This window comes from Cherax quadricarinatus, chromosome 21, assembly GCF_038502225.1.
Source record: "Cherax quadricarinatus isolate ZL_2023a chromosome 21, ASM3850222v1, whole genome shotgun sequence".
NCBI lineage: Eukaryota > Metazoa > Arthropoda > Malacostraca > Decapoda > Parastacidae > Cherax > Cherax quadricarinatus.
The window spans coordinates 40,828,431-40,898,430 of record NC_091312.1 but is presented as its reverse complement, the minus strand read 5'-3'; the positions used below and the strand labels follow the sequence as shown (position 1 = coordinate 40,898,430).

General features: G+C 39.6%; 1 protein-coding gene across 1 annotated transcript; it reads left to right on the top strand.

The window, feature by feature from the left end:
• The first annotated feature begins 27,391 nt into the window (after window positions 1-27,391).
• Window positions 27,392-51,637, top strand: LOC128689045 (pancreas transcription factor 1 subunit alpha-like). Its single transcript, XM_053777109.2, has 4 exons — window positions 27,392-28,598; window positions 33,910-34,098; window positions 39,068-39,218; window positions 50,927-51,637. Exons 1-4 carry the CDS (start codon window positions 28,428-28,430, stop codon window positions 51,052-51,054), a joined length of 639 nt encoding a protein of 212 aa, XP_053633084.1. The 5' UTR covers window positions 27,392-28,427; the 3' UTR covers window positions 51,055-51,637.
• Window positions 51,638-70,000: the final 18,363 nt, after the last annotated feature.

Below are 70,000 nucleotides of genomic sequence, written 5' to 3'. Positions count from 1 at the left end.
CTTTGTCCACCTTGTCTATTCCACGCAGAATTCTATATGTCGTTATTATGCCTCCCCTGACCCTCCTGTCCTCCAGTGTCGTCAGGCCGATTTCCCTTAATCTTTCTTCATAGGACATTCCCCTTAGCTCTGGAACTAACCTTGTCGCAAACCTTTGTACTTTCTCTAGTTTCTTGACGTGCTTTATCAAGTGCGGGTTCCTAACAGGTGCTGCATACTCAAGTATGGGCCTGACATACACGGTGTACAGTGTCTTGAACGATTCCTTTCTAAGGTATCGGAATGCTGTTCTCAGGTTTGCCAGGCGCCCATATGCTGCAGCAGTTATCTGATTGATGTGTGCTTCCGGAGACATGCTCGGTGTTATACTCACCCCAAGATCTTTCTCCTTGAGTGAGGTTTGCAGTCTTTGGCCACCTAGCCTATACTCTGTCTGTGGTCTTCTGTGTCCTTCCCCTATCTTCATGACTTTGCATTTGGCAGGATTAAATTCGAGAAGCCATTTGCTGGACCAGATGTCCAGTCTGTCCAGGTCTCTTTGAAGTCCTGCCTGGTCCTCATCTGATTTAATTCTCCTCATTAACTTCACATCATCTGCAAACAGGGACACTTCTGAGTCTAACCCTTCCATCATGTCATTCACATATACCAAAAATAGCACTGGTCTTAGGACCGACCCCTGTGGAACCCCGCTCGTCACAGGTGCCCACTGTGATACATCATTACGTACCATGACTCGTTGTTGCCTCCCTGTCAGGTATTCTCTGATCCATTGCAGTGCCCTTCCTGTTATATGCGCCTGATGCTCTAGCTTCTGCACTAATCTCTTGTGAGGAACTGTGTCAAAGGCCTTCTTGCAGTCCAAGAAGATGCAATCAACCCACCCCTCTCTCTCGTGTCTTACTTCTGTTATTTTACCATAAAACTCCAGAAGGTTTGTGACACAGGATTTGCCTTCCATGAATCCGTGCTGGTTGGCATTTATACTCTTGTTCCGTTCCAGGTGCTCCACCACTCTCCTCCTGATAATCTTCTCCATAACTTTGCATACTAGACACGTCAATGACACTGGTCTATAGTTTAGTGCCTCTTTTCTGTCTCCTTTTTTAAAAATGGGAACTACATTTCCCGTCTTCCATACCTCAGGTAGATGCCCAGTTTCCAGTGACGTGTTGAAGATTGTGGTAAGTGGCACGCACAACATATCTGCTCCCTCTCTAAGGATCCACGGGGAGATGTTGTCCGGTCCCATTGCCTTTGAGGTATCGATGTCCCTTAGCAGTTTCTTCACCTCCTCCTCATCTGTATGTATGTCGTCCAACACTTGTTGGTGTATTCCTTGCTGGTGTCCCCATCTGGTCTGCCCCCCCCCCAGAGTCCTTCCTGTCTCTACTGTAAATACTTCCTTAAATCTCGTGTTGAGCTCCTCACATACCTCTTGATCATTTCTTGTGAATTCTCCACCTTCTTTCCTCAGCCTTATCACCTGGTCCTTGACTGTTGTCTTCCTCCTAATGTGGCTATACAGCAGTTTCGGGTCAGATTTGACTTTCGATGCTATGTCGTTTTCATACTGTCTCTGGGCCTCCCTCCTTATCTGTGCATACTTGTTTCTGGCTCTTCTACTAATCTCCTTGTTTTCCTGGGTCCTATGCCTCCTGTACCTTTTCCATTCTCTGTTGCACTTAGTTTTTGCCTCCCTACACCTTCGGGTAAACCAAGGACTCGTTTTTGGTCTTCCTATTATTTCTGTTTCCCTTGGGAACAAACCTTTCCTCTGCCTCCTTGCACTTTGTTGCCACATATTCCATCATCTCGTTTACTGATTTTCCTACCATTTCTCTGTCCCACTGAACCTCCTGCAGGAAGTTTCTCATACCTGTGTAGTCCCCCCTTTTATAGTTTGGCCTGTCCCCTTCAGTTCCTGTTACCTTCTCCACTTGTAACTCTACTATATAATCAAAACTCAGAACCACGTGATCGCTAGCTCCAAGGGGCCTCTCGTAAGTGATGTCCTCAATGTCTGAACTGCTCAGAGTGAACACAAGATCCAGTCTTGCTGGCTCATCCTCCCCTCTCTCTCTGGTTGTCTCCCTGACATGTTGATGCATGAGGTTTTCAAGTACCACATCCATCATCTTGGCTCTCCATGTTTCGGGACCCCCATGTGGCTCCAGGTTTTCCCAGTCGATCTCCCTGTGGTTGAAATCGCCCATTACCAGTAACTTTGCTCTGCTCGAGTGAGCTCTTCTTGCCACCTCAGCCAGTGTGTCCACCATCACCCTGTTGTTTTCTTCGTACTCCTCTCTTGGCCTCCTGCAGTTCTGTGGTGGGTTATACATCACTCCAATGACTACTTTATGTTCTCCGGACTGAATTGTACCTACAATGTAGTCTCTTTCTCCAATCATGTCCATGCCTTCCATTTCCTCAAATCCCCATCGGTGTTTTATGAGCAGTGCAACCCCACCTCCCCTCTCAGCAAGTTTTGTTTCTGTGACTGCTATGATGTCTGGGGATTTTTCACTGATTCTTTCGTTCCACTCCTCATGTTTATTCGTTATTCCATCCGCGTTTGTGTACCAAACTTTCGGTTTCTTTTCTATCATTGTGGTCATGCAAGAATATTGGGGTTGGGGGAGCGAGAGCCTTGGTGGGGGCCTATATGGGGCTGTGGTGTAGGTGGGGTTTGTGATGATGGGGGTGGGGTCAGAATGCCCATAAGGGACAGCTGTTGGCGTGAGGTTTGTGATATGGGGGTTGGTGGCAGAGGGAAGAGTGAGTGGGTTGTAGTATAGGTTGCTCAGTTGCGTTGGGAATGTCGCGGTTGGAGTCTTTTGGTGGGAGATTCTGTGGGGTGTGTTTGCCCTTCCTCCTGTGTCTGGGTCCTGCTCATCTTCGTCATTGCCTCTCGTTCCTCCTTGCGTCTCTGTACCCTCTCTTTCAGTGTAATCCTTTCTTCTTGTGTTCTGTCGCGGTCGAGGTATACTCTCTGGTACCCCTGTTTGTCCCTCAGTCTTGCTTTCTCTTGCAGAATCCTGGTTCGAACTGATTCTTCCTTGAAAATTACTTTGACAGGCCGTATCCTTCCACTCACAAACCACCCAATTCTTTGAAAATTTGTCACCTGGGTCATATCGCCCTCACCTATTGTTTCCATGATGCCTTCAATCATTTTTTTCTCCTCCTGTTTTATTTCTTCGAAGTTGTCCCCCTTGGCTTCTTGGAGCTCGTACACAAAAACTGACCTCGCCCTTTCCTCCTCCCACTGAGTCTCCATCTGCTTCCTCTGAGGCACTTTATTTCCTTCCACTGACATGTTCTTGCTTTCAGTCCCTGTCATATCTGAAACTTCTATTCTCAGTGAGCTGTCTTTCATGACCAGCTGTCCCTTGCTACTGCAGTTGGCTGTTAGAATCTCTGCATATAGCATGTGTGTGTGTGTGTGTGTGTGTGTGTGTGTGTGTGTGTGTGTGTGTGTGTGTGTGTGTGTGTGTGTGTGTGTATGTGTGTGTGTGTGTGTGTGTGTGTGTGTGTGTGTGTATGTGTATGTGTGTATGTGTGTGTGTGTGTGTGTGTGTGTGTGTGTATGTGTATGTGAGTGTGTGTGTGTGTGTGTGTGTCCTGAAATTTTCTCTTATACATTTAAAGATTTTTTTTTCATTTATGTTAATGTAAAAATTAAGAATTTTGTGTCAAAAGAACCTTAGAAAACTTACCTAACTTTACTATAACAAACGCAATTTAATTTAGCCTAATCCAGCTAAATATATTTTAGATAAGTTTACAGTTATTTAATAACAAACACAATGAAATATATTTTTTCGTTAGGTTCAGAATGATTTTTGCGAAATTATTGCATACACAAATTTTCGTTTGTCTTATACGGCAAGAAGAGCGTTGTTATTTAAGCCAAAATAAATTATTATTATTATTATTATTATTATTATTATTATTATTATTATTATTATTATTATTATTATTATTATTATTATATAAATTATTTAATAATGCCCGGGCTAACATACCTCAGCTTGGAATGTTTCAGACGACTAGAGAATATTTAAATATTGAAAACTGTTTACTAATGTTCGGCGAGTTTGTGATTTACTAATGTTCGGCGAGTTTGTGATTTACTAATGTTCGGCGAGTTTGTGATTTATTTAATCTTCACATAATGTTTAATTGTCACACTGGTTTATCCTGAGTAATCGTGGGTTATTTTGAGTTATTACATTAGGTTATCATGGGTTATTTTGAATTAATATATGTTGTCCTGGTTTAACCTAGATTATCATGGGTTATCCTGGATTTTTCCTATGTTATCCTTGGTTATTCTGGGTTTATTCTGAATTATTCTTGGTTATCCTGGGTTTTTCTCGTTTATCTTCATCCCTTCTTCAGTTTGTAGGCATTGTACTTCCCACTTCCAGGACTCAAGTCCGGCTAACCTGTTTCCCTGTATCCCTTCATAAATGTTACCTTGCTCACACTCCAACAGCACGTCAAGTCCTAAAAACTACTTACCTCTACTCACTCCTATCTGTTGGATGTCTAAGCCACTCGCACACAAGACCTCCTTTACCCCCTACCTCCAACCTATAACTTTCACAGAGACCCACACCCACAGTGACAATGAAATTTAGATATCAGGGTACAACTTATTTAACATGACTCACGAAATCGTAATGACACGATTGCAAACAAACCATACCACGGGTGGGGTTTGATCCCGCGGTCAGAGAGTCTCAAAACTCCAGACCGTCGCGTTAGCCACTGGACCAGCTAGCCACAATAAGATTCGTCCAACTAGGTATATTTCTACACCATAGGAAGGTTAGCACATGCACCACTGTGACCACAAATGCAAGTTTTTACATATGAATCTCCAGCTAGCGTGGCCGTGACGAACTCTAGCTCAAGGCCCCTTAAAGCCGTTAACATGGTGTAGAAATATACCTAGTTGGACGAATTTATTGTGGCTAGCTGGTCCAGTGGCTAACGCGACGATCTGGAGTTTTGAGACTCTCTGACCGCGGGATCAAACCCCACCCGTGGTGTGGTTTACAACTTATTTAGATGCCACCGAAGAAAAAAGCAACAAGGTGGGGATGTTGGCCTGTATTATAAAGAAGTGCTTTTGTGTACATAGTTATTAAACACCACAAATGACATAGTTGAAGTTTTGGCAGGAAAAACAGAAGCAAAATCTAACATTTAGCTTGTATATAAGATGCCAGACGCAACTTCCCAACAGTTCAATGAACAGTTACTGAAAATTAATTACTGTCTAGGAAATCCTTCAACTCCAGCCCTAAATATCTTGTCACTTGGTGATCTCCGCTTAAGATATTGAAATTGGAAGAACGTAGCAAATAGTGTAACAGCAGAGACAATGCCAGGAGGCAGCTCACACCGACATTCTTAAATGAGCTGTTGATTCTGGAATAAATTCTCCTTTTAAGACAGCAAACAGTGGGGCAAACAAGACATTTTCACAAACATGGTGACTTTGGTAAGAAATATAACAGTATCGAAGACATTAAATTCAGATTATAGCCTGATAGAAGTTCAGACTTGTATGCACAGGGACCTTGATCAACAAAATGCAAAAAGTTAAGGGGATTCCTTCACCAAATTTAACTTTAACAACGAGAACATCATCTGGGATCAAATAAGTCATGTCCTTAACGAAATACGCTGGAAAGATATATTAAATAACATAGTTTCAAACCAGCGTCTGGATCAACTCTGCAGTACTTGCAGCATCCTCAAGACACAGTCCACTAAGGAAAAAAAAAAGAGAAGATGTAAACTAGAAAGAGAGAGACGTTCTCTCTATAAACAAAGATAAAGAATCACAGAGTTCTTTAAGGGGGCTAGACTATCTGAAATGCAGAAGGAAGAACAGGTTAGGGAAACAGAAAGTAATGAGCTCAAGTTCAGTAAAACAGACAATATACAGGAGAGAGAGAGAGAGAGAGAGAGAGAGAGAGAGAGAGAGAGAGAGAGAGAGAGACAGAAGTGAGGGAGGGAGGGGGGAAGCTAAAAGCAATTAATGAAACTGAAAGAAATCCAAAATATCTTTTCCTCACATGTCAAAGACAAAACAAAAACCACATCCAGTAGTCATGTATACAGTAGTCATGTATACAGTAGTCATGTATACAGTAGTCATGCATACAGTAGTCATGTATACAGTAGTCATGTATACACTAGTCATGCATACAGTAGTCATGTATACAGTAGTCATGTATACACTAGTCATGCATACAGTAGTCATGTATACAGTAGTCATGTATACAGTAGTCATGTATACAGTAGTCATGTATACAGTAGTCATGTATACACTAGTCATGCATACAGTAGTCATGTATACAGTAGTCATGTATACAGTAGTCATGTATACAGTAGTCATGCATACAGTAGTCATGTATACAGTAGTCATGTATACAGTAGTCATGTATACAGTAGTCATGTATACAGTAGTCATGTATACAGTAGTCATGTATACAGTAGTCATGTATACAGTAGTCATGTATACAGTAATCATGTATACAGTAGTCATGTATACAGTAGTCATGTATACAGTAGTCATGTATACAGTAGTCATGTATACAGTAGTCATGTATACAGTAGTCATGTATACAGTAGTCATGTATACAGTAGTCATGTATACAGTAGTCATGTATACAGTAGTCATGTATACAGTAGTCATGTATACAGTAGTCATGTATACAGCAGTCATGTATACAGTAGTCATGTATACAGTAGTCATGTATACAGTAGTCATGTATACAGTAGTCATGTATACAGTAGTCATGTATACAGTAGTCATGTATACAGTAGTCATGTATACAGTAGCCATGTATACAGTAGTCATGTATACAGTAGTCATGTATACAGTAGTCATGTATACAGTAGCCATGTATACAGTAGTCATGTATACAGTAGTCATGTATACAGTAGTCATGTATACAGTAGTCATGTATACAGTAGTCATGTATACAGTAGTCATGTATACAGTAGTCATGTATACAGTAGTCATGTATACAGTAGTCATGTATACAGTAGTCATGTATACAGTAGTCATGTATACAGTAGTCATGTATACAGTAGTAAAGTAGTACGGTATAACTGAGAAAAACGTATGTAGTAAAACTCAAGGCTGATGGTATCTTAGTGAAGAGGGAGATGGGAGGGAGGAAGGCATAAAAGAGAGAGAGGAGGGGGAGGGAGAAAGGGAGAAATGACAGGGAGAGAGAGGGAGAAACAGAGGAAAGGATGGAGGAAGTGGTATGAGGTTAGAAGGGATGAGAGGGAGAGAAGTAAGAAAGAATGAAAGGGAAGGAGAGGATTGAGGAAGACAAGAAGGGAGAGTAAGGAAGGCAGAGAGGGAAAGGAAGAGGGAGATACGGAGAGAGAGAGAGAGAGAGAGAGAGAGAGAGAGAGAGAGAGAGAGAGAGAGAGAGAGAGAGAGAGAGAGAGAGAGAGAGAGAGAGAGAGAGAGAGAGAGAGAGAGAGAGAGATTTAACCATGATTGAAGACCTGAATCCTAGGAACAATTTTCTCCATGAGTGAAAGTGTGCGAAAACTCTCTCACTCAGGTCTGATACTCAGAGATCTGCTCACATCCTGACTTGTCAGAGTCTCAAGACCAGAGATGTGCCTCACATCCTTAGTAATTAATATTAATGTATCAGGAATGCTTCTTAGACTCCAGGAACATGTGTTAAACCCCGGGAATGGATCTTAAAACCCGTTGAATGAATCTTAAACCCTGGGAATGAATCTTAAACCCCGGGAATGAATCTTAAACCCCGGGAATGAATCTTAAACCCCGGGAATGAATCTTAAACCCCGGGAATGGATCTTAAACCCCGGGAATGAATCTTAAACCCTGGGAATGAATCTTAAACCCCGGGAGTTAATATTAAACCCCGGGAATGAATCTTAAACCCCGGGAATGAATATTGAATCCCGGGAATGAATCTTAAACCCGGAAATGAAACTTAAACCCCGGGAATGAATCTTGAACCCCGGGAACGGATCTTAAACCCTGGGAATGAATCTTAAACCCCGGGAATGAATCTTAAACCCCGGTAATGAATCTTAAACCCCGAGAATGAATCTTAAACCAAGAGAATGAATCTTAAATCCAGGAATGGATCTTAAACCCCGGGTATGTGTCTTGAACCTCCTTGAATGTGTCTTGAACCTCATGGAATGTGTCTTAAACCTCCTAGAATGTGTCTTGAACCTCCTGGAATGTGTTTTGAACCTCCTGGAATGTGTCTTGAACCTCCTGGAATGTGTTTTGAACCTTCTGGAATGTGTCTTGAACCTCCTGGAATGTGTCTTGAACCTCCTGGAATGTGTCTTGAACCTCCTGGAATGTCTTGAACCTCCTGGAATGTGTCTTGAACCTCCTGGAATGTGTCTTGAACCTCCTGGAATGTGTCTTGAACCTCCTGGAATGTGTCTTGAACCTCCTGGAATGTGTCTTGAACCTCCTGGAATGTGTCTTGAACCTCCTGGAATGTGTCTTGAACCTCCTGGAATGTGTCTTGAACCTCTTGGAATGTGTCTTGAACCTCCTGGAATATGTCTTGAACCTCCTGGAATGTCTCGAACCTCCTGGAATGTGTCTTAAACCTCCTGGAATGTGTCTTGAACCTCCTGAAATGTGTCTTGAACCTCCTGGAATGTATCTTGAACCTCCTGGAATGTGTCTTGAACCTCCTGGAATGTGTCTTACCTCCCCAAAGAATGTTTTATAAACTACAAGAAAGTGTCTAGGCCTCCTTGGAATATAGACTCGTAACTCTGACAACTTTTCAAGTTAAACTTCTTTAAAAATCCACGGGAGAAAGTGGATGAAATACTCAAAAGAAACAAATGCAAATATATTTTAAATTTTCTCAGAGCTCTTGTTGGTTACAACCACAACTATGTTGGTAATGTTGTTGGTTACAAATACAACTATGGTGGTAATGTTGTTGGTTACAACCTCAACTATGTTGGTAATGTTGTTGGTTACAACCACAACTATGTTGGTAATGTTGTTAGTTACAAATACAACTATGGTGGTAATGTTGTTGGTTACAACCTCAACTATGTTGGTAATGTTGTTGGTTACAACCTCAACTATGGTGGTAATGTTGTTGGTTACAACCCCAACTATGGTGGTAATGTTGTTGGTTACAACCACAACTATGGTGGTAATGTTGTTGGTTACAACCCCAACTATGGGGGTAATGTTGTTGGCTACAACCAAAGCTAAGTTGGTAATGTTGTTGATTACAACCTAAACTATGTTGGTAATGTTGTTGGTTACAACCCAAACTATGGTGGTAATGTTCTTGGTTACAACCCCAACTATGGTGGTAATGTTGTTGGTTACAACCTCAACTATGGTGGTAATGTTGTTGGTTACAACCCCAACTATGGTGGTAATGTTGCTGGTTACAACCCCAACTATGGTGGTAATGGTGTTGGTTACAACCTCAACTATAGTGGTAATGTTGTTGGTTACAACCCCAACTATGGTGGTAATGTTGTTGGTTACAACCCCAACTATGGTGGTAATGTTGTTGGTTACAACCTCAACTATGGTGGTAATGTTGTTGGTTACAACCCCAACTATGGTGGTAATGTTGTTGGTTACAACCCCAACTATGTTAGTAATGTTGTTGGTTACAACCCCTACTATGTTGGTAATGTTGCTGGTTACAACCCCAACTATGGTGGTAATGCTGCTGGTTACAACCTCAACTATGGTGGTAATGTTCTTGGCTACAACCCCAACTATGGTGGTAATGTTGTTGGTTACAACCCCAACTATGGTGGTAATGTTGTTGGTTACAACCCCAACTATGGTGGTAATGTAGTTGGTTACAACCCCAACTATGTTGGTAATGTTGTTGGTTACAACCCCAACTATGGTGGAAATGTTGTTGGTTACAACCCCAACTATGGTGGTAATGTTGTTGGTTACAACCCCAACTATGGTGGTAATATTGTTGGTTACAACCTCAACTATGGTGGTAATGTTGTTGGTTATAACCCCAACTATGTAGGTAATGTTGTTGGTTACAACCCCAACTATGTTGGTAATGTTGTTGGTTACAACCACAACTATGGTGGTAATATTGTTGGTTACAACCTCAACTATGGTGGTAATGTTGTTGGTTACAACCCCAACTATGTTGGTAATGTTGTTGGTTACAACCCCAACTATGTTGGTAATGTTGTTGGTTACAACCCCAACTATGGTGGTAATGTTGTTGGTTACAACCCCAACTATGTTGGTAATGTTGTTGGTTACAACCCCAACTATGTTGGTAATGTTGTTGGTTACAACCACAACTATGGTGGTAATATTGTTGGTTACAACCTCAACTATGGTGGTAATGTTGTTGGTTACAACCCCAACTATGTTGGTAATGTTGTTGGTTACAACCCCAACTATGTTGGTAATGTTGTTGGTTACAACCCCAACTATGGTGGTAATGTTGTTGGTTACAACCCCAACTATGGTGGTAATGCTGCTGGTTACAACCTCAACTATGGTGGTAATGTTGTTGGTTACAACCCCAACTATGGTGGTAATGTTGTTGGTTACAACCCCAACTATGGTAGTAATGTTGTTGGTTACAACCCCAACTATGTTGGTAATGTTTTTGGTTACAACCAAAACTATGGTGGTAATGTTGTTGGTTACAACCCCAACTATGGTGGTAATGTTGTTGGTTACAACCCCAACTATGTTGGTAATGTTGTTGGTTGCAACCCCAACTATGTTGGTAATGTTGTTGGTTACAACCCCAACTATGTTGGTAATGTTGTTGGTTACAACCCCAACTATGGTGGTAATGTTGTTGGTTACAACCCCAACTATGTTGGTAATGTTGTTGGTTAAAACATCAACTATGTTGGCAATGTTGTTGGTTACAACCTCAACTATGTTGGTAATGTTGTTGGTTACAACCTCAACTATATTGGTAATGTTGTTGGTTACAGCCCCAACTATGTTGGAAATGTTGTTGGTTACAACCTCAACTATGTTGGTAATGTTGTTGGTTAAAACATCAACTATGTTGGTAATGTTGTTGGTTACAACCTCAACTATGTTGGTAATGTTGTTGGTTACAACCTCAACTATGTTGGTAATGTTGCTGGTTACAACCCCAACTATGTTGGTAATGTTGTTGGCTACAACCCCAACTATGGTGGTAATGTTGTTGGTTACAACCCCGACGATGTTGGTAATGTTGTTGGTTACAACCTCAACTATGTTGGTAATGTTGTTGGTTACAACCCCAACTATGTTGGTAATGTTGCTGGTTACAACCCCAACTATGTTGGTAATGTTGTTGGTTACAACCTCAACTATGGTGGTAATGTTGTTGGTTACAACCTCAAGTATGGTGGTAATGTTGTTGGTTACAACCCCAACTATGGTGGTAATGTTGGTTACATCAACTATGGTGATAATGTTGTTGGTTACAACCTCAACTATGGTGGTAATGTTGCTGGCTACAACCCCAACTATGGTGGTAATGTTGCTGGCTACAACCCCAACTATGGTGGTAATGTTGCTGGCTACAACCCCAACTATGGTCCTAATGTTGCTGGTTGCAACCCAAACTATGGTGGTAATGTTGCTGGCTACAACCCCAACTATGGTGCTAATGTGAAAATAGCGAGAATGATGTACGTAGCCTATATTAGATCCTTAACTAATTATGCTGCTCCCATGTTAATGTTAGCTAGGGAAAGTTATTTCCGACCCTTGGAGTTAATTATTCTTGGCTGTCCCAAATCTACCAAGGTTCTTAATACCATTATATGAGGAAGGAACTTGGTATCTCAAGCATCAGTGACAGGATTATGAAGATTATGATTGTACTTGGTATTAAAATATTAAGAAATGGACCAGATGCTGTCACTATGACTCTTATTGAATGTCTAGCTATAAATACTCATAGATCTAAGTGGGATGTGAAAACATGCAATTAAGTTTTATAACCTGCATGAACTGCATCACTGTACACAACAAGAGCATTTCACCCCTCCAAGGAAGATGTGTTCATTTAATATCACATATCCACAAGTCCCTTCCAAGAAGCTCATTACTAGTAATCTCCTCCTTAAATCATTTGTAATAGAAAGTGACCAAGAAGAAATTTCTCGCCTAGCTGGTAGTAATAAGTTATCCCAAGTTATATACACTAATGGATCTAAGCTGGAGTTTACTAGCAGGGCTGCAGCTGCTCTTCTTGCCATCTCCCTAGTTAAGAATGATAGCAACTTTGTTGAGCTAGGCATAGGAATTAACAACTGGGCGTCTACACTGCAAACTGAATTGTTTGCATCCTAGTGGCACTAAAGCTAAATTATGACACTGAGCTTGACTCTGTCATTACTGATTCTATGTCATCAATGCAGGATCTAGACTCTCATGACTCTTACAATATGCTCATTGGAGAAGCCAGGTCTAGATGCTCAAAAATCCGGTAAAAGGGAATAAATGTACAATTGCTATGAATCCCATCACACATTGGATTACTCCTTCATGATAAAGTTGATATGTTAGCCAAGAAGAGTACCCAGAAGGAGAATGTAGAATATTACTTTGGTATATCTATGTCTAGCATTAGGAATAATATTAGGAGAGAAGCAAATAATGAAAATGATTGTTATAGGAATGCAGTTAGAAGCCTGAGTAGATCTATAACCCACTATTATAACATGAACGTAGATAAGTATGTTTATGGAGCAACTTGCAATGTGAACAGACTGACTGATGTTGTAGTGGCCAGGCTTAAGCTTGGTTACAAGTACTTCTGGTAGTTTGAGAGACACACAGATGATGATTAAACTAAATGCAAAGTTAGTGGACAATTAAACACACTATTTGCTTAATTGTCCACTAACTGAGGAATATAGAGACAGTATAATAACCTATGTGACATGTCAAGAGGTCTTATTAATGAAAAAAAATACCGGATATATTAAGCAAATTTCCTAAATTGTAACAGATAAGTGAACCGTAGATATAAATCCTGTTAACCCTTTCGTGGCCTAGTTCCTAGGCATTTTGAATATCCATATGCTCGTGTGCTACCGTCCATAGGATGGATATGGGTTGCACAATGAACTAGCCACTTCGGTGGCAAAAATCTAAAAATCTAAACCGCTAGCGAACAAACACTTTAACTTCCATCAACAAATCCCTTTATATGAATTCTGTTACGCCACCACGACAGACGCACACATTACTCAGAAGAAGAAACCGATTAATGGATCTTATTCAGATTTCGAGAAAGCTTTCAATGCGGCTCCTTTGGAGAGAGAGTGATCTGGAAACTACAAAACAGAGGAGTGGATGAGAGACTACGCACGGGTGAGGAACATACTACAGTGATACAAAGTTAAACGTCTCTCGAAATCGCAATAACACGACTGCAAACAAACGAGGGCTTGATCCCACGACGAGTGTGTGCTAAAACTCACCTGCCATGAGTTCAAATCCTCACTCTTTCCGTGATAAGTTAAAAGAATAAGAAACTCACATGAAAGTGTTCTCAGATGATGCTAAAATGTCTTGGTAAGTTATGAGATATACACAAGTGTGTTTCTCTGCGGGAAGACTTGGACAGACTGAGCAAGTCTGAGGATGGATGATGGAAGATAATGTGGATAAGCAACATGCAACAGAAATGAAATGAAACGGAAACAGACTGCACAATGAATAGATTTTGTAATTAAAATATTAAATTATCAAATAAAGAGAGTGACCTGCCAGTTAACAATGAAAAAAGATTATTATAGGAAGATCACAAAAATGAAACAGTAAGAAATTCCTGGGCATCACTGGTCACCCGTAAAATACGCAAATGCTGAATAAAACTCTTCGTAACATACGTTCCAACATTAAATGCAATATGCAGTGATTGTATGATATCAGTTCTTTAAAAAAAATAGAAAATTTCAAAGACGAGCCACAGCAAATCTCTCAGAACTAACAGAGGTGCAGAAAAGACTGATACCTGAGTTTAAAGTGACTCCATAACCACTTATAAGATTATCAAAGTACACGAAACAATTAATAAAAGCTATTTCGTGCCAACATTAACAGGGAGAACAAAAGAGATACTAGAAACGTCTGCTTCACCCACAGAATATATTTTTACGCCAAAGTGATTAGTTAATTATGCAGCATCTTGTGGGGAGAAAGGAGGCGCAAAAACTTCGTGATACACAAAAGGTCAAGGAACTAGGCTCTAAAAAGGGTTAGAGGGAATACATCTGGAAATATAGTTTCAATTTAGCATATAGGAATAAAATGTGTTATATATTATTTTCATTAGTAAGACACCTTGACATTATTGTACTGTGTATGTGGCAAGTTACCAGAAGTACTTACAACATAGCCTAAGTCTGGCTACTATAACATCAACAAGTCTGTTACAGGATACACCGTAGACGTGCTTATCTACGTTGATGTTGTAGTTACTTATAACTCTGCCAAGACTTTAATGTGTTCCTATGACACTTAGAATATGTTTACTTTTTTCCTAATGTTATTTATAATACTTGACACAGACATACATAAGTTATAGTCACCTTTTTCCATCTTTGGCTCATTTATCAGCTTTATCATGAAGGAGTATTTCAGTGTGTGATGGAATACATAATAAGTGTACAATAATTACTTTCTGAATTTTAATATCTACGTCAGGCTTCTCCAAAGAGCCTGTTTTTAGATCATTGTGAGAGTCAAGTGTCTTCAGTGATGACATGGCGACTGTAATGTCCAGTAGTTGAGGTCAGTGTCACAAGCTAATTTTGGAAAATTACGATGGCAAACAATTTAATTAATAATGCCGGAGCTTAGTTATTAATTCTTATTCCTAACTCAACATAGTTGCATAAGAGTATAAGAAAGATGAGGCGCTATAATTCTTATGTAAGGAGGTGGAACAAGAGCAGATGCAGCCCTGCCAGCAGAATAATGTTTAAATAAGTTCTTATTAACAGTTAGGTAATGAATTTGTTCATGAGCTGTTGTTTTTGGCTTAGTGAGTGAGATTAAAATAATATAACTTCCATTGCTGGATGAAACCCTCGTGTTGTCCATTGCAACACGGTCTACCAGGTTATAAAATATTTAATATGTTAAGGTGAAGCAGGTTGTTCATTTAGAACAATAACTAATATATTAAATTGCAAGGGATTGAGAACTCCTCCCTGCGGTGTACCTGGCGACATTACTCTCATTGTTGAGGTAATCAGTCCCTCAGCTTGAGGCTGAGGGACTGATTACCTCAAACTCCTCCTGTTCTTCACCATTCTAGTTTGTATGGACTGATGAAGCCACTGTGTGGCGAAACGTTCCTTCAATAAAGATTCCCATATGTTGAATAAGTGTCTCAATCTTCATCTTGTCGGTTTTAAACTATTTATCACAACAGATAACCTGTTATCTCAGTAGGTTACTACCAATATTCATTCTCGTTAATTCATGTAGGACAGCAGTTCTGTTAACGTTATCTCATATGTAGATTTCAGATGAAGAAATGTGGTAAAACTGGTAGATATGAGTGCAAAGAGATGAGGTGATGGTTGATATTGTCTATACACTATATATTACAGTTTTATTAATGATTGTAACCTAACCTAACCTAACCTAACCTAACATACCCTAACCTAACCTAACCTAACAGACCTAACCTAACCTAACCTAACAGACCTAACCTAACCTAACCTAACCTAACCTAACAGACCTAACCTAACCTAACCTAACCTAACCTAACCTAACCTAACCTAACCTAACAGACCTAACCTAACCTAACCTAACCTAACCTAACCTAACCTAACCGAACCTAACCTAACCTAACCTAACATACCCTAACCTAACCTAACCTAACATACCCTAACCTAACCTAACCTAACATACCCTAACCTAACCTAACCTAACATACCCTAACCTAACCTAACCTAACCTAACCTAACCTAACCTAACCTAACCTAACCTAACCTAACCTAACCTAACAGAACCTAACCTAACAGAACCTAACCTAACCTAACCTAACTTAACATAACCTATCATTGTTTCTAAAGAAGCATTATCCAGGCTGGTAATAGGAGAGTGTACTAAGTGTAACAACCATTGACAACTAAATTCTCGAGTCATATAATTTACCCGACCATACAACAAAACTGTTTAAAAAACCATTTGTAAATCTTTGGCAAATGGACACAGATGTAACCAGTGTGATATTTTTTGTGGACACGTTTTGCTCTCCTGGAGAGCGAAACGTTACCACAATAAAATGTAACATTTATTGCACCTGTGTCCATTTACCTAACATTTTGTCGGTAATTCTGTCATTATTACAATTTGTAAATACCCTGTACTCTTACATGTTGGCAACCCTGCATGCTAACACTGCCTATACAACACCAACACTACGACAACTACAATAATACTACTACTACTACAACTACAATACTACTACTACTACAACTATAATACTACTACAACTACAATAATACTACTACTACAACTACAATACTACTACTACCACAACTACAATAATACTACTACTACAACTACAATAATACTACTACTACTACTACTTCTACTACTACTACAACTACAATAATACTACTACGACAACTACAATAATACTACTACAACAACTACAAAAATCTACTACGACAATTACAATACTGCTACTACTACCACAACTACTACTACTACAACCACTACTACAACTACTACTACTACAACTACTACTACAACTGCTACTACAACTACAATACTACTACTACTACTACAACTACAATAATAATACTACTACAACTACAATAATAATACTACTACAACTACAATACTTCTACTACTACTACAACTACTACTACTACAACTACTACTACTACTACTACAACTACTAGTACAACTACTACTACTACAACTGCTACTACAGTTACAATAATACTACTACTACAACTACAATAATACTACTACTACAACTACAATAATACTACTACAACAACTACAGTAATTCTACTACTACTACTACAACTACAATAATACTAATACAACAACTACAGTAATACTACTACTACTACTACTGCTACAACTACTACTAAGACTACAATATTACTACTACTACAACTACAATAATACTACTACAACAACTACAATAATACTACTACAACTACAATACTACAACTACTAATACTACTACAACTACTACTACAACTGCTACTACAACTACAATAATACTACTACAACAACTCCAATACTTCTATTACTACTACTACTACTACTACTACTACTACTACTACTACTACTACTACTACTACTACTACTACTACTATTACTACTACTACTACTACTACAACTACTACTACAATTACTACTACAACTGCTACTACAACTACAATAATAATAATACTACAACTACAATAATACTACAACAACAACTACAGTAATACTAATACAACAACTGCGATACTACTACTACTACTACTACTACTACTACTACTACTACTACTACTACTACTACTACTACTACTACTACTACTACTACTACTACTACTACTACTACTACTACTACTACAACTACAATAATACTACTACAACAACTACAGTAATACTACTACACCAACTACAATAATACTACTACAACAACTACAATAATACTACTACAACAACTACAGTAATACTACTACAACAACTACAGTAATATTACTACAACAACTACAATAATACTACTACAACAACTACAATAATACTACTACTATACTACAATAATACTACTACAACAACTACAATGCTACTACTACTACAACTACAATAATACTACTACAACAACTACAATACTACTACTACTACAACTACAATAATACTACTACAACAACTACAATACTACTACTACTACAACTACAATAATACTACTACAACAACTACAATACTACTACTACTACAACTACAATAATACTACTACAACAACTACAATACTACTACTACTACAACTACAATAATACTACTACAACAACTACAATACTACTACTACTACAACTACAATAATACTACTACAACTACAATAATACTACTACAACAACTTCAATAATACTACTACTACTATTACAACTACAATAATGCTGCTACTACAACTACAATAATAATACTACTACAACTACAATACTACTACTACTACTGTTACAACTACAATAATGCTGCTACTACAATTACAATAATACTACTACTACAACTACAATAATACTACTACAACAACTACAATAATACTGCTACTACAACTACAATACTACTACTACTACTATTACAACTACAATAATGCTGCTACTACAACTACAATAATAATACTACTACAACTACAATACTACTACTACTACTGTTACAACTACAATAATACTGCTACTACAACTACAATAATACTGCTACTACAACTACAATAATGCTGCTACTACAACTACAATGATACTGCTACTACAACTACAATGCTACTACTACTACTATTATAACTACAATAATGCTGCTACTACAACTACAGTAATACTACTACTACAGCTACAGTAATACTACTACTACAACTACAATAATACTACTACAACTACAATAATACTACTACAACAACTACAATAATACTACTACTACAACTACAATAATACTACTACAACAACTACAATAATACTACTACAACAACTACAATAATACTATAAAGCTCCAAGAGCGAAACTACAATAAATACATACACTACTACAACTACTACCATAATACTACTACTACAACAACTACAATAATACTACTACAACTACAATAATACTACTACAACAACTACAATAATACTACTACTACAACTACAATAATACTACTACAACTACAATAATACTACTACTACAACTACAATAATACTACTACTACAACTACAATAATACTACTACAACTACAATAATACTACTACAACAACTACAATAATACTACTACTACAACTACAATAATACTACTACAACAACTACAATAATACTACTACTACAACTACAATAATACTACTACAACAACTACAATAATACTACTACTACAACTACAATAATACTACTACTACAACTACAATAATACTACTACTACAACTACAATAATACTACTACTACAACTACAATAATACTACTACTACAACTACAATAATACTACTACAACAACTACAATAATACTACTACAACAACTACAATAATACTACTACAACAACTACAATAATACTACTACTACAACTACAATAATACTACTACTACAACTACAATAATACTACTACTACAACTACAATAATACTACTACAACAACTACAATAATACTACTACTACAACTACAATAATACTACTACTACAACTACAATAATACTACTACTACAACTACAATAATACTACTACTACAACTACAATAATACTACTACTACAACTACAATAATACTACTACTACAACTACAATAATACTACTACTACAACTACAATAATACTACTACAACAACTACAATAATACTACTACAACAACTACAATAATACTACTACAACAACTACAATAATACTACTACTACAACTACAATAATACTACTACAACAACTACAATAATACTACTACAACAACTACAATAATACTACTACTACAACTACAATAATACTACTACAACAACTACAATAATACTACTACTACAACTACAATAATACTACTACTACAACTACAATAATACTACTACTACAACTACAATAATACTACTACAACAACTACAATAATACTACTACTACAACTACAATAATACTACTACTACAACTACAATAATACTACTACTACTACAACTACAATAATAATACTACTACAACTACAATAATACTACTACAACAACTACAATAATACTACTACAACAACTACAATAATACTACTACTACAACTACAATAATACTACTACTACAACTACAATAATACTACTACTACAACTACAATAATACTACTACAACAACTACAATAATACTACTACTACAACTACAATAATACTACTACTACAACTACAATACTACTACTACAACTACAATAATACTACTACTACAACTACAATACTACTACTACAACAACTACAATAATAATACTACTACAACTACAATAATACTACTACAACAACTACAATAATAATACTACTACAACTACAATAATACTACTACAACAACTACAATAATAATACTACTACAACTACAATAATACTACTACAACAACTACAATAATAATACTACTACAACTACAATAATACTACTACAACAACTACAATAATACTACTACTACAACTACAATAATACTACTACAACAACTACAATAATACTACTACAACAACTACAATAATACTACTACAACAACTACAATAATACTACTACAACAACTACAATAATACTACTACAACAACTACAATAATACTACTACTACAACTACAATAATACTACTACAACAACTACAATAATACTACTACTACAACTACAATAATACTACTACAACAACTACAATACTACTACTACTACAACTACAATAATACTACTACAACAACTACAATAATACTGCTACTACAACTACAATACTACTACTACTACTATTACAACTACAATAATGCTGCTACTACAACTACAATAATACTACTACTACAACTACAATACTACTACTACTACTATTACAACTACAATAATGCTGCTACTACAACTACAATAATACTGCTACTACAACTACAATACTACTACTACTACTATTACAACTACAATAATGCTGCTACTACAACTACAATAATACTACTACTACAACTACAATACTACTACTACTACTATTACAACTACAATAATGCTGCTACTACAACTACAATAATACTACTACTACAACTACAGTAATACTACTACTACAACTACAATAATACTACTACAACAACTACAATAATACTGCTACTTCAACTACAATACTACTATTACAACTACAATAATGCTGCTACTACAACTACAATAATACTACTACTACAACTACAATACTACTACTATTACAACTACAATAATGCTGCTACTACAAATACAATAATACTGCTACTACAACTACAATACTACTACTACTACTACTACTATTACAACTACAATAATGCTGCTACTACAACTACAATAATACTACTACTACAACTACAGTAATACTACTACTACAACTACAATAATTCTGCTACAACAACTACAATAATAATACTACAACAACTACAATAATACTCCTTCTACAACTACAATAATACTACTACAACAACTACAGTAATACTACTACAACAACTACATTAATACTGCTACTACAGCTACAATAATACTACTTCTACAACTACAATACTATTACTACAACAACTACAATATTACTACTACTACAACTACAATAATACTGCTACTACAACTACAATATTATTACTACAACAACTACAATATTACTACTACTACAACTACAATAATGCTACTACTACAACTACAATAATACTACTACAACAACTACAATAACACTACTACTACAACTACAATAATACTAGTACTACAACTACAATATTACTACTACTACAACTACAATAATACTACTACAACAACTACAATAATACAACTTCTACAACTACAATAATACTACTACTACAACTACAATACTACTACTACTACAAGTACAATAATAATACTACTACAACTACAATAATACTACTACTACAACTACAATAATACAACTTCTACAACTACAATAATACTACTACTACAACTACAATAATACTACTACTACTACTACAATAATACTACTACTACAACTACAATAATACTACTACTACAACTACAATAACACTACTACTACAACTACAATAATACTACTACAACAACTACAATAACACTACTACTACAACTACAATAATACTACTACTACAACTACAATAATACAACTTCTACAACTACAATAATACTACTACTACAACTACAATAATACTACTACTACTACTACTACAATAATACTACTACTACAACTACAATAATACTACTACTACAACTACAATAACACTACTACTACAACTACAATAATACTACTACAACAACTACAATAACACTACTACTACAACTACAATAATACTACTACTACACCTACACTACTACTACTACTACAACTACAATAGTACTACTACTACAACTACAATAATACTACTGCAACAACTACAATAATATTACTGCTACAACTACAATAATACTACTACAACAACTACAATAACACTACTACTACAACTACAATAATACTACTACAACAACTACAATAACACTGCTACTACAACTACAATAACACTACTACTACAACTACAATAATACTACTATTACAACTACAATAACACTACTACTACAACTACAATAACACTACTACTACAACTACAATAGCACTACTACTACAACTACAATAATACTACTACTACAACTACAATAACACTACTACTACAACTACAATAATAATACTACAACAACTACAATAACACTACTACTACAACTACAATAACACTACTACTACAACTACAATAATACTGCTACAACAACTACAATAACACTACTACTACAACTTCAATAACACTACTACTACTACAACTACAATAATACTACTACAGCAACTACAATAACACTACTACTACAACTACAATAACACTACTACTACTACAACTACAATAATATTACTACTACAACTACAATAATGCTACTACAACAACTACAATACTACTATTACTACTACAACTACAATACTACTACTACTACAACTACAATACTACTACTACAACAACTACAATATTACTACTACTACAACTACAATACTACTACGACTACAACTACAATAATACTACTACAACAACTACAATAATACTACTACAACTGCAATAACACTACTACTACAACTACAATAACACTACTACTACAACTACAATAACACTACTACTACAACTACAATAATACTACTACAACTGCAATAACACTACTACTACAACTACAATAACACTACTACTACAACTACAATAACACTACTACTACAACTACAATAATACTACTACTACAACTACAATAACACTACTACTACAACTACAATAACACTACTACTACAACTACAATAATACTACTACTACAACTACAATAATACTACTACTACAACTACAATAACACTACTACTACAACTACAATAATACTACTACTACAACTACAATAACACTACTACTACAACTACAATAATACTACTACTACAATTACAATAATACTACTACAACAACTACAATAATACTACTACTACAATTACAATAATACTACTACTACAACTACAATAATACTACTACTACAATTACAATAATACTACTACTACAACTACAATAATACTACTACTACAACTACAATAATTCTACTACTACAACTACAATAATACTACTACTACAACTACAATAATACTACTACTACAACTACAATAACATTACTACTACAACTACATTAATACTACTACTACAACTACAATAATGCTACTACTACAACTACAATAACATTACTACTACAACTACAATTACTACTACAACTACAATAACTACAATTACTACTACAACTACAATTACTACTACAACTACAATAACTACAATTACTACTACAACTACAATTACTACTACTACAACTACAATAATACTACTACTACAACTACAATAACACTACTACTACTACAACTACAATAGCACTACTACTACAACTACAATAACACTACTACTACAACTACAATAACATTACTACTACAACTACAATTACTACTACAACTACAATTACTACAACTACAATTACTACTACAACTACAATTACTACTACAACTACAATAACTACAATTACTACAACTACAATTGCTACTACAACTACAATTACTACTACAACTACAATTACTACTACAACTACAATAACTACAATTACTACAACTACAATTACTACTACAACTACAATTACTACTACTACAACTACAATAACACTACTACTACAACTACAATAACACTACTACTACAACTACAATAACACTACTACTACAACTACAATAACACTACTACTACAACTACAATAACATTACTACTACAACTACAATAATACTACTACTACAACTACAATAACACTACTACTACAACTACAATAATACTACTACTACAACTACAATAATGCTACTACTACAACTACAATAATACTACTACTACAACTACAATAACACTACTACTACAACTACAATAATACTACTACTACAACTACAATAATACTACTACTACAACTACAATAATGCTACTACTACAACTACAATAACACTACTACTACAACTACAATACTACTACTACTACAACTACAATAATACTACTACTACAACTACAATAATACTACTACTACAACTACAATAATGCTACTACTACAACTACAATAACACTACTACTACAACTACAATAATACTACTACTACAACTACAATAATACTACTACTACAACTACAATAATGCTACTACTACAACTACAATAACACTACTAATACAACTACAATAATACTACTACTACATCTACAATAACACTACTAATACAACTACAATAATACTACTACTACAACTACAATAACACTACTAATACAACTACAATAATACTACTACTACAACTACAATAATACTACTACTACAACTACAATAACACTACTAATACAACTACAATAATACTACTACTACAACTACAATAACACTACTAATACAACTTCAATAATACTACTACTACAACTACAATAACACTACTACTCCCTCTTCTAGTTATACCACTCCCTCCCTTCCCCCCTCTCGTATATATTCATATATTCTGGCTCCCTTCTTCCCTTTGCGCTTCTGACGACGTTTCGGTCCAAATCGCACCAAAACGTCGTCTGCTACGTTGCTCGATCGCTAGCGCACTCGTCTCACACACTGAGGTCCGGAGTTCGAATCCCCGCTACGGCTGGATAACATTAGGGACGTGTTTCCATAAGACAACTCTTGTCCATGTTTACCCATCAGTAATAATAGGTACCTGGGTGTTAGTGGACTGGTGTGGGTCACATCCTGGGACAAAACTGACCTAATTTGCCCGAAATGCTCAGCATAACAAGCGACTTTCTATATAATAGTATGTCAGTGATGTCAACTACGACTGTATACCTTGTACATGTACTTGTACAAATAAAGATATAATTATATTATTATATACGTACACTGTACAGAGCCTCGTTATTGAAAATAATCTGTGCATTAAACAATCATGTATTCCCTTAACGTAATTATACTAAACTTAATCTGTATCTTTAATGTCTGTATGTAGACATGTGTGCGGTATTTGTTATGTTCACTTAGTTTTATGTTCAGTTTGGTAACAATGTTCTGAGTAACCAGTGACTTCCCGTGTGTTCTTTTAGATCTCTTGAAATTTTGGTATCACCTACTTACATTGTGGAAATATTATTTTATTATTATCATTATTATTATTATTATTATTATTATTATTATTATTATTATTATTATTATTATTATTATTATTATATTATTATTATTGTTATTATTATTATTATTAGTTTTATTATTATTATTATTATTATTATTATTATTATTAATTATTATTATTTTTATTATTATTATTATTATTATTATTATTATTATTATTATTATTATTATTATTATTATTATTAACTATTTACTGTAGTAGTAGTAGTAGTAGTAGTAGTAGTAGTAGTAGTAGTAGTAGTAGTAGGAGTAGTAGTAGTAGTAGTAGCAGTAGTAGTAGTAGTAGTAGTAGTAGCAGTAGTAGTAGTAGTAGCAGTAGTAGTAGTAGTAGTAGTAGTAGTAGTACTAGTAGTAGTAGTAGTAGTAGTAGTGGTAGTAGTAGTAGTTGCAGTAGTAGTAGCATACCTGGATTCTGCCTGATGTCGCTTCCGGAGGTCAGCGCCCCCGCGGCCCAGTAGCAGACCAGGCCTCCTGGTTGCTGGCCTGATCAACCAAGCTGCTAGTGCCCGTCAAGCACAGTTCAACGTATGCACCACATCCCGGCTGATTAGCAACTTTCTTGAAGTATCTGTCGAGCTCCCTATTGAAGACAGCTAGGAGTTTGTTGGCAATCCCCCTTTTGCATGATGGGAGGGTCTTGAAGGGTCGTGGTCCATTCACACTTATTGAGTTCTCTCTCAGTGTACTCATCGCTGCTCCATGATCTAAGCTCTACCTCTGTACTTTGGTGCCCAATCCCTGGACCCATTATGTACCTCTGTAACCTTTTGACTACCGCTCACAGGATGGGTATGGGTTGCGTAATAAACATATTAAACTATCTCTGTACCTGCAAATAATAATAATTGTGGCATGCAAAGAGTATGTTACAATTTATTCGGCATATGTCACACTCCCATATAGGCTGCCTCCCAACCAGCGAACCGGTTGCTAAGGGTTTAACGACCAATAGGGTACCCATCATTAAATCAGTACCTTGGTTCACTGACCAATCACAGGCAAGCCTGCCAAAGCTAAAGCAATGGGATTTACTTGCGATGAGCACTGTCAGACTTGTCTACCTGCTGGCTGAGTATGGTACACTCTGACTTCTGCTTTGTCATCTGTCCCCGTGGTGGACACTTATTATTCTATCTGTATATATTGTACATAGTGTACATGTCTGTGTATAGTAGATGAAGGGAAAATATACATTATAGTCTACTGCTGAGTTAGTTTGTTCCAATTCCCATTACGACCACACAGGCCATTCATTATCTGTCTTCGTAATAAAATAATAATAAATTACAAATTACTAACAGATATTCTGGTGTTCTGTCGCAACACGGAAAAAAATCATACATATAAAATACAGTACATTTATATCTGCAGGAGCAGCTGTCGTCTCAAGACTCTAACATTCTTTCTTCTGGAATATTTCATAGATACTTATGTTAATAATTCAGAAGACTTGACTTAGTGAGTCTTATTCCCCCTCAGCTCCCAGGCTCCGCCTACCAACCTGTTTCCATCACTGTGATTGGCTGCTCTCCTAACAGTGGGCGGAGTCCACATTCCTGTCATTATGAGAATATTACTTACACAATCTATTTTAAGTGTGGTTTATCATAAGTATGGCGTATTTTCATTATAAAACGATGGTAAATCTTAGTATAAAATTAATTAAAAGCAATTGAAAGCTGCGTTTCTTAAAACTAGGATATTTCTGACTAGCGTACTATCGCACATCTGGCACGTCCGGTGTGTTATTGATAAACCAAAGGCTAAAGCACGTGGTGCCTACAACAGTGTTGTATTATCACGGCGAGGAGTGGGAGTAGCAGTGTGTCACCACCAGCCTCTGACTGCCGCCATTACCACACGTCTGCAGTGTTACACGCTGGATCACACACTCTCTGAACAGATCAAGGTATCCTAGCGAGTTCTCGCTGACGGAGTGAAGATCATGGCGGGTTGCCAGCATACTGTGTTGATGCAGTAATGTTATTCGTGTGACCCTCCTTACTGCGGGTGCTGGGTCACAACCCTCCACACACAAGACGCAGTGGCGAGTGATGATAGTCAAGTTGAACACACTATGAGAACTGAGATGTAGCAGTGTTTGTGTAGAGGGAACTGTCTTGCTGCCACGCTAGGTACTATCCTGCTCTCTCTACATAACGTCAAAACCAGTTATCGGTGTAAACGAATAACGAGTTAACACGATGAACTCTCGTTTAATACAGTGAAGAACAAAACGATGAATGGAAACTCAACTTATAACTACTTGGCTGAGTTAGAGATTAACCAAGACTCACGAAGATCATTTATAATGTAAAAAAACTACGTAACATAATTTGACTTACAAAGGATCATGAAGTGAACTAAGTTCTGTCACCATCGAAGACACACAACCCATGGAAATTCACGGTCTGGGAAATCTACAACAGCTATTGGAATTTATAGTAGTCTAGGACCCAATATTTGCAAGATTGTAACAATTAGAATTACTGTTGTTGTTGTCGGCCTTGACCACGTTCCTGGTGGCCTCTGCCTTGTTCACTTCACTTGTGTAACTACTGCCACCACCACCACAACCACACTTTCAGGTGCTACCACCATCATAACAACCACCCTCACAGGTGCTACCAACACAACCACCAGGTGTTATCACCACCAGAAGAACCACTTTCACAGGTGTTACCACCAGAAGAACCACCCTCACAAGTGTCACCACAACAACAACAACAACAACAACCACTCTCACAAGAGTCACCACCACCACCACCGCCACAACAACTACCACCACAACAACCACCGCCACCACAACAACCACAACAACAACAACAACAACCATGTACGGGCTTGAGAATATAAACATCGAGGTTATGAACCGTCAATGGATGTCTTCCCCGTGCTACCTGGAGTGGGATGCTGCCGCCGCCTCCTCCTCCTCCTCTCCAGCTTCCTCCTGCGACGCTGCAGACTCCTGGCTGCCCTGGACAGCATCACACAAGTCTCCACAGGTGGGTTTACCACACCATAACCCGTGCATAGTTCCAAGGACCACCGCACCCCGTCATTCTACCTGGTCCCAGACCAGTCCTCCAAACACCTTTGCTTTGTGCCGCTCCAGCGGCTAGTTTACTGTACAGCCAAGCTTATTCTGTGAGCCGCAGTGCAGAGGAAGTGGCTTACAAAGGTGACACTGGGCCTTAATCAGACCCCACTAGGCATAGTTATCACGAGATCGTAATAACAAGACTACAAACAAATCAGGGAACGGGTGGGGGGTCGAACCCACAACGATTGAGTCGTACAACTCCAGGCCAGTGTGTAAGCCACAGGGCCAGCTGGCTCTAATAAGAAGCATCCAACTAAGTATATTTCTATACAACACAGTGAGGTTAGCATGGGCCACCACTGTGACCACAAATATAGATTTTTACAGAAGAATCCCACAACAGCGTGGCTGTGGATCTTATTAGAGCCAGCTGGCCCAGTGGTGAACGCACTGGCCTGTGAGTCTTAAGATACACTTGCCATGGGTTGAAGCCCTACTCGTTCCCTGATTTCGTAGATATATCTTTATAAATATTACTTGATATCTGACACTTTCTTCACGCAGGTAAGACACATCATACAATATGGAGATACCATCCTAACAGTGTTAAATTATCTTTCTACTAAAAACACTGGTAACGGCGGTTTACACTATAAATTGTAGCTTTGTGCCCGTGTTGGTCACCTTAGTACCAGTGTTGTAGGTAACCTTGAACCTGTGTTGTAATTCACCCTAGCACCTATGTTGTAGGTCACCTTAGTACCTGTGTTGTAGGTCACCTAGTACCTGTCTTGTAGGTTACCTTGTATTTCTGCTGTAGCTCGCCTTGTACCTGTGTTGTAGGTAACCTTGTACCTGTGTTGTAGGTCATCTTGTACCTGTGTTGTACGTCACCTTGTACTTGTTTTGTAGGTCACCTAGTACTGGTTTTGTAGGTCACCTAGTACCTGTGCTGTAGGTCACCCAAGTACCTGTGTTGTAGATCACATTGTACTTGTGTTGTAGCTAACCCTAGTACCTGTGTTGTATTTCACCCTAGTACGTGTGCTGAAGATCACCTTGTACTTGTGTTGTAGGTCACCCCTGTACCTGTGTTTGTACCTGTGTTGAAGATCACCTTGTACTTCTTTAGGTCACCCTAGTGCCTGTGTTAAAGGTCACCTTGTACCTGTGTTGTAGGGCACCTTGTACTTGTGTTGTAGGTCACCCGTGTACCTGTGCTGTAGGTCACCTTTGTACCTGTGTTGTAGGTCACCTTGAACCTGTGTTGTAATTCACCCCAGTACCTGTGTTGTAGGTCATCTTGTGCTTGTGTTGTAGGTCACCTTGTACCTGTGTTGTAGGTCACCTTGTACCTTTGTTGTAGGTCATCCTGTACCAGTGTTGTAAGTCACCTTGTACTTGAGTTGTGGATCACCTTGTACCTGTGTCGTAGGTCATCTTGTACTTGTGTTGTAGCTCATTCTAGTATCTGTGTTGAAGGTCACCTTGTACCTGTGGTGTAGGTCACCTTGTACCTTTGTTGTAGGTCACCTTGCATTTGTGTTGTAGGTCACCTTGTACCTGTGTTGTAGGTCAGCTTCTACTTGCGTTGTAGGTCACCCCTGTACCTGAGTTTGTACCTGTGTTGTAGGTCACCTTGTACTTCTGTAGGTTACCCTAGTGCCTGTGTTGAAGGTCACCTTGTACCTCTGTTGTAGGGCACCTTGTACTTGTGTTGTAGGTCACCCTTTTACCTGTGCTGTAGATCACCCTTGTACCTGTGCTGTAGGTCACCTTGTAATTGTGTTGTAGGTCACAGTGAACCTGTGTTGCAATTAACCCTAGTACCTGCGTTTTAGGCCATCTTGTACTTGTGTTGTAGGTCACCTTGTACTTGTGTTGTAGGTCACCTTGTATCTGTGTTATAGGTCACCTTGTGCCTGTGTTGTAGGCCATCTTGTACCTGTGTTGTAGGTCACCTTATACTTGAGTTGTGGCTCGCCTTGTACTTGTGTCGTAGGTCACCTTATACTTGTGTTGTAGCTCTCTCTAGTATCTGTGTTGTAGATCGCCTTGTACTTGTGGTGTAGGTCACCTTGTATCTTTGATGTAGGTCACCTTGCACTTGTGTTGTAGGTCACCTTGTACCTGTGTTGTATGCCACCTGATTGTATTGTAGGTCACCTTGCACTTGTGTTGTAGATCATTTTGTAATTGTGTTGTAGGTCACCCTAGTAATTGTGTTGTAGGTCACCTTGTACTTGTCTTGTAGGTTACCCTGTACTTATGCTGTAAGTCACCTTGTACTTGAGTTGTAGGTCACCTTGTACTTGTGTTGTAGGTCAGCTTGTACCTTTGTTGTAAGTCACTTTGTACCTGTGTTGTAGGTCACCCTAGTGCCTGTGTTGTAGGTCACCTAGTACTTGTCTTGTAGGTTACCTTGTATTTCTGCTGTAGGTCGCCTTGTACCTGTGTTGTAGGTCACCTTGTACCTGTGTTGAAGGTCACATTGCACCTGTGTTGTTGGTCACCTTATACCTATGTTGTAGGTAACTTTGTAAATGTGTTGTAGCTCACTTTGTACCAGTGTTGTAGGTCACCTTGTACGTGTAATGTAGGTTACCTTGTACTTGTGTTGTAGGTCACATTTTACCTGTGCTGCAGATCACCTTGTACCTGTGTTGTACCTCATTTTGTACCTGTGTTGTAGGTCACTCTTGTACCTGTTTTTTAAGTAACCTTGTACCTGTGTTGTAGGTCATCTTGTACCTGTGTTGTATGTTTCCTTGAACCTGTGTTGTAGCTCACTTTGTACCTGTTTTGTAGGTCGCCTAGTAACTGTCTTGTAGGTCACCTTGTACCTATGTTGTAGGTCACATTGTACCTGTGTTGTAGGTCACCTCATACCTATGTTGTAGGTAACTTTTGTACCTGTGTTGTAGCTCACTTTGTACCAGTGTTGTAGGTCACCTTGTGCCTGTGATGTAGTTTACCTTGTACCTATGTTGTAGGTCATATTTTACCTGTGTTGCAGCTCACCTTGTACCTGTGTTGTAGCTCATTTTGTACCTGTGCTGTAGGTCTCCCTTGTACCTGTGTTGTAGGTCACCCGTGTACCTGTGTTGTAGGTCACCTTTGTACGTGTGTTGTAACTTTGTACCTGTGTTGTAGGTCACCTCTGTACCTGTGTTGTAAGTAACTTTGTACTTGTGTTGTAGGTCACCCGTGTACCTGTGTTGTAGGTCACCTTTGTACGTGTGTTGTAACTTTGTACCTGTGTTGTAGGTCACCTCTGTACCTGTGTTGTAAGTAACCTTGTACCTATGTTTTAGGTCACCCTTGTTCCTGTGTTGTAAGTCACCTTGCACCTGTGTTGTAGGTCACCTTTGTGCCTGTGTTGTAAGTAACCTTGTACCTGTTTTGTAGGTCACTCTTGTACCTGTGTTGTAGGTCACCTTTGTACCTGTGTTGTATGTTACCCTTGTACCTGTGTTGTAGGTCACCCTTGTTCCTGTGTTGTAAGTCACCTTGCACCTGTGTTGTAGGTCACCTTTGTACTTGTGTTATAGGTCACCCTTGTGCCTGCGTTGTAAGTAACCTTGTACCTGTTTTGTAGGTCACCCTTGTACTTGTGTTATAGGTCACCCTTGCGCCTGTGTTGTAGGTCACCCTTGTTCCTGTGTTGTAGGTCACTTTGGACCTGTGTTGTAGGTCACATTTGTACCTGTGTTGAAAGTAACCTTGTACCTGTTTTGTAGGTCACCCTTGTACCTGTGCTGTAGGTCACCCTTGTACCTATGTTGTAGGTCACCCTTGTCCCTGTGTTGTAAGTAACTTTGTACCTGTGTCGTAGGTCACCCTAGTACCTGTGTTGTAGATCACCCTTGTACCTGTGTTGTAGGTCACCCTTGTTCCTGTGTTGTAAGTAACCTTGTACCTGTGTTGTAGGTCACATTTGTACCTGTGTTGTAAGTAAACTTGTACTTGTTTTGTAGATCACCCTTGTACCTGTGTTGTAGGTTACCCTTGTACCTGTGTTGCAAGTAACCTTATCTGTGTCGTAGGTCACCCTAGTAAATGTGTTGTATGTCACCCTTGTACCTGTGTTATAGGTCACCCTTGTTGATGTGTTGTAACCTTGTACCTGTGTCGTAGGTACCTGTGTTGTAGGTTACCCTTGTACCTGTGTTGTAGGTCGCCTAGTACCTGTCTTGTAGGTCACCCTTGTACCTATGTTGTAGGTCACATCGTACCTGTGTTGTAAGTAACCTTGTACCTGTTTTGTAGGTCACCCTTGTACCTGTGTTGTAGGTCACCCTTGTACCTGTGTTGTAGATCACCCTTGTTCCTGTGTTGTAAGTAACCTTGTACCTGTGTCGTAGGTCACCCTAGTGCCTGTGTTGTAGGTCACCCTTGTACCTGTGTTGTAGGTCACCATTGTTCCTGTGTTGTAAGTAACCTTGTAATTGTGTCGTAGGTCACCCTAGTGCCTGTGTTGTAGGTCACCCTTGTACCTGTGTTGTAGTTCACCCTTGTTCCTGTGTTGCAAGTAACCTTGTACCTGTGTCGTAGGTCACAATAGTACCTGTATTGTAGGTCACCCTTGTACCTGTGTTGTAGGTCACCATTGTTCCTGTGTTGTAAGTAACCTTGTAAATGTGTCGTAGGTCACCCTAGTACCTGTATTGTAGGTCACCTTGTACCTTACAATGAAGGTCACTGTGACCCCCGATGTCTTCACTGTGTGTCTGACATCTGTCTATGTTATGCAGTGTCCGACACCTGGATGCTCTTGATGCAAGGAACTGGAGATCCACTCCTCTTTCCTTGGATCAAACCTGATTATCCACTATTCCCAAAGCGTTGTATAATTCTATGGTTTCAGCACTAATATTTTAAGATAATTTAATACATAATACAATTATAATTATGATATCAATAATAATAAAAATAAAAGTACTGTAATAATCATTATAATAGTTATTATTATATTTATAATAATTAATTTTATAATGATTATTGTAATAATGCTAATAATAATAATAACAATAATATAATTATTATTATTATTATTATTATTATTATTAATATAATAATAAGTATAATTCGGTAATCTCTCAGACACGGCTTCAGAAAAAAGGCCAAGCCATAGATACCAAAGCGCAGCGCCTCTAGGCCTATTGCGGCCTACCTTCACACAGCCTCACGGCTCATCACTTCAGTTATCCAGGTGAAAAAATTCTTTAAGGTTCGTCAACAGCAGGATTTTTCAAAGACTTTCACCCCTACAGGAGGACTCCCTGTTGGCCTCCAGCGTCCGGGAGAGCCGTCGGCGGAGGCGCATGTGTCCTCTGGCGCAAGTGCGCCAGCGGCAGGCAGCCAACATGCGCGAGCGGCGACGCATGGCGTCCATTAATGATGCCTTTGAGGGTCTGAGAGCCCATATACCCACCATGCCTTATGAGAAGCGTCTCTCTAAAGTGAGTCTCTCTCTCTCTGTCTCCCTCTGTCTTTGTATCTGTCTCTCTCTGTCTCTCTTTCTCACTCTGTCTTTGTATCTGTCTCTGTCTCTCTGTCTCTCTCTGTCTCTGTATGTCTTTCTGTCTCTCTCTCTCTCTCTCTCTCTCTCTCTCTCTTTCTCTCTCTCTCTCTCTCTCTCTCTCTCTCTCTCTCTCTCTCTCTCTCTCTCTCTCTCTCTCTCTCTCTCTCTCTCTCTCTCTCTCTCTCTCTCTCTCTCTCTCTCACTCTGCTAAATTAGCGTAACACCAATCTGTTCAAAATTACAAGTAGCTAGAGTGTAGTTATAATAATGATAATAATAGTCTTTATTTCTACAAGTACAAGATACAACTTCTACAGACCATAGCTCACATCAAGACCATGATGCTACATACAAAACTCCTGGCCAGGCAGAGTATTTCTGGCAAATTAGGATACGTTTGTCCCCAGGATGCGACCCCATACCAATCGGCTAACATCCAGGTACATCTTTCTAGGCAGATGGACTCCATCCTACTAGTCTATATGAGACTAGTAGGTGATAAGTACCGATTCTACGTATCACCCATATGTCATTTCCTGTGTTCCCCAAGAATGCAAAAGAAAAATAGAGGAGCTCTATAGCAGACACAAAGATCTAACTAGCGTGACACCCAGGACTCTTAACTAGCATCTTAACTAGCCTGAAACCCAAGCATCCTGACTAGCTTGATACCAAAGCATCCTGACTAGCCTGACACCTAAGACTATGCATCATAACTAGACCGACACCTAAGCATCATAACTAGGCTGACACCTAAGCATCATAACTAGACCGACACCTAAGCATCATAACTAGGCTGACACCTAAGCATCATAACTAGGCTGACACCTAAGCATCATAACTAGGCTGACACCTAAGCATCATAACTAGGTTGACACATAAGCATCATAACTAGGCTGACACCTAAGCATCATAACTAGGCTGACACCTAAGCATCATAAACTAGGCTGACACCTAAGCATCATAAACTAGGCTGACACCTAAGCATCATAAACTAGGCTGACACCTAAGCATCATAAACTAGGCTGACACCTAAGCATCATAAACTAGGCTGACACCTAAGCATCATAAACTAGGCTGACACCTAAGCATCATAAACTAGGCTGACACCTAAGCATCATAAACTAGGCTGACACCTAAGCATCATAACTAGGTTGACACCTAAGCATTATAACTAGGCTGACACCTAAGCATCATAACTAGGCTGACACCTAAGAATCATAACTAGGCTGACACCTAAGCATCATAACTAGGCTGACACCTAAGCATCATAACTAGGCTGACACCTAAGCATCATAACTAGGTTGACACCTAAGCATCATAACTAGACCGACACCTAAGCATCATAACTAGGCTGACACCTAAGCATCATAAACTACGCTGACACCTAAGCATCATAACTAGGTTGACACCTAAGCATCATAACTAGGTTGACACCTAAGCATCATAACTAGGCTGACACCTAAGCATCATAAACTAGGCTGACACCTAAGCATCATAACTAGGCTGACACCTAAGCATCATAACTAGGTTGACACCTAAGCATCATAACTAGGCTGACACCTAAGCATCATAACTAGGCTGACACCTAAGCATCATAACTAGGCTGACACCTAAGCATCATAACTAGCCTGACACCTAAGCATCATAACTAGGCTGACACCTAAGCATCATAACTAGGCTGACACCTAAGAATCATAACTAGGCTGACACCTAAGCATCATAACTAGGCTGACACCTAAGCATCATAACTAGGCTGACACCTAAGCATCATAACTAGGTTGACACCTAAGCATCATAACTAGACCGACACCTAAGCATCATAACTAGGCTGACACCTAAGCATCATAAACTAGGCTGACACCTAAGCATCATAAACTAGGCTGACACCTAAGCATCATAAACTAGGCTGACACCTAAGCATCATAAACTAGGCTGACACCTAAGCATCATAACTAGGTTGACACCTAAGCATCATAACTAGGCTGACACCTAAGCATCATAAACTAGGCTGACGCCTAAGCATCATAACTAGGCTGACACCTAAGCATCATAACTAGGTTGACACCTAAGCATCATAACTAGGCTGACACCTAAGCATCATAACTAGGCTGACACCTAAGCATCATAACTAGGCTGACACCTAAACATCATAACTAGCCTGACACCTAAGCATCATAACTAGGTTGACACCTAAGCATCATAACTAGGCTGACACCTAAGCATCATAAACTAGGCTGACACCTAAGCATCATAACCAGGCTGACACCTAAGCATCATAACTAGGTTGACACCTAAGCATCATAACTAGGCTGACACCTAAGCATCATAACTAGGCTGACACCTAGGCATCATAACTAGCCTGACACCTAAGCATCATAACTAGGTTGTCACCTAAGCATCATAAACTAGGCTGACACCTAAGCATCATAACTAGGCTGACACTTAAGCATCATAACTAGGCTGACACCTAAGCATCATAACTAGGTTGACACCTAAGCATCATAAACTAGGCTGACACCTAAGCATCATAACTAGGCTGACACCTAAGCATCATAAACTAGGCTGACACCTAAGCATCATAACTAGGCTGACACCTAAGCATCATAAACTAGGCTGACATCTAAGCATCATAACTAGGTTGCCACCTAAGCATCATGACTAGGTTGACACCTAAGCATCATAACTAGGTTGACACCTAAGCATCATAACTAAGCTGACACCTAAGCATCATAACTAGGTTGACACCTAAGCATCATAACTAGGTTGACACCTAAGCATCATAACTAGGTTGACACCTAAGCATCATAACTAGGTTGACACCTAAGCATCATAACTAGGCTGACACCTAAGCATCATAACTAGGTTGACACCTAAGCATCATAACTAGGTTGACACCTAAGCATCATAACTAGGTTGACACCTAAGCATCATAACTAGGTTGACACCTAAGCATCATAACTAGGTTGACACCTAAGCATCATAACTAGGTTGACACCTAAGCATCATAACTAGGCTGACACCTAAGCATCATAACTAGGTTGACAACTAAGCATCATAACTAGGTTGACACCTAAGCATCATAACTAGGTTGACACCTAAGCATCATAACTAGGTTGACACCTAAGCATCATAACTAAGCTGACACCTAAGCATCATAACTAGGTTGACACCTAAGCATCATAACTAGGCTGACACCTAAGCATCATAACTAGGTTGACACCTAAGCATCATAACTAGGTTGACACCTAAGCATCATAACTAGGTTGACACCTAAGCATCATAACTAGGCTGACACCTAAGCATCATAACTAGGTTGACACCTAAGCATCATAACTAGGCTGACACCTAAGCATCATAACTAGGTTGACACCTAAGCATCATAACTAGGCTGACACCTAAGCATCATAACTAGGCTGACACCTAAGCATCATAACTAGGTTGACACCTAAGCATCATAACTAGGTTGACACCTAAGCATCATAACTAGGCTGACACCTAAGCATCATAACTAGGCTGACACCTAAGCATCATAACTAGGCTGACACCTAAGCATCATAACTAGGCTGACACCTAAGCATCATAACTAGGTTGACACCTAAGCATCATAACTAGACCGACACCTAAGCATCATAACTAGGTTGACACCTAAGCATCATAAACTAGGCTGACACCTAAGCATCATAAACTAGGCTGACACCTAAGCATCATAAACTAGGCTGACACCTAAGCATCATAAACTAGGCTGACACCTAAGCATCATAACTAGTTGACACCTAAGCATCATAACTAGGCTGACACCTAAGCATCATAACTAGGCTGACACCTAAGCATCATAAACTAGGCTGACACCTAAGCATCATAACTAGGTTGACACCTAAGCATCATAAACTAGGCTGACACCTAAGCATCATAACTAGGCTGACACCTAAGCATCATAACTAGGTGGACACCTAAGCATCATAACTAGGCTGACACCTAAGCATCATAACTAGGCTGACACCTAAGCATCATAACTAGGTTGACACCTAAGCATCATAAACTAGGCTGACACCTAAGCATCATAACTAGGCTGACACCTAAGCATCATAACTAGGCTAACACCTAAGCATCATAACTAGGCTGACACCTAAGCATCATAACTAGGCTGACACCTAAGCATCATAACTAGGTTGACACCTAAGCATCATAACTAGGCTGACACCTAAGCATCATAACTAGGCTGACACCTAAGCATCATAACTAGGTTGATACCTAAGCATCATAACTAGGCTGACACCTAAGCATCATAACTAGGCTGACACCTAAGCATCATAACTTTTCTTTAAAGCTACTCAAAGTTAATAATTTCAGTGATTGTACTTTGCAGTTTGTTCCACTAATTAACGACTCTACTTGTCAAACTATTGCTGTTTCTATATCCTTTCTAAGTCTGAAGTGATCCAGTTTGTATACCTTATAGGAAGGTCCTTCTCAAGTGCATATTCCTTGATGGTACGATACATGTACATCCAGCTGAGTATATTTACTGTTGACACGTTTCGCTTGCATGGCAGGCTTCATCAGTCGAATACAGACGAGAATGTATTGTAGGCAGCTGGAGTAGTGGCGAGGTAAAGATGTAATCAGTCCATCAGGCTTCGAGAAATAGTTTAAGGTAGTCAGTTCCTTAACTTCAGCTACGTGGAGCTGAGCGACTGACAACCCCAAACTATTTCTCCATGGTTGATGGACTGATTATATCATCTTTACCTCCTCACTACTCCTCTATTTGACTGATGAGGCCTACCACACAGGCGATTCGTTTCAACAATAAAGACACCCAACTGCTGGACATGTCTTATTCATCAACTTATCGGTATTTTATACTATTTTTAACACGCTTGTCCCTTGTTCGCCTTCCAAAGGTGGACACCTTGAGACTGGCCATCGGGTATATTACCTTCCTGTCCGACATGGTGGAGACGAACCCTGCCTTACAGACCCAACAATCTGCCAACAACAACAACAACAGCAACACCAACAACAAGATCTTGGTCAAAAGTAGTGTTGATCCTTGTAAGTTTTGTGTTGTATTTCGTTGTTGTTGATGTTTGTTTGTAGTAGTGGTAGTATGTTAATGCAGTATGCTAATATAGTAATAACGTTATGTTGACGATTGTTAGTGGTAGCAGCTTAATTCTGTTGTTAATGTTTATATTAAGTATGGTGGTAGTTATTTGTTGTTTCTACTGTCTGTTTTCTAAAAAAAAAGTCAGTTATGTGTTTGCTGCTGTTTGCAAAGATGAATAAGCCTACGAGCCGGAGCAGGGGAGGCTGTGGCGAGAGTGCGAGGGGCAGATCTCTGGCAGATTAACACAGAGACTACAGAAGCGGGAGAAATACACAGCACGAGTTAGCATGATATTTTTAATATCTTTGTTATGTATCCCATACCCATCCTGTGGATGGTATTCAACTCATAGCCATCCTGATACCCATCCTGTGGGTGGTAGTCACTTCATGCCCATCCTGTGGGTGGTAGTTACCTCATACCCATCCTGTGGGTGGTAGTCACTTCATACCCATCCTGTGGGTGGTAGTCACCTCATACCCATCCTGTGGGTGGTAGTCACCTCATACCCATCCTGTGGGTGGTAGTCACCTCATACCCATCCTGTGGGTGGTAGTCACTTCATACCCATCCTGTGGGTGGTAGTCACTTCATACCCATCCTGTGGGTGGTAGTCACTTCATACCCATCCTGTGGGTGGTAGTCACTTCATACCCATCCTGTGGGTGGTAGTCACCTCATACCCATCCTGTGGGTGGTAGTCACCTCATACCCATCCTGTGGGTGTTATTCACTTCATACCCATCCTGTGGGTGGTAGTCACTTCATACCCATCCTGTGGGTGGTAGTCATCTCATAGCCATCCTGTGGGTGGTAGTCACCTCATACCCATCCTGTGGGTGGTAGTCACCTCATGCCCATCCTGTGGGTGGTAGTTACCTCATACCCATCCTGTGGGTGGTAGTCACCTCATGCCCATCCTGTGGGTGGTAGTTACCTCATACCCATCCTGTGGGTGGTAGTTACCTCATACCCATCCTGTGGGTGGTAGTCACCTCATACCCATCCTGTGGGTGGTAGTCACCTCATACCCATCCTGTGGGTGGTAGTCACCTCATACCCATCGTGTGGGTGGTAGTCACCTCATACCCATCCTGTGGGTGGTAGTCACCTCATACCCATCGTGTGGGTGGTAGTCACCTCAAACCCATCGTGTGGGTGGTAGTCACCTCATACCCATCCTGTGGGTGGTAGTCACCTCATACCCATCCTGTGGGTGGTAGTCACCTCATACCCATCCTGTGGGTGGTAATCACCTCATACCCATCCTGTGGGTGGTAATCACCTCATACCCATCCTGTGGGTGGTAGCCACCTCATACCCATCCTGTGGGTGGTAGTCACCTCATACCCATCCTGTGGGTGGTAGTCACCTCATACCCATCCTGTGGGTGGTAATCACCTCATACCCATCCTGTGGGTGGTAGTCACCTCATACCCATCCTGTGGATGGTAGCCACCTCATACCCATCCTGTGGGTGGTAGTCACCTCATACCCATCCTGTGGGTGGTAGTCAACTCATGCCCATCCTGTGGGTGGTAGCCACCTCATACCCATCGTGTGGGTGGTAGTCACCTCATACCCATCGTGTGGGTGGTAGTCACCTCATACCCATCCTGTGGGTTGTAGTCACCTCATACCCATCCTGTGGGTGGTAGTCACCTCATACCCATCGTGTGGGTGGTAGTCACCTCATACCCATCGTGTGGGTGGTAGTCACCTCATACCCATCCTGTGGGTGGTAGTCACCTCATACCCATCCTGTGGGTGGTAGTCACCTCATACCCATCCTGTGGGTGGTAGTCACTTCATACCCATCCTGTGGGTGGTAGTCACCTCATACCCATCCTGTGGGTGGTAGTCACCTCATACCCATCCTGTGGGTGGTAGTCACCTCATACCCATCCTGTGGGTGGTAGTCACCTCATACCCATCCTGTGGGTGGTGGTCACCTCATACCCATCCTGCGGGTGGTAGTCACCTCATACCCATCCTGTGGGTGGTAGTCACCTCATACCCATCCTGTGGGTGGCAGTCACCTCATACACATCCTGTGGGTGGTAGTCACCTCATACCCATCGTGTGGGTGGTAGTCACCTCATACCCATCCTGTGGGTGGTAGTCACCTCATACCCATCCTGTGGGTGGTGGTCACCTCATATCCATCCTGTGGGTGGTGGTCACCTCATACCCATCCTGTGGGTGGTAGTCACCTCATACCCATCCTGTGGGTGGTAGTCACCTCATACCCATCCTGTGGGTGGTAGTCACCTCATACCCATCCTGTGAGTGGTAGTCACCTCATACCCATCCTGTGGGTGGTAGTCACCTCATACCCATCCTGTGGGTGGTGGTCACCTCATACTCATCCTGCGGGTGGTAGTCACCTCATACCCATCCTGTGGGTGGTAGTCACCTCATACCCATCCTGGGGTGGCAGTCACCTCATACCCATCCTGTGGGTGGTAGTCACCTCATACCCATCGTGTGGGTGGTAGTCACCTCATACCCATCCTGTGGGTGGTAGTCACCTCATACCCATCCTGTGGGTGGTGGTCACCTCATATCCATCCTGTGGGTGGTGGTCACCTCATACCCATCCTGTGGGTGGTAGTCACCTCATACCCATCCTGTGGGTGGTAGTCACCTCATACCCATCCTGTGGGTGGTAGTCACCTCATACCCATCCTGTGGGTGGTAGTCACCTCATACCCATCGTGTGGGTGGTAGTCACCTCATACCCATCCTGTGGGTGGTAGTCACCTCATACCCATCGTGTGGGTGGTAGTCACCTCATACCCATCGTGTGGGTGGTAGTCACCTCATACCCATCGTGTGGGTGGTAGTCACCTCATACCCATCGTGTGGGTGGTAGTCACCTCATACCCATCCTGTGGGTGGTAGTCACCTCATACCCATCCTGTGGGTGGTAGTCACCTCATACCCATCGTGTGGGTGGTAGTCACCTCATACCCATCCTGTGGGTGGTAGTCACCTCATACCCATCCAGTGGGTGGTAGTCACCTCATACCCATCGTGTGGGTGGTAGTCACCTCATACCCATCCTGTGGGTGGTGGTCACCTCATATCCATCCTGTGGGTGGTGGTCACCTCATACCCATCCTGTGGGTGGTAGTCACCTCATACCCATCCTGTGGGTGGTAGTCACCTCATACCCATCCTGTGGGTGGTAGTCACCTCATACCCATCCTGTGAGTGGTAGTCACCTCATACCCATCCTGTGGGTGGTAGTCACCTCATACCCATCCTGTGGGTGGTGGTCACCTCATACTCATCCTGCGGGTGGTAGTCACCTCATACCCATCCTGTGGGTGGTAGTCACCTCATACCCATCCTGTGGGTGGCAGTCACCTCATACCCATCCTGTGGGTGGTAGTCACCTCATACCCATCGTGTGGGTGGTAGTCACCTCATACCCATCCTGTGGGTGGTAGTCACCTCATACCCATCCTGTGGGTGGTGGTCACCTCATATCCATCCTGTGGGTGGTGGTCACCTCATACCCATCCTGTGGGTGGTAGTCACCTCATACCCATCCTGTGGGTGGTAGTCACCTCATACCCATCCTGTGGGTGGTAGTCACCTCATACCCATCCTGTGGGTGGTAGTCACCTCATACCCATCGTGTGGGTGGTAGTCACCTCATACCCATCCTGTGGGTGGTAGTCACCTCATACCCATCGTGTGGGTGGTAGTCACCTCATACCCATCGTGTGGGTGGTAGTCACCTCATACCCATCGTGTGGGTGGTAGTCACCTCATACCCATCGTGTGGGTGGTAGTCACCTCATACCCATCCTGTGGGTGGTAGTCACCTCATACCCATCCTGTGGGTGGTAGTCACCTCATACCCATCGTGTGGGTGGTAGTCACCTCATACCCATCCTGTGGGTGGTAGTCACCTCATACCCATCCAGTGGGTGGTAGTCACCTCATACCCATCGTGTGGGTGGTAGTCACCTCATACCCATCCTGTGGGTGGTAGTCACCTCATACCCATCCTGTGGGTGGTAGTCACCTCATACCCATCCTGTGGGTGGTAGTCACCTCATACCCATCCAGTGGGTGGTAGTCACCTCATACCCATCGTGTGGGTGGTAGTCACCTCATACCCATCCTGTGGGTGGTAGTCACTTCATACCCATCCAGTGGGTGGTAGTCACCTCATACCCATCCTGTGGGTGGTAGTCAATAAATTACAAAGGCACATAATGGCTCCAAGGACTCTGACCAAAATTCTAATAACTAAACAAGCTACACAAATAACCCGCACATAGAAGAGAGGAGCTTACGACGACGTTTCGGACCGAAACGTCGTCGTAAACTCCTCTCTTCTATATGCTGGTTATTTGTGTATCGTTCCAGTCATGGTATTGTGCCTTTTTTCGTTATTTATAAAAAATCTACAATAGTAATGAATCATTTACATGTTTATATCTGGTTACAATCGTGATGAGTTATTTATACAAACATAAATTAGGAACTGGATGAAAGTTACCAATTAGTGTAAGAATAAATATCGGTGAAAAATTCCTTGCTATATATTAAACAATTACTTATATCTATACAAGTCAGAATATACAATACTGCTGTATGCAACGTGTATGGTTAGTGTTTAAATGTTGATAGTGACTGGTGGTAAAAAAAAAGGTAACGACCCTTGTTCCATCTATAGGAATTAGTCTGGTCTTTGACTTATGTGTAGATAAGCAACTTCTCACGCTGTCTCACACCTTTTTCTATGTTACTTCTAGTTCCAGTCATTTACCTGGAGTTTACCTGGAGAGGGTTTCGGGGGCCAATGCCCCCGCGGCTCAGTCTGAGACCAGGCCTCATGGTGGATCAGGAACTCATCAACCAGGCTGTTACTGCATCAACAGTTATCTAACATATTATGTGTCCGTATGATGTGTTAGATAATTGTTCGTGATTCGTGTATTTGTTTGTTGATGTTTGTCATCGTGTTGGCTGTTTGTTGATACTTATAACCTGTGTGTATGTTTGTTGATACTTATAACCTGTGTGTATGTTTGTTGATACTTATAACCTGTGTGTATGTTTGTTGATACTTATAACCTGTGTGTATGTTTGTTGATACTTATAACCTGTGTGTATGTTTGTTGATACTTATAACCTGTGTGTATGTTTGTTGATACTTATAACCTGTGTGTATGTTTGTTGATACTTATAACCTGTGTGTATGTTTGTTGATACTTATAACCTGTGTGTATGTTTGTTGATACTTATAACCTGTGTGTATGTTTGTTGATACTTATAACCTGTGTGTATGTTTGTTGATACTTATAACCTGTGTGTATGTTTGTTGATACTTATAACCTGTGTGTATGTTTGTTGATACTTATAACCTGTGTGTATGTTTGTTGATACTTATAACCTGTGTGTATGTTTGTTGATACTTATAACCTGTGTGTATGTTTGTTGATACTTATAACCTGTGTGTATGTTTGTTGATACTTATAACCTGTGTGTATGTTTGTTGATACTTATAACCTGTGTGTATGTTTGTTGATACTTATAACCTGTGTGTATGTTTGTTGATACTTATAACCTGTGTGTATGTTTGTTGATACTTATAACCTGTGTGTATGTTTGTTGATACTTATAACCTGTGTGTATGTTTGTTGATACTTATAACCTGTGTGTATGTTTGTTGATACTTATAACCTGTGTGTATGTTTGTTGATACTTATAACCTGTGTGTATGTTTGTTGATACTTATAACCTGTGTGTATGTTTGTTGATACTTATAACCTGTGTGTATGTTTGTTGATACTTATAACCTGTGTGTATGTTTGTTGATACTTATAACCTGTGTGTATGTTTGTTGATACTTATAACCTGTGTGTATGTTTGTTGATACTTATAACCTGTGTGTATGTTTGTTGATACTTATAACCTGTGTGTATGTTTGTTGATACTTATAACCTGTGTGTATGTTTGTTGATACTTATAACCTGTGTGTATGTTTGTTGATACTTATAACCTGTGTGTATGTTTGTTGATACTTATAACCTGTGTGTATGTTTGTTGATACTTATAACCTGTGTGTATGTTTGTTGATACTTATAACCTGTGTGTATGTTTGTTGATACTTATAACCTGTGTGTATGTTTGTTGATACTTATAACCTGTGTGTATGTTTGTTGATACTTATAACCTGTGTGTATGTTTGTTGATACTTATAACCTGTGTGTATGTTTGTTGATACTTATAACCTGTGTGTATGTTTGTTGATACTTATAACCTGTGTGTATGTTTGTTGATACTTATAACCTGTGTGTATGTTTGTTGATACTTATAACCTGTGTGTATGTTTGTTGATACTTATAACCTGTGTGTATGTTTGTTGATACTTATAACCTGTGTGTATGTTTGTTGATACTTATAACCTGTGTGTATGTTTGTTGATACTTATAACCTGTGTGTATGTTTGTTGATACTTATAACCTGTGTGTATGTTTGTTGATACTTATAACCTGTGTGTATGTTTGTTGATACTTATAACCTGTGTGTATGTTTGTTGATACTTATAACCTGTGTGTATGTTTGTTGATACTTATAACCTGTGTGTATGTTTGTTGATACTTATAACCTGTGTGTATGTTTGGTGATACTTATAACCTGTGTGTATGTTTGTTGATACTTATAACCTGTGTGTATGTTTGTTGATACTTATAACCTGTGTGTATGCAGTGTGTATCTCATTGTTCGTAAGTGTTTGTTATTGTTTCTAAACACTTGATGATATTATTGCACTTGTTCACCAGCTGGGCAACTTGTTCACCAGCTGGGCAACTTGTTCACCAGCTGGGCAACTTGTTCACCAGCTGGGCAACTTGTTACTGTAACTCTACTAAATTTGTATAAAACAGCCACTAACTCGATGTTTCTCAATAATATATTAAGTACACATACTTGGACTGTAAAAATATTTGTGGAAAATATGTTTTTTTTGTGGAGGGGGGGGGGAGAGGAAGGAAAGAACAGAAATATATATACACTACCGTTCTTCCTCTTTTTTTTTCTCTCATCTGAAATTTCAAACAGTTTATTTTTTCATGTAGTTGATTTGAGATCAGTGGTTCGAGAGACAGACTTTTACAGTGAGTTTTCCTTGACTATGTCATGATTTTGCGATAATTTCTAAGCCTGTAATTCCCCTGAGATCTAATTTGATAATGTTTACCACTGTAAGACGATGTTATATGTATATATAGAGTTCATAGATGAGGAAATATCCAAAATTTATGAAATAGGTAATGATTTGAAATATCCAAGAAACGTAATTGATAAATCTTTTAAAGTTGCTAGAAATACTTTTTACAATCCAAAAAGGGACAACCAACCTTATTCAACTAAAAATATGTTGGTTCTCCCTTACCATGAAAACTTGGTTGATATGCTTTCTCTTCTTAAGACTTTTAATATCAAAGTTGTATTTAAAAATCTTGATACAGTAAAAAAAACTTTTGATAAAGAATTCCCCCCAAAATGCTGATGGATGTGTCTATAAGATTCCTTGTAAAATTTGCGATAAAGTTTATTACGGTCAAACTGGTAAAAATCTCGAACTAAGATTAAAACAACATAAATATAGCATTAGAACTGGACAAGATTCCAATGCTCTATTTATTCATGTAAGAGATTTTAACCATCCAATTGATTTTCAAAAAGTTGAGAAAGTAGTATCAAGCAAGTCCATGGTCGACAGGAATATAATTGAATCTTGTTTCATAAAAAGCAGTTTTGACAATAATATGAATATTTCCTTTGGTTTATATAAATTAGATCCATTTATAATTAATAGAATTTGGGAAGAATTTAATAATACATTGGACAAATAAATTTTAAAGTGCTTAATTCTTGGGTAGAAACGGTTGTTGGTGGGTTGTGTGAGGGACCTGTCGAGTTGGGCCACCGGCCGGCTGCAGTGTTCCCTTTCTTATGAGTAGCGCGTCAGGTGTTGCTTTGTTGTGGAATGTGATAGTGAGGTGTGGGTTAGACCCTTTATATGCCTTCCTTTGATGCATTACTTTCATTGTTCCTTGATAATGTGAGTAGCCACGAAAGCGCTTGGAATATCTCTATTCTTTCACAGTGGTTGTTTTGCAAATATATATATATATATATATATATATATATATATATATATATATATATATATATATATATATATATATATATATATATATATATATATGTCGTGCCGAATAGGCAGAACTTGCGATCTTGGCTTAAATAGCAACGCTCATCTTGCCATATAGGACAAGTGAAAATTTGTGTATGCAATAATTTCGCCAAAATCATTCTGAACCTAACGAAAAAAATATATTTGATTGTGTTTCTTTAGTACTAAATTTCTGTAAAGGTATTTAAAATATATTTAGTTGGGTTAGGCTAAAATAAATTGTTCTTGTTATAATAAGGTTAGGTAAGTTTTCTAAGATCCTTTTGGAGCAAAATTAAAATTTTTTACATTAACATTAATGAAAAAAATATATCTTTAAACGTATAAGAGAAAATTTTAGAAAAGACTCAATTTTAAATGAGTTCTTGCTAATTGACCAGTTTTACATATTCGGCACGACATATATATATATATATATATATATATATATATATATATATATATATATATATATATATATATATATATATATATATGATCACAGTGAACAGGTGATTTCAAAATATGCAAAATAACCAATCTGAAAGAATAGAGAAATTCCAAGCGCTTTCGTGACTACTCACATTATCAAGGAACTATGAAAGTAAAGCATCCAAGGAAGCTATATAAGGGGTCCGGCCAGCACCTCACTATCAGATCCCACAACGGTTAAACACGTGACGCGCGGCGAGCCAACTTGGATAGGTCCTTTGCACAACTCACCCCCAAGCTATTCTACCCAAGAAAATTTAAAAATTATTTGTCCAGTGTATTATTAAATTCTTCCCAAATTCTATTAATTATAAATGGATCTAATTTATATAAACCAAAGGAAATATTCATATTATTGTCAAAACTGCTTTTTATGAAACAAGATTCAATTATATTCCTGTCGACCATGGACTTGCTTGATACTACTTTCTCAACTTTTTGAAAATCAATTGGATGGTTAAAATCTCTTACATGAATAAATAGAGCATTGGAATCTTGTCCAGTTCTAATGCTATATTTATGTTGTTTTAATCTTAGTTCGAGATTTTTACCAGTTTGACCGTAATAAACTTTATCGCAAATTTTACAAGGAATCTTATAGACACATCCATCAGCATTTTGGGGGGAATTCTTTATCAAAAGTTCTTTTACTGTATCAAGATTTTTGAATACAACTTTAATATTAAAAGTCTTAAGAAGAGAAGGCATATCAACCAAGTTTTCATGGTAAGGGAGAACCAACATACTTTTAGTTGAATAAGGCTGGTTGCCCCTTTTTGGATTATAAAAAGTGTTTCTAGCAACTTTAAAAGATTTATCAATTACATTTCTTGGGTATTTTAAATCATTACCTATTTCATAAATTTTGGATATTTCCTCATCTATGAACTCAGGACTACAAATTCGTAAAGCTCTCAAAAACATTGATGAGAAAACAGACAGTTTGACTCTATCTTGATGCGAGGAATAATAGTGGACATAGGAACAGTTATTTGTAGGTTTTCTGTAAATTTTAAATTTGAATTCATTATTACCCTTAATAATTAAAACATCTAGAAAAGGCAATGAGTTATTTTCTTCAAACTCAACAGTAAAGTTTATAGAATGGGCTAAGCTATTTAATTTTCCAAGAAAATGGTGTATATCTACATTTTTGGGCATAAGACACAAAATATCATCAACATATCTGAACCATTTAGCTCTATTAGGGAGGATTGTGTTAAGCAACCTTGTTTCAAAAAATTCCATGTATAGGTTACTAAGAACAGGTGAAAGAGGATTTCCCATTGCCATACCAAACTTCTGAGTGTAAAACTTATCATTAAATACAAATTTTGCATCAACAATGCAAAGTTTAATAAGTTTAATGATAGTAGGAACTGGCAATGGTAAATCATAGTTAACGAGTTCTTCAGATAAGAAACTTAATAAATCATCAACAGGAACTTTCGTAAACAAGGAAGTAACATCAAAACTAACCATGTTAAAATCATTTAAGTCAGTCAAGGAGCTTAATTTATCAACCAAGTCTATGTTGTTTTTAACATTAAAGTTAGAAATTCTGCCAACAATAGGGCTCAAAATATCAACAAGCCATTTGGATAATTTATATGAAACTGATCCTATGGAACTAATAATTGGTCTGACTGGATTCCCTGGTTTGTGTGTTTTTATTAGTCCATACATGTAAGGTAAAGATGGATTAGTGGAAGTAAATTGTTTGACTAATTCATCTTTGCCTTTCAGTAGAAGTTTTATTGTTTTATTGAAATTGCTGTTAACGGTTTCTAGGGGATTTTTCCTAAGTTTAGAATAGGTTTCAGTATCATCTAAGAGATTATTCATTTTTTCTTGGTAATTATTTTCTTTCATAATTACTATTGCATTTATTTTGTCTGTTTTAGTAAGGCGCAAATTTTTATTGTTATTAAGTGTATCATAAGACTTAAAGAATCTTTGAGGGCAATTGGGAATGTTTGGTTTTAACATAGAGTTATATACCATTCCTTTACTAATATTAATTTCATCAGAGGATAAATCAGAAAATTTTTCAAAGTTACAAAAGGCTTTTGCAATTTCAACATTATTAAGTTTTTTTGAAGTTGCAAAACTTAGGCCAAAACCTAGAGCAGCAGTTGTATGTTTGTCTAAAATTTCATCTGATAAGTTAATTACACAATTGTTATTAGCATGCTTTGTCCAATCACTATTTTCAATTAAAATGTCTAATTTTCTTTGTAGTTTGTTCTTGGGTTCATTACAAATTCTTCTGAGTTTATTATAGCAATGATCCAACATACTGTGTTTCCATTCTGATGGAATGGCCTGATTAAAAGAGTATTTTTTGTTTCTCAATATTTTGAATGCTTCCTTCTCCTGTATTTTAGTTATTTCAATATGTTTCTGAAGAATAATTCTCATAAAATCATCAAAAGGACGATCTCTCATGTCAAGGAGTCTATTGGGTAAAAGAGACTTGGGCAGAACTTGTTCATTTCAACAATTTTTTAAAAAATTAAGTCGAATTTTTAACTTGTGGGACTTGATCATATATCTTTTGTTTCACAGTTTTCTTCTGCACTGATCAAGTCCCACAAGTTAAAAATTCGACTTAATTTTTTAAAAAATTGTTGAAATGAATTCCTTGCATATATATATATATATATATATATATATATATATATATATATATATATATATATATATATATATATATATATATATATATATATATATATATATATATATATATATATATATATATATATATATATATATATATATATATATATATATATATATATATATATATTACAGTCACATACACAAGTAAAGTTACAAGTAATCTGGGCTAAACTTGTGGTTATACTTGTGGTTCATATTGCTATACAAGCTAATTTGTTACTTTTATCTTGCTAGAGAAGCTAAGACACGACTTTTATCTTGCTACAGACGGAGGCGGCGACACAGGAGATCATCTCACCTTCACAGAGCTGTCGTGGACGTCGCAACGGCAGGAGGTTGTCAACGGCAGGGTTAATACCTCTCTCTGGACGCCCACACACGCCCTCGCTAACTGACACGCCCCTTCACCCCTCGCTAACTGACACGCCTATACACGCCCTTGGTAACACGCCTACCTCTCTCTCCCTCTCTCTCTCACACACACAGGAGCTGTGAATCGACCCCTGCAACCACAAATAGGTGAGTGAGTACTTGCTACCTAGAGATCGTTCCAGGGGTCAGCGACCCTCGAAGCCCAGTCCTTGACCAGGCCTCCCGGTGGATCAGGCCCTGATCAACCAGGCTGTTACTGCACGAGGGCCAGAAGGAAACGACAAACACTGAAAGAGGGGAAAATTAGAGAGGGGTAAAATAAAGAAAGGGAACAGAACTGAAGACTTAAGACAGAGGAAGACGAAATTAAAGACAGTGAAAAGCCAAGAAGGACGATAAAGGGGAAAAACAAATTGTCTTGGATCTCATCAAGCGTTAAACCCGTGTGGGTCATTCATTACAAGGAGCGGTGTAAGTTCGATCCTCCGTCCGCTGATAGTTTCTGCCCAGTCAGCCTCTTTAAATATAAAAATAAACGGTAATATCTGGAAAAATGAAGAATTCTGAAGGTAGAAGGAAAATGAGGAAAAAAAGCTAGTTACTGAAGCTAGCAACCTTGGCTAGCTGAGTTACTGAAGCTAGCAACCTTGGCTAGCTGAGTTATTGAAGTTAGCAACCTTGGCTAGCTGAGTTATTGAAGTTAACAACCTTGGCTAGCTGAGTTATTGAAGCTAGCAACCTTGGCTAGCTGAGTTATTGAAGCTAGCAACCTTGGCTAGCTGAGTTATTGAAGTTAGCAACCTTGGCTAGCTGAGTTATTGAAGTTAGCAACCTTGGCTAGCTGAGTTATTGAAGTTAGCAACCTTGGCTAGCTGAGTTATTGAAGTTAGCAACCTTGGCTAGCTGAGTTATTGAAGCTAGCAACCTTGGCTAGCTGAGTTACTGAAGCTAGCAACCTTGGCTAGCTGAGTTATTGAAGCTAGCAACCTTGGCTAGCTGAGTTATTGAAGTTAGCAACCTTGGCTAGCTGAGTTATTGAAGCTAGCAACCATGGCTAGCTGAGTTACTGAAGCTAGCAACCTTGGCTAGCTGAGTTATTGAAGTTAGCAACCTTGGGTAGCTGAGTTATTGAAGTTAACAACCTTGGCTAGCTGAGTTATTGAAGCTAGCAACCTTGGCTAGCTGAGTTATTGAAATTAACAACCTTGGCTAGCTGAGTTATTGAAGCTAGCAGCCTTGGCTAGCTGAGTTATTGAAGTTAGCAACCTTGGCTAGCTGAGTTATTGAAGTTAGCAACCTTGGCTAGCTGAGTTATTGAAGCTAGCAACCTTGGCTAGCTGAGTTATTGAAGCTAACAACCTTGGCTAGCTGAGTTACTGAAGCTAGCAACCTTGGCTAGCTGAGTTACTGAAGCTAGCAACCTTGGCTAGCTGAGGTATTGAAGCTAACAACCTTGGCTAGCTGAGTTATTGAAATTAACAACCTTGGCTAGCTGAGTTATTGAAGCTAGCAGCCTTGGCTAGCTGAGTTATTGAAACTAGCAACCTTGGCTAGCTGAGTTATTGAAGCTAACAACCTTGGCTAGCTGAGTTACTGAAGCTAGCAACCTTGGCTAGCTGAGTTATTGAAGTTAGCAACCTTGGCTAGCTGAGTTATTGAAGTTAGCAACCTTGGCTAGCTGAGTTATTGAAGCTAGCAACCTTGGCTAGCTGAGTTATTGAAGCTAACAACCTTGGCTAGCTGAGTTACTGAAGCTAGCAACCTTGGCTAGCTGAGTTACTGAAGCTAGCAACCTTGGCTAGCTGAGGTATTGAAGCTAACAACCTTGGCTAGCTGAGTTACTGAAGCTAACAACCTTGGCTAGCTGAGTTACTGAAGCTAGCAACCTTGGCTAGCTGAGTTATTGAAGCTAGCAACCTTGGCTAGCTGAGTTATTGAAATTAACAACCTTGGCTAGCTGAGTTATTGAAGCTAACAACCTTGGCTAGCTGAGTTATTGAAGCTAGCAACCTTGGCTAGCTGAGTTATTGAAGCTAGCAACCTTGACTAGCTGAGTTATTGAAGCTAGCAACCTTGGCTAGCTGAGTTATTGAAGCTAGCAACCTTGGCTAGCTGAGTTATTGAAGCTATCAACCTTGGCTAGCTGAATTATTGAAGCTAACAACCTTGGCTACCTGAGTTACTGAAGCTAGCAACCTTGGCTAGCTGAGTTACTGAAGCTAGCAACCTTGGGTAGCTGAGTTATTGAAGCTAGCATCCTTGGCTAACTGAGTTACTGAAGCTAGCAACCTTGACTAGCTGAATTATTGAAGCTAGCAATCTTGGCTAGCTGAGTTACTGAAGCTAGCAACCTTGGCTAGCTGAGTTATTGAAGCTAGCAACCTTGGCTAGCTGAGTTATTGAAGCTAGGAATCTTGGCTAGCTGAGTTATTGAAGCTAGCAACCTTGACTAGCTGAGTTATTGTAGCTAGCAACCTTGGCTAGCTGAGTTATTGAAGCTAGCAACCTTAACTAGCTGAGTTATTGAAGCTAGCAACCTTGGCTTGCTGAGTCATTAAAGCTAACAACCTTGGCTAGCTGAGTTATTGAAGCTAACAACCTTGGCTAGCTGAGTTATTGAAGCTAACAACCTTGGCTAGCTGAGTTATTGAAGCTAACAATCTTGGCTAGCTGAGTTATTGAAGCTAGCAACCTTTGCTAGCTGAGTTATTGAAGCTAACAACCTTGGCTAGCTGAGTTACTGAAGCTAACAACCTTGGCTAGCTGAGTTACTGAAGCTAGCAACCTTGGCCAGCTGAGTTACTGAAGCTAGCAACCTTGGCTAGCTGAGTTACTGAAGCTAGCAACCTTGGCTAGCTGAGTTACTGAAGCTAACAACCTTGGCTAGCTGAGTTACTGAAGCTAGCAACCTTGGGTAGCTGAGTTACTGAAGCTAACAACCTTGGGTAGCTGAGTTATTGAAGCTAACAACCTTGGCTAGCTGAGTTACTGAAGCTAGCAACCTTGGCTAGCTGAGTCATCAAAGCTGGCAACCTTGGCTAGCTGAGTTACTGAAGCTAGCAACCTTGGCTAGCTGAGTTACTGAAGCTAGCAACCTTGGCTAGCTGAGTTACTGAAGCTAGCAACCTTGGCTAGCTGAGTTATTGAAGCTAGCAACCTTGGCTAGGTGAGTTATTGAAGCTAGCAACCTTGGCTAGCTGAGTTATTGAAGCTAACAACCTTGGCTAGCTGAGTTATTGAAGCTAGCAACCTTGGCTAGCTGAGTTATTGAAGCTAACAACCTTGGCTAGCTGAGTTATTGAAGCTAGCAACCTTGGCTAGCTGAGTTATTGAAGCTAGCAACCTTGGCTAGCTGAGTTATTGAAGCTAGCAACCTTGGCTAGCTGAGTCATCAAAGCTAACACCTTTTTTAGACATAAAACAAAACGTTTCAACAAATACATGCGTGAAAAGAGTCTGGTGCAAGAAAGACATACCTAGCGTGGGCCGGTAGGCCTACTGGCGCCTGTGCTTTTGTAGGCTCTCGTGTTCTTTAATGAAAATAAAAATTATGCCAGCTGATTTACAAAAATCTGAGTATTTTGACCCACTAGTCGAAGAAGAGAGTCATGTGGTCAGAGTTCACAACGTGACAACATCGTGTGATGTTTAGGTACCCATGTGATACGTCGATAAACATCACATCATGTGACATCATGATGTTCGACTGGACAAAGGTGACGTCTGATGACGGCGCGTCAAGCCGTCGGCTGGACATGACGTCTCGTTGTATGTGAAATGACATGAGGTTACCTTACACGATGTTTTGTATACCAATGTTTCGCTCACCATTTATTCAACTCTCATTCCACATCCGCTATTTTTACTTCACTGGATGGACCAGTAAGCCAGCGGAAGGAATCAGTCAGGTGACCGAAAGTTCCTTGGAGCGGCTCATCGTAAGACTAAGACACCAAACAAAAACGTATTGAGGAATGTGATACTTGTGCAACATTTTGGAATTTTTACTGTGGAAACGTTTCGCCACACAGTGGCTTCATCAGTCCAAGACAAAGAAGAGCTATGGACATGCAGGAGATTTTTGAGGTAATCAGTCCCTAAACCTGGAATCTATGTGTTGAGTCCATCAGTTCTGAAGAAAGTACAGTACATGCTCGGAGAAGTGGCTTATATACAGTAGTCAGGCGAGTAGACTCACCTGACTACAGTATATAAGACACTTCTCCAAGCATATGCCATATTTTTTATCAAGATTGGACTGAACACATCGATTCCAGGCTGAAGGACAGATTACCTCAAGTTCCTCCTCTATTTCCACCGTTCTTCTTTGTATTGAACTGATGAAACCACTGTGTGGCGAAACGTTTCCTCAATAAGGATTCCAAAATACTCCACTAGTACCTCATTCTTCAACTTATCGTTTTTTTTTTAAACTATACGCCACGAGAAAGTATTCTTTGCAATTTTCGCGATAAACATAATAGAAACGACACCCATCGGTCTCGACACTACCTCGTCTGAGACAACACTGATCTCATTTATTTGCTGGGTGGTCAGTTCTAAGAGAGTAACACTAATCAAAGTGCACCCTAGTCAGTTTATCTTAAGAATAGTGTAGTGGGGTAGATGTTGTAGTATCGTAGATCATTATAATGAAGTGAGCTTGTGTTTTTAAATGAGCTGTGAAGCCCAGCTGGGGGTAGGCCATGGACCAGTAGGCTTGCTACTGGTCCATGCTGTTACGGGTCATCCTGTGGCTATGATCAGTGTTAGGGATGCATTTCTCTGGTTTCCTGACGAACAAAAACACTCTACCATAGCTGACCCACGGAGTAAGGTTGTTGTGTGCTCATGTGTGGTTCACTCTAGTCTCTACCATGGTAGTCTCCCCACACCAGCTCAACCCCGACCATCTATAGTTACACTATGTTATACATAGTACTTAAGTTAGGACTACATATGTGTATATTTCTAATTTTCTGATTAGTGTTTGGTCATGTAGGACCTTACTCAACTATGTATGTGTGTGTAATATGTATGTATATGTATATGTATCTATATCTCTCTGTCTCTTTCTCCTTTATATATATATATATATATATATATATATATATATATATATATATATATATATATATATATATATATATATATATATATATATATATATTTTATTTCCGAGGAATTTACATATTACTGATCGCTGGGTCCAGATATTATGTGGAAAATTCATGGTAATTTAATATGCAAATAAGTGAATTCTGGTGCCAGTGTTGGTTAGCATAATTCAGTGATCCATCTGTTGTAGTCTGTAATGTATATAACAAGTTCAGGTGTTATGTAAATTATGTATATATACACACATACTAATTAAATATTAAACGAATATGTTATATTCTTTACCTAAAAAAAGCAATTTTCGATATAACACTCAAATGTTTTTTTTTTTAATTTAAATCAAAATAAAAATGAGAGAAAATAGAAGTAAATAATGAAATATACAGCTGAAGATTGTATTTGTATGCGGGTTGACTACAGTACTGTAGCGATGTATTGGTATGACTCACGAAATCGTAATGACACGATTGCAAACAAACCATAACACGGGTGGGGTTTGAACCCGCGGTCAGAGAGTCACAAAACTCCAAACCGTCGCTTTAGCCACTGGGCCAGCTAGCTACAATACGATTAATTCAACTAGGTATACTTCTACACCATAGGAAGGTTAGCACAGGCACCACTGTGACCACAAATGCAAGTTTTTACAGACGAATCTCCAGCTAGCGTGGCTAACGCGACGGTCTGGAGTTTTGTGACTTTCTGATTACGGGTTCAAACCCCACCCGTGGTATGGTTTATGTATTGATAGTCTGTTGAAGAGCATTTTGGGGGCTGCTGATGGTCTCTTTGTCCAGGGAGCTGGAGCTGCCTTTCCTTCGGGTCTAGTCTGATTGCCTCCCCGTTCCCCAGGTGCTGAGTAAGCCCTCTGGGTTTAGCGCTTCCCCAGGGAGAAAAAAGGATGATAATTTGGAAGTCGTTATTTTTTCTCGTTATCTCTTGTGAATGATATTTTTTGTTATCTCGTGCGAATGATATCACTTGTTATTTCTTGTCAAGGATATCCCCCCCCCCCCCAGTGAACACTTGTGGCAGCATCAGGTTGTTCATCTCGGTAATGTTCTTCTATGACACGGCAGTGATGAATTAGATGCTTGTGCAATACTTGGGAACATTTATGGAAACGTTTCGCTAACTAGTGGCTTCCTCAGTCCGATACAGAGAAGAAAGGTTGGAGATCAGAAGGAGCTTTGAGGTAATCAGTCCCTCAGCCTGGAGTCTTTGTGTTTAGTTCAGTGTCTCAATGAATACACTAAAAGTTCAGCTTAAAAGTTTTGAAATCTACAAAATTCATATATCCTAATGGTTACAGGAGCTAGCATAATACACTAGATGTATTATTGTTACTGTGTGATCCCAGGAAGGTATCCCAGTATTCCACAACCCCAGTCCCCTGTGCATCAATGCACGCGATTGGAACAGTGCAGAGTGCGGCATGAGTTGATGATGTGGTAAAATATCACTGCTGGAAAAAATTTTAAGGGAATCAGAAGTGGAATTCATAAGTCATGTAAATTAAGAAACATGATCCCATTCAGATCTTTCAGAGAGACGAAGATCTTAAAATACACAAGCATATTACAGTAAGTTTGAAGCCGCTCAGAAGCTACATTATCATGGAAGGCTTATGTATTTAGACACAGGTACACATATATATAGATTCATAAATTGTTGAGGATAACCCAAAAATTCAGACAAAGTAACTTATCTCTACTGGAGCTTGAAGATAATCAGACGCGACACTCAGAAATTATCACATAGATTTCCCAACTTCATACAAATAAGAAACTGGAACCTACACGGCTTAAAATTATTCCAAACTTTTCTCTAAGTAAGACTGACCAGCTTTTAAGAAAGTAAGTTTTATGTGTACGTAATATACATTTTAAGGAACATTATGCTGATGTAACCTAGGATAACCAAATAATATCCAACACTGACTTATTTAACCTAGGATAACCAAATAATATCCAACACTGACTTATTTAACCTAGGATAACCAAATAATATCGAACAATGACTTATTTAACCTAGGATAACCAAATAAAATCCAACACTGACTTATTTAACCTAGGATAACCAAATAATATCCAACACTGACTTATTTAACCTAGGATAACCAAATAATATCCAACAATGACTTATTTAACCTAGGATAACCAAATAATATCCAACACTGACTTATTTAACCTAGGATAACCAAATAATATCCAACACTGACTTATTTAACCTAGGATAACCAAATAATATCCAACACTGACTTATTTAACCTAGGATAACCAAATAATATCCAACACTGACTTATTTAACCTAGGATAACCAAATAATATCCAACACTGACTTATTTAACCTAGGATAACCAAATAATATCCAACACTGACTTATTTAACCTAGGATAACCAAATAATATCCAACACTGACTTATTTAACCTAGGATAACCAAATAATATCCAACACTGACTTATTTAACCTAGGATAACCAAATAATATCCAACAATGACTTATTTAACCTAGGATAACCAAATAAAATCCAACACTGACTTATTTAACCTAGGATAACCAAATAATATCCAACACTGACTTATTTAACCTAGGATAACCAAATAATATCCAACACTGACTTATTTAACCTAGGATAACCAAATAATATCCAACACTGACTTATTTAACCTAGGATAACCAAATAATATCCAACACTGACTTATTTAACCTAGGATAACCAAAAAGGTGAACCACCGACTTATTTCTGATCATAAGAGATATTCTTCAGTTATTTTACGAAACCAATTTAATTTATAAAAACAAAATTTGAAGCCAGTCGGGTGAGTCATTCTCCAGTTATGTCATGGATTCTAAGTTGTTTTTACTCTTTTACTGCATCAACACACTTGCCAGCATGGAAAGGAAACACAGGAGGCAGCATCCTGACCCTATGATGCATCAATCAGTAAATACTGAAATTACTCAGGAGAGGTAAAGTGAAAATTGTTTAAAATGATTTAACGGGAATAAAAATTTGAGACTATTTAACACATAAAATGGTGAGATCTGCTCCTACACTTCTGAATTATACTCCACCGTCGTCGTATTTTCTGCCAGGTGAGGATTTTGGAAGTTATCTCAGCCATTCCAGGATGCTGGGATTGTGTTCAACAACTCTGGTCATAGGACACGTGAACATGTCAGTTGTTCCAAGAATTTGGTCCTCGTTACCGTACACTAGTGTTGGAAATTTGAAGCCAACTGGATAAGGTGTTCTCGAATATTGTCGAAATATAATCGAAAAGTTGCGTGAAAAAAAATGGGCAACATATTTAAATGTCCCTCATCAGGGATAAAAAAAAAATACAGCTAAGATTTGAAACGTTATAAAAACTTACAGCTTAACAGCTTACTTACATAACGATGATCTAGAAGAGTAAATATGATACTCCATTAAATTATTGAGTCTTCCCGTAAATAAGAAACTAATAATGTAAGTTTGAAGCCGATCAGAGAAAGTATTCTGAAGTTACTGAATGGAATCTATAGATTCCATTTTTTTTTTTTTTTTTTTTTTTTTTTTTTTTTTTTTTTTTTTTTTTTTGAGTTGGTATATTGGAGGATTTGCGTCTAAATAGCCTAAGCTGACACCGCATCGTCTTTTCCGTAAAATTAATCAGTATTAAAAATTTGAAGCCGACCGGCAGACTCATTCTCCGGTTACCGCAATGACTCTAATTAGATTCCAAACATTTTGTTGATTATATTGGTACATTTACACTAAAAAATATTAAGCTGATAAACCATACCCCCGGCCGGGATTGAACCCGCGGTCATAGAGTCTCAAAACTCCAGCCCGTCGCGTTAGCCACTAGACCAGCTAGCCACAATAAGATTCATCCAACTAGGTATATTTCTACACCATAGGAAAGTTAGCACAGGCACCTCTGTGACCACAAATGCAAGTTTTTACAGACGAATCTCCAGCTAGCGTGGCCGTGACGAACTCTAGCTCAAGTCCCTTCACTGCCGTCAACATGACTTAAGAAATCGTAATGACACAGAGGTGCCTGTGCTAACCTTCCTATGGTGTAGAAATATACCTAGTTGGATGAATCTTATTGTGGCTAGCTGGTCTAGTGGCTAACGCGACGGGCTGGAGTTTTGAGACTCTATGACCGCGGGTTCAATCCCGGCCGGGGGTATGGTTTATTTGCAATCGTGTCATTACGATTTCTTAAGTCAAGTTAAGCTGATAAGGTAAAAAAAAATTCTTACATTATCAATGATTAATAAATGAAATTCTCACGAGTTTAATTAAGAAATTTGTCAAGAAAAACGGTTAAAATCCCACACTAAAGGAAAAATTTAATTGTCAAGTTTACACTCACACACTAGAATGTTAGTCCCAACTTTCTCCTTGCTACACCAGTGTTGAAAGTTTCAAGCCGATCAGCAGAGGCTTTCTCAAGTTGTTGCTCTCAAACCTAAGTCGGGAATGTTGTCAATAACATCGAGCAGAGGGCAGCCTGAGGGCAGCCAGAGGGCAGCCAGAGGGCAGCCAGAGGGCAGCCAGAGGGCAGCCAGAGGGCAGCACCTGTATTCACTCATCCTTGTTGAGAATATTAACGCTGGAAGCAGAGGACTCTTTTAATACAACGTTTCGTCCAAGGCTGGGATTCATGAAGCCTGGTCTTGAGCGAAACGTTGTATCCAGAGGATCCTGTGTTACCAGTGTCTTGACTCCCACTTGGTGGCTCTTGTCTTCATTACCACACAACACCAGCATTCAAAATCTAAGGCAGTGCTGCATGACCCTTGTGGGTTTAACGCTTAGTTAAGATTATAATAAAAATACAGTCGACCCTCAACTAACGGCGGCATTAAGTAACGGCAATTTCGCCTAGCGGCGTTTTTTGCGTAGAAAAAAATGCCTTAACCAACGGCGAAAAACTTAACCAACAACGTTTGTCCAGAACGTGTCGATGTGCCCGGAGCGCGGCCTGAGCGGCCCAGCCACTCCAAAAGTCAGTGTGCCATTGTTTATAAGCAGTTGCGGTCGGTTTCCACGTGTGCCTCTCATATATTTTGGATAATTCCATTATTTCTAGTGCTTGTAACTGCTAAATAAGCCACCATGGGTCCCAAGAAAGTTTCTAGTGCCAAGCCTATGTTAAAAAAGGGTGCAAATTACGATGTAAATGCAGTCCTTCTGGAAGGGGATTCTCCTTCCAAGCAATAAACAATTCTGAATTTCCCCTGCTGCTGGCACATCACTCATCAACAACTCCACAATAAAGGTAAGTGGCATTTAATTATTGTTCATTTTTCATGTCCCATTCCTTTCCATATAAGGAAATATATATTTCATATAAAAAAAAAATTTCAGACTCTAGGGTGTCAGGAACAGATTAATTCTATTTCCATTATTTCTTATGGGGAAAATTAACTCGACCAACGGCAAGCCATCTGAAATGGATTAATGCCGTTGGTTGAGGGTCCACTGTAATCGAAATCTGAGGTCAGACTGATGAGTCACTCTCACAAGACGAAAATTTTGGAGGAAGAGAAAAACAAAATTCGGACAACAATTTCACAACTTGGAGACCCGATGATGAAATTACTTAATAACGCAGTGAAATGTAACAATTCCTTGATTGTGAAAATTATTTTCAGTGATTTATTATGTATTCTACCGGCTTATTGGTGGTGAATCTTTACGCTCTCAAAAAGTGCCTCCTAATCCGAAGGTGGAGCGTACAATTCAAGTGTACATGTGTACAATTCAAGTGTACATGTGTACAATTCAAGTGTACATGTGTACAATTCAAGTGTACATGTGTACAATTCAAGTGTACATGTGTACAATTCAAGTGTACATGTGTACAATTCAAGTGTACATGTGTACAATTCAAGTGTGCATGTGTACAATTCAAGTGTACATGTGTGCAATTCAAGTGTACATGTGTACAATTCAAGTGTACATGTGTACAATTCAAGTGTACATGTGTACAATTCAAGTGTACATGTGTACAATTCAAGTGTACATGTGTACAATTCAAGTGTACATGTGTACAATTCAAGTGTACATGTGTACAATTCAAGTGTACATGTGTACAATTCAAGTGTACATGTGTACAATTCAAGTGTACATGTGTACAATTCAAGTGTACATGTGTACAATTCAAGTGTACATGTGTACAATTCAAGTGTACATGTGTACAATTCAAGTGTACATGTGTACAATTCAAGTGTACATGTGTACAATTCAAGTGTGCATGTGTACAATTCAAGTGTACATGTGTACAATTCAAGTGTACATGTGTACAATTCAAGTGTACATGTGTACAATTCAAGTGTACATGTGTACAATTCAAGTGTACATGTGTACAATTCAAGTGTGCGAAATATTGTGAAATTTTGACTCTGGTTGAATCACATTTGAAAATATTTGAATATTTCTCTTGTGAATAACTTCAGTTCTCTGTGGCTGATGCATCTTAAGTTCACTTTGTTCATGGGCAGATTTGTCAGTAAGTAAACTTGGATTGTAGATGCACATGTGTCTAATTTATCAACATGTCGGTTCTCTGAACCATTCATCTACAAACCTGTCAGACACTGCAACTTCTTGGGATCTTAATACTTAGGAATTATTCGCTTGCCTAATTCTTGGGCACAACCTACTTCCACATTGAACAAATGTAACACCACCTATGACTGCTGCACCTCTCCTGCCATACGGTTTATAAGCTGCTTCTCCGCTCATCTGCCGTATTCTACTCAAGATTGATGGACTGAACACATCGACTCAAGGTTGAGGGACTGATTACCTCATTCTCCTCCTGTTCTTCAAGTTTCTCCTATGTATGGACTGATGAAGCCACTGTGTGGCGAAACGTTTCCTCAATAAAGATACCCAAGAGTTGCACATGTGTCTAATTTATCAAGTAAACTTGGAATTGATGATTCAGAGACATGTGCAACAGTTAAGTCTCTTTATTCCGAAATGTTTAACCTACACTGTAAGTTTCTGACCACGTCAAAACTGTGTCTTCAAGAGTGAGGGATTCATTACACGTTTACTTTGCTTCTGCTGTCTTCTCTGTGCTCGACTGAAAAGTCTACAGCGTAGGTGAAACGTTCCTGAATGATACTTAACTGTTGCACCTGTGTCTCACCTATCAAGTGTAAACTGCTCAGATAAAACTTTGTATTTTTAACAAAACTGTTAAAAAAAAAATTGGATTGTTGGATTCAGAGCAAATTACTTCAAATCTTCAGTTTTTATAAGTTTTTTTTTTTTAAGAAAGATTAGATTTCGAAATACTTTGAGCAATGTAATTTTTTTAAATGGCCAGTTTTATTAAGTAACGTGATACAAATTTAATGGATACCTTAAAACTTGCATTTATTTACATGGTCATGTTACCCTGACCACCAGGGCTCGACGTAGCCTCCCTACGACCTACATCCGGCCACGACCAGTCTTCTTATTGATGAACACACAGCATCAATCCTCCTCCCTCCATCTCATGACACCCAGCACGTGTTTATCCAATTTAACTCCTCTATAATTACTATCAGTTCGCAGGAGCACCGCTCGCGGTCGGAATTTACTGTTAGTAGCATCCCCCCGGGGTCCCCAAGGGAAGGTAAGTGGTCTTTAAACACGGCAAAACGCTCCTCTGGGAGGCAAACAGAGACCTCAGGGGTAAAAGAGGAGGGGAAACCAGGGTAATAGCCAATCAGGGCGCCACGCGCACGCTGTTAGGCAGATGTTCCCAGCTATCATCTCTCCTCGAGCGATAAAATATCGCAAACGGACAAGTAATTGTTTTTGATAAACTGCTCATTGTCACTGCATGTCCCAGTGTCTTGCCTAGACTATGATCTTAGTTTCCCAGTATAATAGCGGCTGTGCAGATGGCGAGCGATGTTTGGGATACCGTGTGGCAGTTAATGGATGGTCATTTCCAGGGCGAGCGAGCAGACGAGGGCTGGTTGAAGGGTGTTCCAGTGTTTGTGGTGGTGAGGGGGTGACCCCCAGCTGCCACACCCCTCACCCACTTCAACCAACACTTAACCATCAATTACAACCATATTTTCAGTAGCACTCGTGGAGAGGGAGAGTCTGCAGAAACTGGTCTCGGGAGTATCGTGGCGCACTCCACGTCTGCCGCCACCACCGCTGTTTATGTTACCTAATCACATCATGTGATCAAGCTGGTCACATGATGTGATCGGCCTGAGTTAAGCTCACGACACTAGGCAACATAGCCACAAAGTGCGTCTTCACATACACATATTGCATCTTCATTCACACATGTTGCGTCATCATACTAATACATTGCGTCTTCACACGCACATGTTGCGTCATCATACTAATATATTGCGTCCTCACACGCACATGTTGAATCATCATACCCACATGTTGCTTATTCACGCCCACATATAAAAAGCCGAGTCAAAATAAATTTTTGTGGCTGTTGTTCACAACATAGTCAACCTTTTTGCTCTTGTCTCTTACTCTCTCATTCTCTCTCCCCTTCACCTTTACCTCTCTCTCTCTCTCTCTCTCTCTCTCTCTCTCTTCCATATACGGGTTTTTACAAGGTTAGGTTAAGACTTCCTACCTTCATTTACAAGCTAAGAGTTGCACATTTGAAAACCTTGCCAAGCATTACCTTTATTTTTCCATTTTTTTTTTTTTTTGGTTTTGAAACCTGCAAATACAATAGTGTGCATATTAATTGGGACAGTGATGAAATAAGACATTTATTTGGAAAAATAATGTTTATTTGCAAAATACACACTGTGGCATAGAATCCACCAATGTTGATCACATTTCGGCAAGTTCTTCGTCGTGGTACCAGGTCCTAATAACAGCAGCAATTAGCTTCTCTATAATTGAACAGTCATGTTTCGAGATCCTGCGTTTGGTTATGTCCATAGAGTCTCAGTTGGGTTGAGGTCAGGAGAGTTTCCAGGCCAAATTAGAACTCTTGGCTCACTCTATTCGAAGAATGTCAGCATTTTGTGGAAGTGTGGCATGGAGCAAGATACTGCTAGAAAATGTCTTCTCCAAGAAAGTCTCTGTCCACAGTGGAAAGCAAATGAGTTGGCAGGGATGCCTTGTATTTGCAGTCAATAATTGTTTCTTTACCGGCTTTCTGGCAGTTCTGCCAACTTCAAGGAGCCTTCGTGGAACAGTTGAAGAATCAACATTTACGCCAGCTGAAGCCAAATCTCTCTGTACATCTTTTCTGGTTTTCTTGGGATCCTTCACACTATTTCTTATGATAACCTTGTCGTCGTGAGGTGCTGACTTGCGTTTTCTTCCACATCTTCCTCGACGCAGCGCTCAGTTATCACCAGTGTCGTCAGCTGTCTTCAGAATCCGACCAACAGTTAACTTTGCTAGGCTCAAATTTTCGGCGATTTGTCTGGTACTCAAATTAGCATGTCTTGTAAGAGCTACAATACTTGCAAGCTTATGTGTAACATCAATTATCAATTTCAGCGGTAATCATTAACTGAACGGGAGAATTTGGCGAAACCACATTCACCCATGGAGCACGCTTGTAAGAATAGCCTTACAGAACAACAGCTGCTGTAGCACTGACGAGAGTTGCAGGGAAACGCCACAGCTGGTTGGTTGCTAAAAGTCGGTAACAAACTCTTCTGAAAAGAAGAGAACCTATACTACATTAATTAGCCGGAGACTGAAAGACATTTTATGAGATAATCACAAAATTTACTCCTGTCCCAATTAATCTGCACACTTCTGTAAGGAAGACGGTGAAGTTGGAGCCAGCTGTGAGCCAGAGATTTCATTAGGTGAATTGATTATTTCATCGATGTTATTACGCTATACGAACGTGTTCCAGACTTGAGTTATTCTAGAACTGAATGGTCTCAGATGAAGTGATATTCTTGAGAGGGGTACAGCCAGAATTCATTTCCTGTCTGTTGTCCGTCTTGTGATACAGAAGCTGTATTCTCGCTATCACTTCCGTCAAGCAGGTACGAGATTCACTTTAGGGCTGTTAACTTCTTGGCTGCCTTGCTTACAAGATTTACGCTTGACAGAGGTAGGAAGGACACTGAGGCGGCTACTGGCACCTATTTTTTGTGGTCTTGTATAAGAAGCTAGACTTCCTGCTGAACTGAGAGATGAGTAGCTCTCTCTCTCTCTCTCTCTCTCTCTCTCTCTCTCTCTCTCTCTCTCTCTCTCTCTCTCTCTCTCTCTCTCTCTCTCTCTCTCTCTCTCTCTCTCTCTCTCTTCATTCTAATTTTCTATCCGCCCATCTCTCGCATTCTTCCCCTCCCTCCGTCTCATTCATGTTCTCCCTCTCATTGTCTCTCACTTTCAATAATACACGTTTCATGTTAATCACTATCCCTCCTTCATAACCCCCCCCCCTGCACTGGACAGGCACCTAAAGTCAGTACCTGACCAACCGGGCTGTGGTTCGTACGTCAGCTTGCGTGCGGCCAGCAGTAACAGCCTGGTTGATCAGACCCTGATCCACCATGAGGCCTGGTCTCAGACCGAGCCGCGGGGACGTTGACCCCCGAAACCCCCTCCAGGTAAACTTCAGGTATCTTCTCTCTCGTTGCAATTCCTTCCTCTCTCTCGTTCCCTTCTATCTTCTCTAGTTCCGTTCTGTCCCATCCTCTTTTCAACTTCTGTTTCTACCTATATATTTCCCTCCATTCCTCCCCTCTTTCCCCCTACGATGCTGTCTTTCCCCTCTCCTCTTCCCCCTACGATGTTGTCTTTCCCCTCTCCTCTTCTCCTTACGATGCTGTCTTTCCCCTCTCCTCTTCCCCCTACGATGCTCTCTTTCCCCTCTCCTCTTCCCCCTACGATGCTGTCTTTCCCCTCTCCTCTTCACCCTAAGATGTTGTCTTTCCCCTCTCCTCTTCCCCCTACGATGCTGTCTTTCCCCTCTCCTCTTCCCCCTACGATGCTGTCTTTCCCCTCTCCTCATCCCCCTACGATGTTGTCTTTCCCCTCTCCTCTTCCCCTTACGATGCTGTCTTTCCCCTCTCCTCTTCCCCCTACGATGCTGTCTTTCCCCTCTCCTCTTCCTCCTACGATGCTGTCTTTCCCCTCTCCTCTTCCCCCTACGATGCTCTCTTTCCCCTCTCCTCTTCCCCCTACGATGCTCTCTTTCCCCTCTCCTCTTCCCCTTACGATGCTGTCTTTCCCCTCTCCTCTTCCCCCTACGATGCTGTCTTTCCCCTCTCCTCTTCCTCCTACGATGCTGTCTTTCCCCTCTCCTCTTCCCCCTACGATGCTCTCTTTCCCCTCTCCTCTTCCCCCTACGATGCTCTCTTTCCCCTCTCCTCTTCCCCCTACGATGCTCTCTTTCCCCTCTCCTCTTCCCCCTACGCTGCTCTCCTCAGTGTAAACAAAAAATGTTGTCTCAGCTGCTGAACACTCAGTGTCCACCCGGAGGCTGGTTGCATATCCTCAGTCGCACCGGGAGGCTGACTGCACATCCTCAGTCGCACTGGGAGGCTGACTGCACATCCTCAGTCGCACCGGGAGGCTGACTGCACATTCTCAGTCGCACCGGGATGCTGACTGCACATCCTCAGTCGCACCGGGAGGCTGCCTACATGTACTCAGTCGTCCCTGGAGGCTGCCTACATGTCCTCAGTCGCAACAGAAGCTGCCTGCATGTCCTCAGTCGCACCGGGAAGCTGCCTGCATGTCCTCAGTCGCACCGGGAAGCTGCCTGCATGTCCTCAGTCGCACCGGGAAGCTGCCTGCATGTCCTCAGTAACCACCATTGCAAGATATCATCTGAAGTTCTAAAGGTGTGTTCAGTTTGGTCTGTGAGGTGTGACCAAGAACTGTAGTTGGCTGGACATCCCGTAACTACCAGCTGTGTCAAGATACATTTTGTTCAATGCCTTGATGGACGCGTGTGTTTGTGTGTGTGTGTGTGTTTGAGTGTGTTTGTGTGTGTGTGTGTGTGTGTGTGTGTGTGTGTGTGTACTCACCTAATTGTACCCACTCAATTGTGGCTGCAGGGGTCGAGACTCAGCTCCTGGCCCCGCCTCTTCAGTGATCGCTACTAGGTCCTCTCTCTCTCTCTCTCTCTGTTCCTTGAGCTTTGTCATACCTCGTCTTAAAGCTATCTATGGTTCCTGTGTTAGTGTGTGTGTGTGTGTGTGTGTGTGTGTGTGTGTGTGTGTGTGTGTGTGTGTGTGTGTGTGTGTGGGTGTGGGTGTATATGTGTATGTGGGTGTGTGTGTGTGTTTGTGTGTGCTTGTGGGGGTCGAGGGTCGCTAGCTCCTGGCCTCTGCTCAGGTCACCTCCATCACTTCCCCATCCAGGTAATTGAGTTTCCATACTTCCCAGAGAGTTAAAATATAGTTCCCAGCATCCCTCTCACATCTATACTTTAAACTTAAAAATTTATGCCCTCCTTACTATTCCCCGCATTGAAAAACGTCCTTCCTCTCAGTCGTAGCTTCTTCTTGGAGTATCTTGTCTGTTGTAATTATGTCTCCCCTGCCCCTTGTCCTCGTTCTTCCAGGGTCATTACATTTAATTTATTTAGCCTCTCCTCATAACATGTCCCTCTTAGCTCTGGAACTAATCTGGTTGCTGACCTTCATACCACTTCATGCTTTTGATTATGCTTTATCAGTTGGAGTTCCAAACTAGAGTTGTATATGCTATGATGAGTTTGATGTACGCTGTGTACAGAGTCCTGAAATATTCTTAGCTGAGATTCCTGGTGGGTAAGATCTGCTAGCCCGACATAGCCTGCCCAAATAATATGGTTTATGTGCTCTTCAGGCAAAATGGTTGGTGTGATGTTAACTCATAGGTCCTTTACTGTCGTCTATAATTGCAATTTCTCACATAATCTGTATTCCGCTTCCGGTCTTCCTTCCCTGACAAAATTTCATGACCTTGCATTTGTTTGGATTGAACTCCAGCAGTTACTTGCCTGACCACTCTCTGCTGCAAACCCTCACTGCTCTCTCCTGATCGTGTATATCTCACTAACTTTACACATACACACAGACATACATATACACAGACACACATACACACACACACACACACACACACACACACACACACACACACACACACACACACACACACACACACACACACACACAGTACAAGAATTTCCTCTCCTAATTATCCATAACCCCTGGTTTCCTAACCCATCCCGTGGTTCCCTACCCTGACATGGCCACGCGACAGGAAGCAGCGCAACACAGACCAGTAGGCAGTACGAGACAATAACTCAGGGTATGCTTACTAAAGTATGAAACGAATATAAAAGAAGAGTGAGAACTGAACGAAGGACTAGCAGAGGCAACCCCAGATATCATAGCTAGAGAGAAAACGTGCATAGATGGTTACAGAATAGATTATAATAGAATACAGATATACTATTCTTAGCAGGTAGAAGGAAAGAGAAGCACTGATAATCAGAAAACAGTGGAATTTCGTGGATATGGGGAATATTAACAGAGGTTAAGCCAAATAAACAGTTAATTTACACACCACGGTAAGGGTGGAGGCTAGAACCACGGTAAGTACCGTGGTTTGCTTACAATAGTGTGATTACGATTCCGTGAGTCTTAATTTACCCAAATGTTACTAGTTATGAAAATTGTACTTATTGTAACTGTACCTAAATAAACTTACAAGACTGGAGAAGTTCAGAAAAGGTATAAGCAGTGATATACATGTATGGTACACAACACCGACACGATAAACAATTAGATACATGTGCAGCATCTGGGTATCTTTAATGTAGACGTTCCGGCATACAGTGGCTTTATTAATATCAATTAAAGGACATAATAGGAAGACGGAAGAAC

Bases quoted from the DNA above. Each gene is read 5' to 3' on its own strand.
- LOC128689045 (XM_053777109.2), top strand. From the start codon at position 28,428: ATGTACGGGCTTGAGAATATAAACATCGAGGTTATGAACCGTCAATGG. The intron at 28,599-33,909 runs GTGGGTTTACCA...TCACCCCTACAG, and splicing joins CATCACACAAGTCTCCACAG to GAGGACTCCCTGTTGGCCTC. The intron at 39,219-50,926 runs GTAAGTTTTGTG...ATCTTGCTACAG, and splicing joins CAAAAGTAGTGTTGATCCTT to ACGGAGGCGGCGACACAGGA.